At 36.8% G+C, this 72,089-nt stretch overlaps 1 protein-coding gene across 1 annotated transcript; it reads right to left on the reverse strand.

Moving 5' to 3' along the window:
- Positions 1–16,209: 16,209 nt before the first annotated feature.
- On the reverse strand, positions 16,210–17,340 carry LOC113696826 (uncharacterized). Its single transcript, XM_027216209.1, has one exon. It carries the CDS (start codon positions 17,338–17,340, stop codon positions 16,210–16,212), a length of 1,131 nt encoding a protein of 376 aa, XP_027072010.1.
- Positions 17,341–72,089: the final 54,749 nt, after the last annotated feature.

The raw sequence follows: 72,089 nt of genomic DNA on the forward strand, positions 1-72,089 counted from the left end.
CTTGTTGAAAGCTTGGTTGAGATATTTGGAAAGGGGTTGTAGGCGGGTTGGCATAATTTGGGCGAGGTCGAGGATGAGTGATATTGGTGTGGTAAACAGGACGAGGATTTGAGTAGTAGGGGTAAGGGTTTGAGTAGGTAGGGTATTGTCGAGGTCTGGGTCTTGGGACAGGGTTTTGATTCCATGTGAAAGCAGTTTCCCCCTCTTTCTTTTGGAATTGCGGGTTCTTCCCACTAGTCCCCTGACCTTGCAAAGCATCCAACTGTGACTTGAGGGTAGAGACATTAACAATCTTCCCAGCTTTTACGAAATCATCAAATTCCTCAAGCTTATTGACAATAGCAGCAAACGAGCATCCAGTCATGCGAAAAATTTCTTCGAAATATGGAGGATCATGTGCCTTAATGAAAGTGCGTATGATTTCGTCCTCAGTCATTGGTGGCTCGACTTTGGCAGCTATTTTCCTCCATCTCTTGGCATAAGTCTTGTGATCCTCGGAGGGTTTTCTTTTTGTTCCTTCCAACGTATTTCGTGTTGGAGCCAGCTCGCAGTTATACTCATATTGCCTTACAAAAGCATTGGACAAGTCAATCCAGGTTTTTACTTCTTCGGACTTCAAATTTGAGTACCAATCGAGGGCATCCCCCTCCAGACTTTCCGGGAACAACCTTAGAGGCAGGTTCTCGTCGTCTACAGGCTTTCCCAACTTGTTAGCAAATAGTCGGAGGTGTGTCTTGGGATTACCCGTCCCATCGTACTTGTTAAATTTAGGGGTTTTGAACCCCTCGGGCAATTGCATATTGGGAAAGAGACAAAGCTCATCGTAGTCCAGGACTCCTTGCTTGTTCAACCCCTGACTCTTCCTCATAAACTCATCAAAACGATCAAGGCGTTTGAGCAGCTTTATATCAACGGGAGCAGAAGATTCCCCCATTTCTGCCTTGGTTTGAACAATATGGTCTGGTAGGAATGGCTCAGCAACAGGGTGATAAAAGGTATGTGGCTCAGGTGGTACATTTGAAGTGATTTGGGGTGGTGGACCTCGCGTGTGAGTAAGAATAAATGAAGGATGAGGAGGGTAAGTGTATGGCAAATTTGTGGTGGGATAGGTGAAAGTTTCTTCGGGTGCAATAGGAAATGATGGAGTAACAGTGGCATGGGCCGAAGGTAGGACAAACGGCTCTTGCTCAGGCTGTCTGGCGGGTACAGGTTCGGGTTGAACTCCGCTGCTAATTAGCTCATCATTCAACTTCCTTTGGGCGGCCATCTCAGACGCCATCTCTCCAAACTTGGTAAGCATCTCAGTCAACTGAATCCCCAAACTTGCAGTCTCGGGTTGAGCGGTAGTAGCAGACCTATCTGACTGTTCCGGTTGTGAACTCATGTTTACACGACTCCTCTGGGCTTGACTACGGGATCGCGTTATGATGGGGCTTCGACGAGAAGCTATATTTAAATATTACCTGAGAATTTTTGAAAGATTGCCTTTAGATTTAACCCTCGCTTAGTTATTCCAATAAAAACAAAGAAAAAGAAAAGAAAAAACAAGAGTTAGTAGATATTCAGAAAATTCGGATGCATGTCCTATGGGGGAACCCTTTTGTGCCAAGGGTAGGCCTAGCATGAAAATGCAGTCCTCCAGAGCAGGCACTATACAATACCTGATGGATCCGATCGACTGATCGTGTGAGGAATGATTTGAAAAATTTGGCCACTTGGAGTGAGAAGAGACATTTGCCCTAAAACATGAGGACGAAGTCGGAACGGATTGCTTGCTTTGATCTACACATAAAATGATTTGTGAAAGGGATTGCCATGTCTCGATTAATTTATTCAATGAACCCTAAAGGGGAAAAAGCGAGTCAAATGGATAAAATTGGTGATTTATTCAAAATCGACCGATTTACCTAAAAATAGGTAAGCTGGATAACATTGACGATTTATTCAAAATTGATCGAATAGATAGACTTGGTCAACTGAATTGAATGAAATTGATGATCTCTTCAAAATCAACTTGATTTCGCCCTAAAAATGGGTAAATTGGCCAAAGAGATGAAATGGAGTTAATGATTTATTTTAAAAATCGGCCAAATCCCTAAAAGGGTAAATTGGTCAAATGAATTGATGACTTATTCAAAAATCGACCGGATGACCCTGAAAAGGGTAAATTGGTCAAATGAATTGATTTATTCAAAAATTGACCGGATGACCCTAAAAAGGGTAAATTGGTCAAATGAATTGGATGAAATGAATTTATTCAAAAATGATTAGATTGAACTAAAATTGAATGAATTGACAAAAATGGATTGGATAAAATGGATGATTTGTTCAAAAATCGATTGAGTTCTCTACCCATTGGGTAGTTTCAAGAAATCATTACAATGCCTTAGTCTATGAGCCTCCTAAAATCAAGATTTGGCCTCCATTGATTTATCGTCTCAATAGTGAAGAATTATTTGGGTTTCTTCAAATTAATGTCCTTTACGCAAGGGATTTTTACCAATTTTGATAAAGTGGCCAAAAGGTGATTATTAGACGCTCATATTCCAAAGATCGCTCTATGAAAATGATCGGATCCTACCTTACCTTGTGCACTACCCTTTTGGATGATACAAAAAATGTAAACGTGCAAGTCTCCTTGGATTAAGTATCCGAGACATATGGTGGCTTATTCCTAAACACGGGATCCCCTAAATGGCATTCCCTTCCTAGGGTGGATGCGTGATGCCAGTTTATTAAAAGCAGTAAGATATGCAATTTGAAATGAGACATGACCTAAGGAACCCTTTGTTTGCCAGGGTAAGCCTAAAAATGACATGCCATTATTAATTTACGAATGAAATACACCGAAATTTCTAAACATGCAATAGCCTATCTATAAGGGTAGGTCCTAAAAGAAGGTCATGCCCGACCTCTTATTTCCTAACGTTTGTGAATGCAAAGGCAAGAGACAAGGAAAGTTAATTCAACACATAATCACATAACACGTTGGACAATTAAATGATATAAAAAGTAGGAAAAGTAAATAAGGAAAAGGGTGGGATCCCTCCCCTCGTGAATGGTGTCCCTACTAGGGCAAGGCAGACTCTACCCTAGGTGAACTATATGGATGCATGCGGTTGGGGTTCACTAATGCATCTAGACTCGATAAGCTCAGGTCCCCAAGCCTTCAGACTCGTGGCCAAGGGTCATCAATCCCAAGGCCCTTTGTCGGTGGCTCGAGCGATTCCCCAAACACCGCTACGCACACGTCGTGTTACGGCTGCATGTTTGAATGAATCTATAAAAAACCCTCAACCTTCGACTAAAAACTAAAGGCTATCAACCCAAAGTTTAAAGCGGAAGATTGAGTGACCCATTGGATCGTGCTACGCACACGTCGTGTCACGATCACACGTCCAAGTGGGTCTCCTAATCCTAATAGGGTGGAGTGGCGTGACAAGCCACTAAAAAGAAAATAAAGAGGGATGAATAATAAAGCGTATGCGCGTATGATAGTATACGTTTTGGAGGGGAGGGATCGAGAACCAACGCGTGGCTCTAAGGGTGACACACCCCCCCCCCCAAAATGCAAATGCAAAGCGCGAGATAAAGCAAGTACAATCATACATCCAATCATCCAATCATACATACGTGAGTGAGGGAGTAGTTTGATATGCGCGTACGTGGCAAAAAGTCCTAGAAAGGGAAAATGCAATCCTAATATCCAAATGCTATACATAAAGAGGGTAGAAAAAAGGAAAAGAATGGCTAAATCAAATGCTTGGACCCACTTAGGAAGTCCCCAGTGGAGTCGCCAACTGTCGCGCCCCACTTTTTTGGAAAAAATAAAATAATTGTTTTTTGTTGAATTTTATTGATTTGGGAAAAATGAACTTTGTTGATAAAAACAAAAATGGGTCTAAATGGGACTTTTGAAAATGCGACGATTTGACCCAAGAAAAATAGTTCAAAAAGGGTTTTTATATGAAAAATGGAGTCGCCACTTGGTATAGAGTTAGGGTGTACCAAGTCACCCAAAAAATGAATTTTTAAAAGAAAAAAGTAAGAAAACCCTTTTTAAACGACTCCTAGTCCACGTAAAACAAAGAAAAAGGTTCGGGAGTCACATTTGACGAAGGGGAAGGCAAGGACAAAAATCCAAGGCACCCCTTCGACCTAACCAAGGCTAGTTGCGTGATTTAACCCTTATTTTCCTATATTTTCTACCCAAAGTATGTATTGCAAATTGGATTTGACTAATGAATGAGAAATGCAATCTTAAGTCTAGAAATGTCTCTGATGAGGCTTTTGATCCCATTCACATGAATTGTGAAGGTCAATAAGGAAAGACCTCATAGAAAATCATGAATGATGCAAATGAGGACTCAAATAAGAGTGTAAGTGTGCAAGGTGTAGAAAAGTGCATGTGTGCAATTTGAGAAAAAGTGTTTGTGTGCAAATGGATGAAAATATAAGTGTTAGTGTGCAAATGGATGAAAATATAAATATATAGGTATAAATGGGTGCAAAGTGTGAGGTAGAAAGTAAAGAAGGAAAAGAAGTGTGCGAATATGGCATGTGAATTACAATATATAATTAGTGAGGAAAATAATGAGAAAATGATATGAAAGTGCATGATCCTAGAGGAATGCATCAGGTCGGGTACGGGAATGACCTCTAGTTTTTGTGATTTTAATTTTCCCTTTGATTAGAAGGAAAAACTAGCGTGCTAAGGCTATTTTGAAGCCACACTCGCTCGTTTCCCTTACCCAAGGGGGTTTCTCAGGCAAATGGACCCTATAACTAGCATGAAATGCAAAGGCCTAAAATGAAAGGGAAAAGGTTAGAGGGACATGCCAAATGCCATAAAAACTAAAAAAATGCATGAAATGTAGTGAACATGCAAACATGTACTAACGAGGGGAAATCCCTAAGGGTCTAGCGTTGGACTAGCCCATTCTATGAATTCCGACTAGCGTTGGACTAGTGGAAACGTACATTCATTCATCACATTCGTTCAGGCTATGGAAAGCGAGTAGACATGCCAAACACTTATAAACACATAGCACATAACATTTAGCATGCTCGACTAGATGCAAGGCCCTAACAAAGCAAATTAACACGTAGTAACTAAGCATGCAAGACACATAAGACAATTAAAGCCTTAACTATTACATTTGCTAGCTAGGCACATGACTTCGATAGGTCTTCATTGAATGCTCCTCCAAGCCCTATCTATTACAAGCCAAGAGGTGTACACATACCCCATTAAAAGAATAACTTAATGAAAAGCAAGAGTAAATGACATAAATAAAAGAAATTAAGGAAAGGCTAAGAAAGCAAAGTAGACATGTATTTCTCACGTAGCATGTTGGTTCACATAGGAGAGACACAAAAAGGGATAAAGAAAATATACCGCCCCCTTCGAGTGATGACCAAATGAAAGAAAAATGGCTTCAAAATAATAAAAAGGTCAAGGTACCTCAAATAGTAAAGTAACACAAAGTCACTAAATCTCCCCTAATTGCAATTTAAATGAAATCAAACAATACATAGTTTTCCAATAAAGGGATCCACCGAGGACCCAAATGCAAGCATTAATCAACCATTCAAAGCCAATGGGAACATCTTAGAAACTTTGAAATTCCAAGAGCAAGAAAAGGCCAAAGCCAAATTATTTCAGAAAATTCAAAAAGAAAGGCGAACACAAGCTCATTTGAACACAAAGTTCTTAAACTCTTGCCTTAAGTATCACCTTAGCAAAACATGGTAACCAATGAAGTCAAGCAAGTAATTGAATTGAAACATTAATGTTACCAAAGATTCAATTATGAACACTAGCCAAGCATTCAAGCTTAAACAAACACTTTTAGGAACTTCCAGGGTTCAAGGGCAAAAGAAAAGGCAAATAATGATTCAAATGCAAATATCTTAGGACCTAATTGCAAGAACATGGAATGTAATTGGGCCATAGTGGAACAAGGGGAGACTTGGGGATCAAAGTGCAATTTTCAGAAATTAATTCATGCAGTTTTCATGCAAGCTACGTGAAAATCAACATGAGAAACAACATTCTGCAGCAGAAATTTCTGCTGAAAGCTTTCGGCAACCCAGAAGACAACCGTGACTTTCATTTTCTCAACCTTAACACCATTTTGATCGAAAAATCTTCTAACCAAAACATTAAAGCATGAATCTAACAACCAAACAAGCAAGTAAATCAAATTCAAAGTGAGTTTCTGCAATATTTTCTCTCATGCTTGCTCAAACGAAACCCAACTCAAACTCACATCTTATTTTCCAAAAAATCAGATTTCAAGTTCACATACATAGCTTTAACTAAGCTGCAAACTATGTCATTACCATCGCCTCAACAGGTAGAAAACTTAGAAGGAAAAAACATGCAAGTTCTATGCAATAGCCATGAAACAAGTTTCTGCAATTACTTCACATACTCTAGCAACCGAAGACTGCTGCACTTTCTTCTCAAGCTCAAGCTTCTTAATCACAACCGTGATCAAATATTTTTCAGCATGGTGTTTAATCATAGCTCAAGTGTTTTAAGGACTCAAACGTAAACTTAACATCAAATCATTCCATTCCTTCTCCTTAAAACCAGATTTAACAAGCAATTTAAACGTAAGGGTCCCTTAAACAGCCATGGAAAAGAAAACAAAAAGACAAAAAGATGCAGCAGCTTTTTACTCCTTTTATCTTAGCTCAGCCATCTTTGCATGCAAACACTCAAATCAGTTCTACCAATTTGTCATTTACAGACCAAATACAAGGAATTTGCCCCCCAAACATGAATAAGAACCCAGAATTCGCAAAAACAAACTGGAAAATTCTTTTCTTCTTCACTCGGCTACACTGGAAAAATTCCAGCAGCTTTAGTCCATCTTTAAACCAAATTTCCTCGGCTGAAACACTAAATTATGTACCCAAAACTAACATGCAAGACTAATAAATGAAGTCATTATCAATTCCAGTTCAAAACAGGGTCGGTCACCAACAAAATGTATCCAAAATTCCAGAATTTGTTCAACTATTTACGGATGACATGCATGCAGCAGATTTTTTTTTTTTGTTTCATTCAAATTTCTGGTTTACACACAGCTAATTAATCTCATGCAGGGCTTAATCATCCAGCATTTAGTTAGCTAAACACACAACCCAGTGAGAATCAAACACTTTCCAGCAAATCTCATTCTAAAATACCCATACAACTCCCAAAACAACTCCATCGACTAAGCTGGAAAAGTGTTTAGCAGTCCAACAACTTCTAATAAAAAAATTCCAGCCATGCAATCAGATTCCTGGCCATAAGGTTCACATGCAACACCAAATAAAAAGGTTATCTATCAAATTGGATCCTCAATTAAGCTCAGATTATCACATGGAGTCAGAATTAAAATTACATGTCCCAAATTAGTTCATCGGCAGAGACATTTAGCCAAAACAGAATTTCTGCATGCTTCATAACATCATCCGAATGCACAATTTAACATGCATGGTCTTAATCATCACAATTTCATTCGGCTAAGTACACTTAGGTGCTCAGATTGTCCTAGAAAAACAGAAATACAGCTGCGTTCTCTCATCAGTTTCTCGGCAGCAACACTTAGCCAAAACAGAAATTTCCTAATGGCTTGATTTCTATCCACCGACTGTACAAGCCTCACATGCAACTCGCATATAGTTTCCTCCACTAGTAATCAACCTAAAAAGTCCAGAAATTACCTCACAGCAAGTTAAGCTCTTGCACAGAAAGTCTGAAAATTTTTCTTCCTCTCGGCTCTCACGCACGGCTGAAATACAGGTTTACTTGGGCTGTGGCAGATGATGGAACTGGTGGTGGTTGCGGCTGGGAAACTTGATTGCAGCTGGTAGAAATGGAAGTGCAGAATGGTGAAACTTGCTCACGGTTTCTCCCTGGCTTCACTCTAGCTTTCGGACAGAACCAGGAAATTTTGCAGCCGCGGTTTCTCCTCTTGCTCTCACCCTCTCTCGGACAGCTCAAGGCCGCAACTCACTCCACCCTTTCTCTGGTTTCCTCTCGTCCTCATGGCTTGCTGATTGCAGCTCACTCTCTCTCTCTCCCTGTCGATGATCACGAGGCAGATGGAAAATCTTGTTGTGGTTTTGGGATGTATTGATGCCGAGGAAAAAAAAATGGAATTGGTGGTGCGAGGTCGTGGTGATATATACCGGCACTAAGGATAGAAAATACTAGAATGTGAAGTGGAAATGGATTCGGCAGAAATAGAATTGTGATTTTTTTTGATTTTTTTTGATTTTTTATTTTTTTATTTTTTTATTTTTTTAGATTAATTAAAACAAAATTAATAATAATAAAAAGAAATAACAAAACAATTAACATTGGATAAAGAATAAATAAACTAGAAACAACAAAATGCAAATTCCATTTTCCTTTTTTTTCATTTTCATTTTTAAATAATGAAACTAAATCTAAAACAACTAAAACATATTTTTTGAACGCTTTTCTTTTTTCCTTTGAGAAATTCTACGCTAAAATGGCTAAAATAACTAAAACTAAAAGTAAATAAAACTAATTGTGACAAATAAAAATAGAACAAATAAAAAACGAATAGTAAATAAATAAATAATAAAACACCAAAAATTTGGTGTCTACAGTTCTCAAATAATTTGTGTATTCACGATCATTTCTTTGAGCCATCATTGCTGGATCCATGTCCTTGTAGGAATTCTCTGGTTAGAAAATCTGGTAAAGAATTATTTTCTCCTTTAATAAATTCTATATCAAAATCAAATACAGATAAAATAGCTTGCCATCTAGCAAATATTTGTTTTGAAATAATATTTTGAACATCTTTTTGTAGAATTTCTTTTGCAGATTTGCAGTCTATTCTAATTAAAAATTTCTTATTGTATAAGTCATCCTGAAATTTTGATATACACAAAACTATAGATAGAATTTCTTTTTTAATAGTTGAGTAATTCTTTTGAGGATCTGACCAAGTTCCTGAATGAAATCTAACTAATTCTTCTTTTGAATTATCTATTGTTTGTTTTAATATTCCTCCGTATCCTAATTCTGAAGCATCTGTTTCAACTATCATGAATGCTTTAGGATGAGGTAGGCACAAACATGGTAATGATTCTATTTTTGCTTTTAAATATTTTATTTTTTGAGTATGTTCTTCTGTCCAAGGTTTTGGGTTTTTCTTTAATCTATTAAATAATATAGAACATTCTTGTCTTAATTTAGGAAAGAAATCTGCTATATAATTTAAGCATCCTAAAAATCTTTGTAATTGATTTTTCTCTTTTATCTCATCTGGAAATTTAGTAGCGAATTCTAAAGCTCTATTTATTGGCTTTATTGTTCCTTGATATATATTATGTCCTAAAAATCTTATTTTTGTTTGAAATAATTTCATTTTTGGAGCAGAAATAACTAATCCATTTTTCTTAACTATTTTTAGCAATATACTTAAATGTTTAAAATGTTGTTCTAATGATTCTGAAAATATTAATACATCATCTATATAGACTATGCTGAATGAACTATAAGGATTGAAAATATCATTCATTATATTTTGAAATTCTGATGGTGCATTTTTTAATCCAAATGGCATAACTTTCCATTCATAATGTCCAAAAGGTGTTGTAAATGCTGTTTTGTATCTATCTTTTGGATCTATTAATATTTGCCAATATCCTGATTTCATATCAAATTTTGAGAATATTTTTGCATTAAATAATCTATTAAGCAAATCTTTTTTGTTGGGAATAGGATATCTAATCCATTGTAAAACTTTGTTTAAAGGTTTATAATTTATTACTAATCTTGGAACTCCTCTTTCTTTTTCAGCTTGATTCATTACATAGAATGCAGCACAACTCCAAGGTGATTTTGAAGGTGTTATTAATCCTTTATCTATTAATATTTTTATTTCTTTTTTACAAAATTCTAGTAGCTCAGCATTCATTTGTATTGGTCTAGCTTTTGTTGGAATATTTTTTTCATTAAAATCTTTTTCATAAGGTAATTCTATCATATGTTGTTTTCTATCCCAAAAAGCATTAGGAATGTCTGCACAAATTTCTTTTTTAAATAATTCTTCTAATTCTGATATTCTTTTTTGTATTTTAATATCATTTAGTTGTTCCTCAATTTTTAAATAAGATTTTTCTTCTTTAATATAGTTTATTTGTTGTTGTACTTTAGTAATGGTATTTATTGTTTTATATATTGAAGATGTTTGTAAGGTTTGTAATTCTCTTTGTCTTATTGGAGTTAAGAATTTAAAGGTAATGATTTTTCCCATTATATTTACTGAAATTCCTTCATTGCTTACTAAAAATGGATAAATTTGAATTAAAAAAGGTGTTCCTAATATAACATCATGATTTATATTGTTTACAATTATGAAATTATGTCTAATGCAATATTCATTATTACATATTGATCCTTTTGTAAATTTATATTTTACTTCTAAATCTTCTCCATTTGCTGCCATTAGTTTTTCTTTTGTTCTTTCACAATATTTAGTTGGAATTATTCCTTCTTTAATACAACTTGTGTCAGCTCCACTATCAATTAGAGCTACAAATGTTTCTTTGAAATCTTCAACTGTGATAGTTACTAAAGCGAACCATTTTTAAAAAGTCATTTTTTCTATAGTATTTATATATTGGTCTTCTCTTACTGGGTTTTCTGCTATTAATATTTCATTCGTTTCAGTATTAGAAGTTGAAGGTTGATTGTTATTTATTAATGTTATTTTTGATTCTATTTCCAAATCTTTTAGTTTTAATTCTATGATTTCTTGTTGTAATTGTTTTACTTGTATTTTTAAATTATTAATTTCGGATTGAAGATCCTTAGTAGTTTCTTTTTTCATTATATTTATATTTGGATATTTATCTATTAATTTTGAAATGCTAAAGGGTTCTATTATCTTTGGCATTTTATCTTCTTGAATAATTAAGCTTTTTAATCTTTCTAAATATTCTTTTTTAGCTATTGGGTCTTCAATTTTTTCTATTATATCTAATAAAAATTCTTTATCTTCTTTTTTAGTTATAACATTTATATATTTTGGATTACAGTTACAATCTTCTTCATTTTCGGAACTAGTAATATCATCATAATAGTCTTCTTCAGAACTTTTATCTTTTTCATTTATTAACAAATTTATTAATTTATTTTTAATTTCTTCGTCATTTACACAGATTTCTGTAATTTTTTCTTTTAATCTACATTTGTTTGCTTTATGTCCTATTTTACCACATTTGTAACAAACAATTTTCTTTTTAATGAATTTCTTTCTTTTAGTTGGTTCATTTTCCTTAGATTTTATATATCTTGGTTTCTTGGAATATTTTTTAATTCTCTTTTTATATGCTGATGGTGATTTGATTCGTTTAATTCCAAATGCATCACAGAATGATCCTACTTCTTTTTGTTTTGATCCATATTTTATTTGTAATCTTAATTCTGAACATAATATTAATCCTTCTTTTTTCACAAAAGCAAATAATTGTCCAAAAGTAATATTTTCGAATGAAATTACATCTGTTCCCATTTCCTTTTGTAAATTATCCATTATCCTTTGAGAAAATAAACTTGGTAATCCTGTTATGAATCTTTCTTTCCAGAATGAAGCATTACAATCTGGTCTTCTTAATACATTTGTTAAAAACATATCTTTCTTTTTTTTTTTTTTTTATCTTCCCAATTACCTTTTTTTTTTTTTTAATCAAAACCTTTATTAATGGTAAGAAAATTACAATGGAGAGGAGCTAAAACGCCCTGTCATGAAAAACAGTCCTACATAGTAACTAAGGCTTCCATTGCCGGCGAATGTAAGGATAGCTAACTCTGTCTAACTGAAGAAGCCCACGAATGTCCCTTGGAAAAGAGGTAGCACAGTAGGATGAGGACGCACGAGACGTGCTGGCTAATTTGGCAAGCGAGTCCGCCACAACATTGAGCTCTCTGTAGCAATGATGCAAGACCGAGGTGAAGTCCTCAAGTAGATGTCGAATGTGGCAAACCACCCCCCAAATCCTCCACGGACACTTCATCTCACGTCGTACTACCTTGAGGAGAGTCAGCGAGTCAATTTCAATCTCAACGTGGGGGAAGCCATGAGATTTGCAAAGCTGTAACCCTTCGAGGAGAGCCATTGCTTCAGCACTCATATTGGTCTGCCAACCATAGAAAGTGGAAAAACCATAGAGTAGCCTCCCCTCGCTATCCCGGATGAGGCCTCCTCCCCCCGCATCTCCCGGGTTCCCAAGAGAAGAACCATCAACATTTAACTTCACGTAGCCCATGGGAGGGACCATCCAACGGATTATACGGAGCCGAGCCCTGGGTGGCTGCTTAAGGAAAGGTACAAGGCCTTGAGTCCAGCAGCGTTTATCTTCAGGAGTAGAACATGTGAAAGGAGTGGCCCTTGCTATGAGCTGGAGCTCCTTAACAATGTGATTGAATATGACATGCACTGGAGTAACAACCCCCTCAAAGTAAGCCAGATTGCGAAATTTCCACAGTGCCCAACAGATGAGTGCCGGTAATAAACGATAGCAATTCGCGACAAAGCCATTGCCAGATGAGTGCATCCACCAGTTCTGAAGTTGCATAAGAATCTCGTCCGCTCTATCCGTTCGAAAGTGCAGCAGGAGCCCCAGGCGATGCCAAACAGCAGTTGCGACTTCACAAGTGAGAAATACATGCTCCAGTGTTTCCACATGATTGCAGAAAACACACTTAGAGGGTAGGTGAAAGCCAAATTTACTGAGAATATCCGGGAGGGGAAGAAGCGCGTTCAGCAAACGCCACATGAATATCGAGATCTTGCGAGGCAGGCGTTGATCCCAAATGAGTGTACGGGAGAGTAAAGAGGCCCCTCGATGGCGCCTTCTCAACACAGCAGATTTGATAGAGAACTCGCCATTCGGGTTAGGCTGCCAAATAAGGAAATCCTTTTCATTAGAGAGAAAAGGAGGGAAGGACCGAATCTGCTGAATCTCCACGCTGGATAAAGCACCTTCAATAGGCGCCAAGTCCCAACCCCCTTCGCTGATACACTCTCGGATCGTGAGGGAAGGACTGGGAAGGTTAACCTTTCCGACAGCCAAAGCCCCTGAGCCGAGCCAATTGTCGAACCAGAAAGAACAGGTCCCCCCAGCAATCATCCATTGAGAGTTCTCCTCCACAAAGGCCCGGCAGCGCAACATACGCTTCCAGGTGGCCGACCCATTGGTGGTCTCCTGAATCTGCGTGATGTGCCCCTCTCTCTTCCCATATTTCGCTAGCAGAAAACGAGACCAAAGAGTGGAAGATGTACGAAATCTCCACCAAAGTTTGCAAGCAAAACCCGCTGCAATTTCTTCCAGTGACTGAAAACCTAGACCATCCTCCTCAACTGGCTTGCACAGATCCCTCCATCGACGCCAATGTCGCTTCTCTTTCCCAGCTGCTTCGCCCCAGAAAAAGGAAGCCATAAGCTGTTCTATCTGCCTCAACACGCTCTTCGGAAGCTCTAAGACTGCCATGGCATACTTTGGGATAGCTGAAAGGACGTGCTTGATGAGTATAGCCCGGCCACCAGGCGATAAAAGTTTAGTCTTCCATCCAGCTAACTTCAGCCTCAGTTTATCAATCAAGTGCTGAAAATGCCTCCTTGCCGGCCGTCCTTTCGAGATCATACATCCCAGGTATCTGATGGGTAATTTACAATGCTTAAAGCCAAGCCAAGTGGTTATGGATCGCAGCCTTGCTGCTGAACATTTAGAAGAGGTAAGGAAAGAGCTCTTGGATTTATTCACTCGTTGGCCTGTCCCCTCCTGATAGATGGCGAGAAAATCGAGCATTTCTTTAATATCCGACCTGAGCCCCCGCATGAACACTAACACATCATCCGCAAAGCTAAGGTGGGTGATGGAGAAACAGCCTCTTGAGAGAGCGAAAGGGGAGATCTTGGTCGAGGCGAGCAGCTCATTTAGCCCTCGGCTAAGGCTATCAGCAACCAGCAGAAATAAATAAGGAGAAAGGGGGTCTCCTTGTTTAACCCCCCGCCCACTTTGGAAGAATCCATAGGTTCGACCATTAACGAGAACCGAGAACCAAGCTCCTTTTAGGTTATTCATGACCAAGGTAATGAACCAATGACTAAATCCAAACTTCTGCAGCAATTTGGAGAGAAAATGCCAAGAAACACTGTCAAAAGCTTTCATGATATCTAATTTGAGGACCAGGTTATGACCTCGTACTTTCTTGTCAAGTGACTCTAGTATTTCCTTCGCCAGAAGAATATTGTCCGAAATTTCCCTCCCCTTAACAAAGGCCGATTGTTCTGGAGATATCAGACCATCCATAAGGGGCTGCAACCGCTCAGTCAAGATCCGCGTGAAAATTTTGTTCAAGAAGGTACAAAGGCTAATAGGTCTAAATTCTGCAAAGGTTTTCGGTCTATCAGTTTTTGGAATGAGCACAATTAAAGTGCTCCCGATGGCCTTAGAAAGTGGAACACCACAGAAGAATTCCTGCACTGCTTGCAATAGGTCCCGAGCAATAATGTCCCAGCAAGACACATAGAAAAACCCCGAGAAGCCATCGACGCCAGCCGCGCTGTGACTATCCAACCCAAAAACTGCTCCCTTAACTTCTTCCATAGATACCGGACGCGTTAGCTCCTCATTCTGTTGTTGTGTCACTATAGACGGAATCGATGCTAACAGCCGGGTCACGGATGCTTCATTGTTAGCCCCGTCTGATCCGGAGAGGAGGTGCTGGAAAAAACTAGCTGCTCCCTGTCCAATGTCGTCATTTGTCTCAAGCAAATGCCCCTGGCTGTCCTGAATCTGGTGGATGGTTAGCCGCGACCGCTTGTTAAGAAGGGAAGCGTGGAAGAATTTTGTGTTAGCATCCCCCTCCTTTAGCCACCGAACCCGAGCTTTCTGCTTCCAGTAAGTTTCCTCATCCGCAAGACATCGCAGCAGTGCAGCTTGCGCACTGCTCCACTGAGATCTTAGCACATCCGAATCCTCTCCCTCCATTTGGATCTCACATTCCTTGACCTTTGCTTCAGCCTTCTTTAGATTTGCAAATATGTCCCCAAACGTGGTTTTGTTCCACTCCTTAAGCACCTGTTTCAGACGCTTAAGTTTGGAGGAGAAGGCAAACATGCCATAGCCTTGCACCTCCTGCTCCCAGCTAGCTCGGACAACTTCAAGAAAGGTCGGGTGACGCACCCACATCTGTTGAAATTTAAAAGCTGATGGCCGAGGGGTACCCTGATGATTGTTCATGCGCAAGAGCAAGGGCGAATGATCAGAGCCAGTGCGACTTAAATGCTGCACAGAACCACAGGGGTACGCTTGCTGCCAATCAGTGTTTGCTAAAATTCTGTCAAGTCTCTTCCAGACCCGCCTACCCCTCCGGATGCCAGACCATGTGAAGCGGCTCCCAAAGGCAGGCAAGGTATTTAGACCACAGTCCGCAATAGTGTCTGCAAACTCCGAAACTGCTTGTAAATCTTGCTGGGCAGGGCCAAGATATTCATCTAAGGAAACAATAGCATTAAAATCTCCTCCAACTAGCCAAGGCTCACCACCCACTCGACGAGAGATTGAAATTAAGTCTTGCCATAGGGGTCTCCGTTCCACTGTGGTGCATTTTGCGTAGACAAAGGTTCCAAAGACTACACGAGTCCAGGTCTCATGTGTAATGGCTAAATGCAAAAGCTGGTCGGAGCTAACCTGAACATCCACCGCAACCCCTTCTCTCCACAGAATCCAAATCTTATTGGTTGGGTTACATAATCCCAGCTTAAACTTAAATTTTTGAATCAAACTTTGCAATTGTGAAGCATCAATCATTGGTTCGAGGAGAACCAAGAAGGAAATATTGTGAGCATGTACTAAAGAAAACAGCCGTCGACAAGAGGCTCGGCCGGCAACTCCTCGAATGTTCCATATGAGGAAGCTAAACATTTAATGGGTAGAGGGGAAATCCATGATGGCCTTAGAGGCCTGACGAGTGACTATGGTGCGGGGAAGCGAAAGGAACCTCTTTTTCTTTGTATTTTTCCCCTGCGGCAACGCCGAGCCTCCCAGAGAAGGGACTTTAGCATCCATACGCCTTTTGAATTGGTGGAAACTCTCACAGAGTTGAGCTCGGGGCATAGAATCCCGCTGTTGGTCCTCAGAATCCGAGAGCGAAGTCGGCCACTAGATTAAATCTCGTTCTGTTACAAGCTCACAATCATCCAGCAGCCTCGACGCCAGGTTGTTGGCTTCAGGGATGACCACTTGTAGCTGAGTGGCCGGTTCAGGGGGTTTCGGTTCCCTTGTGGCAGAAAGACCATGAGATACAACCTGGCTCGGGGTCCCCTCTGAAGGGGCGGGATTAGTCGTGTCCTGATTTTGCACTACCCGTTGTTTGTGCATTTTGTCACAGCCAAGCAGATTAGGGTTCTTTATCAGGGAAATTTCTGGTTTCTGGCGAGGCTCATTGGTTGCCATTGGCTGCTGCATATCAGGGTGGCTTGTCTCAGGGTTCTTGGGTAACCAGACTTGCGCGTGATGATCCGACCCCTGACTAGCAGCAGTCGGCGCCGGGTTGCTGATCTTGCATACGTCTGCAGTATGGCCAAGTTTATGACAGCAGCGGCAATAGTCAGGCACGTTTTCGTATTCAATTTTCTGCCAGAATCCAAAAGATCCGTTAACAATCCAGACGCGATTCGGGAGATCCTTAAGAAGATCTATTTCGACACAAAGTCTTGCTACGTTAGGCCTTGTAATGGCGGCTGTGGAAGCATCAAGCCGAAGAGGCTCTCCCACAAGTCTGCTAATGGAGAAAAGAGGGCCCTTGGCGAAAAAATGGACAGGAAGATTGGGTAGCCGAATCCAAATGGGGACGATGGAAGGTTCTGAGTCTACCGAGAAGGAGGGAGTCCACTTCAGTACTCGCATTCCAAAACCCTGAAAGGACCAAAAACGACGAAGCCAACATCTATGGTAGTCTTCTTCATGTTCAAACCTGATGAGAACGTGGCGTGGATCCAGCAGGCCAAGAGTGAACGTCCCTTTGTAGCCAATGGTTAAAAATTCCGTCCGTAGAGCCTCCATGGAAGGCCGTCCCTTGGAGAACTTACCTACCAGGGCAAAACGGAAAGGGGAAGCCAACGATTGAATTTCATCAATGGTGAAAGTTACCGCAGGTTCTCCGCGATACACTTCTCTCGGTTTCAAGAATTGTGAGGATGGCAACGGGTTTGAGGAGGAGGCAAGGATATCGGCAAAGGAACGCTTGGATGGCGTGGGGTGCCCCTCACCCATGGGATGAAGGGCAACCATGGATGGATTAAAAAACATATCTTTATACCATCTAAAATCTGATAATGTTGGGCATCTTAAATTTGTTAAGAATGTTTTATTTGAATTTAATTCTTCTTTAGGATTTCCTATAAAATACATTACTATTGTTACTATTAAAAATTCTGCAGCATCTGACTGTATTTGAATATTTCCTTGATCATCTTCTATTTCTTGTGTATGATCTAATATTGATAATTTATCTTGTAATGTTAAAGTATTATCCCACCAATTCTTTAATTGTCCAGTAAATCCTGAGACTAATAAAGTTGCAATATTTCTTTCTTGAATATTTTAATTTTATAGGCTAATCTCGCCATTCCCATTTCTTGCAAATTATTTAATACTTCATATTCTGCTTTGCCATCTATGTTCCATTCATATATTGAGTCTCCATCATATTTAGTTGTTCTAAATTTTGATCTTTCTTCATATTGAATATCTGGAGGACTTGGTCTAGGATAATAATTTTTTGAACTTACCATTTTCCAATTTTTATTATTACTATAGTTCTTTCTTTTTATTCTATTTATTTGATTATTTTCTTCTTCAAATTGATTTTCTATTGGTAAAAGTATATTTTCTTCTATGTCTGAATTTGCTGATTCTTCTGATAAATCTTCTAATTCTTCAGTAGAGTTTTCTTCTATTATTTGGTCTAAGGTATTTATTTTGGATGTTGTTGGTTTTGAATCTGTAGTTAGATTTTGTAATGCATTAGATATTTTATTTAATAAATTATCTGTATTACTTATCTTTTGAGTACTAATACTTTGTACTAAATCTTGTTCTTTTTCTCTTGTCAGACTTCTAGGTTGAAAATGAGGTGCTGATATATCATTTGGGAATTTTAAATCTGGTTTCTTTAGTGTATCAATTTTTGTATTTAATACTTCCATATGTTGAGATATTGTATGAAGAATTTGATTTGTATAATTATTTTGTTGATAAACTTTTTTAAGATCTTCAAGATTTATTGAATTATTTGTACTTGATTCAGCTTCTCTTCCCTTTTTAAAAGGTGAGGCTATTACTTCTCCTTTTCCTAGATTAATTTTTACTTCTTGTAATGGAGGGTGTATTGATGTTAATATTTGATCATCTTTCAATTTCCATTTTTTATATAAATTAGTTTGAACATTTATTTGTGGAATATTATAAACATCACTTATTCCTAATTTTGATGTGTAAAATGTTAACCATGTAAAGAAAGGAAAGTCAAACTTTTGTTTTTCTATTTCTATTTTCCATTCTAATATTAATTTTTCTTTATATTCTGATTCTAATTGAAAAAACCAAATTCTTTTTTCTGTGTTTTCTTCATCATCAAAATCTTCTTGTAAATATTTATGATTTATTTTATATGGTCTATTTATAACATTTATTTCTCCTTGCATTTGAGAATGTGTTGGGGAATAGTCAGATTTATTTTGATTTACAACTTCTGGAATAGGAGTTTTATATTTAAAATTTGATGTACTTTCCATAGGGAAATTAATTTCAGATGACTCATAATTTGAACGTCTAGCTGGTAACCATGAATAAAATGATTCTGGTCTTTCTCTTAATGATGTAAATCTTATTAAAGTACTTCCATCCGATTTTTCTATAATATCTTCTGCAGTAGTTTGTTCTATATTTCTTGCTACTTGTGGATTTTTAATTTCAAATTCACTAGGTATAGTAATTTCATTCCATTTTAATCTTTTTGGAATATATGTAGTAGGTCGATCTGCATCTACTTGTAATAAAGTTGTTTCGTCTTTAAGAGTTGGAGTCATTATGAATTTTGGATTTAAATGTGAAGATAAAGGTCTATAATATATTCTGTATATTATTGCAAAATTCTTTGTATGTTTTTCAAATTCATTTCCTTGTAGATGAATATCTAGTATGATGTGAGACGGATCTAGACGAACACCAAGTTGGGATGATTGGCGGAACTTTGACCCTTCTAGAATCACGAGCCACGAACTAAGGAGATTCCTTAACCCACGACTAGCAAATTTAGTGAACCAAAAGTATAGATAGCAGAACGCCACAATCAAGGAGACTACTTGATTGATAAGTTCGATGAACAACTTGAGATTAATTCTCAAGTATTCAAAGGAAATTCTCTTGAGGCAAGAGAGAGTGAAATAACTCACATATATTTTATAAAATCTGAATTCTTCCCTAATGAATGAAAACCTAGGCTATATATAGCCTTACAAGACAAAACCCTAACTCGGCTAGGCTAGGCCTTTGGCCCGATTCCACTACTCAAATCCACTATCTAATGGTCAGCTTATAATTGATCCAATGAAGGCTTTAAGCTGGCCCAACATAACCCAATAAAAGCTAATTAACCAACTTAAGTTATAGTGAGCCTAGACTCTATAAATCGGATCCAACTCAACATGAGGTCTTGGACCGAATTTATTCCTAGCAAATAAAATAGAAATCTAGAAAATAAACTACTAACTATTACTAAAAGATTCAATCTCTTGCAGCCCAAAACATGGCCCATAAGCGGCCCATATTTCGTATCATTCCCCCCCTCTTAAAAAAAAGATTTGTCCTCAAATCGTGTTTGGAAATGAATGGTACTACAAGAGTTGGCTGTATCAAACTTCAAATCTCCACATATTGGCTCTCTTAGAATGGATGATACTTGCATACGTCATGATTATTGTAATTCGGTGCACATGTCTCTTGGTTAGCTTGAAAATGCTCACAATCTGCCATGGAAAACTCAAGGCTTGACTCCAACCACTCCAAAGCTCTCTAATCAGTCCTGTGTCATGAATGGTCGAATTTGGACCTACACAATAAATCACACGATTAGCATTTGTAGGTATAAAATCACTTGATAGCTTACCATTCACATTCACAAGATAAGGATCTTCATAGTGATGCTCAATCAGGTTAGAAAAGTCCCGGACATGATTTTGCAAAGTTACAAAATTCATTGCAAGTTGTTGTTGGTATGGCCTATCTTGCACAAATGGAGTAAGATCGAGATAGGCAGCTTCTGAACCTTCAAATTGAAGAATAAAATCAGGTTGTAAGGAATCAGAATTTGGACCAATGAGGAAAGGATTGTCACCAACAAAATAAGAAGGAAATGTATAACAAGTTTCAAGTGTAGAAACTCCCTTTGAAACTTCATTATTCCTCCCAACAAGCAAATCAGGCTCATGGTTGACGTTGAACATCAGTGGATGACAAAGAGAGACAACACGTAAGGTGCAAACTCCATGAAAAGTTTGATATTCACCAATGGATTTAGGCATAGAACATGCCAAGATCAACTCAATTTTTCCTTGCTTAACCTGCATAAAAGTAGAAACACTAAACAAAGTAGAGTCAAGATCGTTAGAAAAAACATATGATCTCACATCCTTTCTCACAATCAGCTTACTCTTAGAATTTTTAATCTCTTGTTCATGCTCAGTAGCTGACTTTTTCCCCTCATTATTCTCAACCTCTTTCTCCTTTTCAACTCCCTCAAATTTTACCTCTTCAGTCACAATTCTCTCCTCCAGCTCTTTCTTCATACTATAACGCTCATGCTCACTCTTCATGTATGCTAGATCAATACAAAGTTGCTTAGAGTTAAGCGACACAAGCTTGGTACGACGGCCATTAAATGTGAAGGAATACTTATTAGTATATCCATCATATTTGACTTCTCGATTAAACATCCACCATTGTCCCAACAGCACATGCGTCACTTGAATGGGAACCACATCACACAACACCTCATCCACGTATTGACCAATACGAAAAGGAACAAGTGTGTGCTTAGTAATCCAAATATCACCACTATCACTTTGCAACTTGTAAGGTCGAAGATGATCAATGGTTGGAAGATTCAATTTCTCAACCAAGACAGTACTTGCGAGATTAACTTCACAACCCTTATCAATGGCTAAGCTGCAAACTTTATCCTTGATATGGCAACGTGTATAAAACCAATCATTTTTTTGAGCTTTGATGATTTCCAATTGCTCAGTTATCTCACGCAATGCCACAGTATTTACTCCTTTAGGCACAAGATGGTGAAGCTCCAGTTGAGCATTCGTTTGTCTCATACTTTTATTACCTGCAAAACTCAACAAAAATTAGTAGAACAGTCCTCACTCGCTCCCTGAAGTGTTTCACTCCTCTCGTGTTTTCACTCAAGTGTTTATGTCACTCTAATGATCTCACCAATTCACTTCTCAAACCACTTGTTTGTTTCCTTTGAAGAAATCAGAAATTTTCTCAAGGAAGTTCAATCACACTTTAATCAAAATAGCTCCCAATTGTATCAAAGGAACAAGAACAAAAGTAGAAACGGACTGAAATGAGGAATGAAATGAGGAATGACTTTGATAAGGAATGAAACGAGGAAAATACAATGATGGAGTTTCCCAAGTGTTTCCTTAATTTTCCTAATTGATTTTTCTGGAAACAAATTAGGTGTTGTACTTTTTGGAAAGTTCCTTAAGGTCGGCTAAAAAAAATGGAAACAGGATTGGTTCCCAAAATTCCAGATTTGTACCCCTTAACCTTCCTCAAAATCAGCTATACCAAAACAGAATTGTTTCCTAAAATTTTCCAGATTTCCTTCTCCTTGTTCCTTTCCTAAAGTCGGCTGGTCAACCAAGTGCAAAACAGAATTTGGTAGCTAAAAAATTTCCAGATTTCTGCTCCTTTGAAACCTTCCAAAGTCGGCTGCAAAACAGAATTTGGTAGCTTCCTATTCTTCCCGAAACTATCCTCTCAAAATTCCAGAATTTGCTTCTAAAAACTCTTCATAAAATTCGGCTATACTCCCCTCTCCTTGCTTCCAAATTTTCGTTCCTTATTCCCCCTCAAAGAACAAGCAATTCGGCCCCTCCCCTGTGCACCACACACGGACAGATTATACAGATTGGTCTTAGGCAATGGCGTCACAAGGTAATGCAAGTGATGTTACACAAGAATTTCCCAAGCGGTTTGCCCAAGAAACTCCCCAGAAATTTACTCCTAAACCAAGGAGGCCCTGTATGGATGCAAGAGCGTACAAGAAGCTGTTTGTGCGAAGAGAGGTACAGGTCTTCAAGAGTCAAGATGATCAAAAAACTCAAAAGGTGACACAAATAATCAACACTCAAGGCGCTGAAGATTTTCAAGAAGAAGTTGGTCAGAATTTTTAAACCCTTCCTTTGCCTTAGATTTCTGTTTTTTTGCGGCTTAAATTCAAGAAACAAAGTGTAGCAATTCAGGTCTTGGCAATAAAGAACACAATTTCCCTTTTCTTTTTTTTTTGTCACCCGCGCAATTCCTCTTGCTTTGTTTTCCTTTTTTTTTTTTTTTTGACTCTAAGAACACACAATTACTCGGCTGTTCATGGGTTAAATTCCAGAATGTAATGCTGAACCAAAGTTCTCCTTCAATCCCCCAATATCTATCAAAAAAATTTGAGACTTCAAGATTAGTTCACGAAACTCAAGAATCCCTAGATTATTGTAGTCCTTCCTCAAGATTCCAACCCCCAAACAAGTTTAACCACAAAAATCAGTTTAGGAGATTAATGAAAACAACTTGGGTAACAACTAAAAGCTGGAACAGATTTGACACGAAACTTGCGCCCAAGGAAAACCCTAGTTGCAAGTGAAACCCTAGCCGTCGCAGAAATTGTTTTGTTTTGTTTTTTTTTTTTTTTTCAATATTCAAACACAGCTCGGTTACACTTGAAAGCAGGCTTCAAGACAGAATCACACAACCAGGTAATGCACGAAGTGTATGCGAAGCAAAAGAAATCAAAGAACGACGCAACAAGAACAAACAAAGGCGGACAGAATTTTTTATTTTTTTTTGTAATAACAATCGGACTTGACACAAAGAAAGACACGACCAGAATTGAAGACAAATACTAGAAAACTTACGAAGAAAAATAAAAGGAGAAAAACAAAGAACCTCTACGGGATATACTTGATGTCGTCGACTAGCTCTGATACCAACTGATGTGAGACGGATCTAGACGAACACCAAGTTGGGATGATTGGCGGAACTTTGACCCTTCTAGAATCACGAGCCACGAACTAAGGAGATTCCTTAACCCACGACTAGCAAATTTAGTGAACCAAAAGTATAGATAGCAGAACGCCACAATCAAGGAGACTACTTGATTGATAAGTTCGATGAACAACTTGAGATTAATTCTCAAGTATTCAAAGGAAATTCTCTTGAGGCAAGAGAGAGTGAAATAACTCACATATATTTTATAAAATCTGAATTCTTCCCTAATGAATGAAAACCTAGGCTATATATAGCCTTACAAGACAAAACCCTAACTCGGCTAGGCTAGGCCTTTGGCCCGATTCCACTACTCAAATCCACTATCTAATGGTCAGCTTATAATTGATCCAATGAAGGCTTTAAGCTGGCCCAACATAACCCAATAAAAGCTAATTAACCAACTTAAGTTATAGTGAGCCTAGACTCTATAAATCGGATCCAACTCAACATGAGGTCTTGGACCGAATTTATTCCTAGCAAATAAAATAGAAATCTAGAAAATAAACTACTAACTATTACTAAAAGATTCAATCTCTTGCAGCCCAAAACATGGCCCATAAGCGGCCCATATTTCGTATCATAGTATAACTGAATTTAATATATGAGGGTCTGTTAAATCTATTGAAAAATTTGGAGCACAGTTAAAATATATTGGTCCGTTGCAAACATTAGTTTGAATCATTGATAATAAAGATGTTTTATATCTTTTGAGTCTAGTGTCTCTTAAAGCTAGGTATATTGGAGCATCAACTCCTAAATGGAATAAGGGCTTTACAGCAATTTGTATTAATCCAATATGAATATAACGATATCCTTTACTTAAATATTTTTGAATTGTACTATGATTTAATAATTGTATAGTTTGATATTCTTCTTGAATAGATATTGTTTCTTCATGGGTTTTGACTGATAAAGCAGTTTTGAAATCTAAAGGGCCAATTCTATAAATGTGTTCAATTTTTTCTTCTGGGATTGTCCAATCTGAATTGTTTATAGGCATATGATATTCATGACTTTGTACTACATTTTCTTGCTTTGAATTAGATCCTATTTTTAATTGTCTAAGAAATGCAGCCATGCTTAATATTTAATTAAATTTTACTTAGACGGGAACAACCGAGCCTATGCCTGGAACATCCTATCCTGGACTTACCAACGGTCTAACAAAGCATCAAGTCTTACCAACGTTTTCAGTAAAGTTTAATAAAATATGTAACATAAATGCATGAGATAGCCAAGTTAAAATAGAAACGTAATTCAAATAAAGTAAATGTAAATGCAAAGTTTAAATATGCGTATGCAAATTAAACAAGGGTGTGGCTCTGATACCACTTCTTTCCCAGGTATTGAAATGCAATAAACATAAGTAGTTGGACTTACTTTTGATTGTTGAGTGACTAACGGAAGCTTGTAATGAATTCCAACCTTGAAGACTTTATTGTAATGATGAAATCCACTTCTACAAAGACTTTGAGTACAATGGTTATTTAGAGTGAGTGGGAATAGTAGGAGAACTAAGAGTAAGTGGGAGTAGTAGGAAAACTAAGACAAGTCTATTACAACTTCTGATATTTTTTCGCCGATGCCTGTCTTCTGAATCTTGAATCTATTTATAGAGGCTCGGTTCTGCATTTCATCTTCATTTCAATTTTGCTTTCATTTGTTGTGGCCGACATTCTTTTTCAAAAGTCGTTTGGATTTTGTCCACCGATGGGGTCATCAAAAGGATCAAAAGTAGATTCTGATGATCCTGCTGGCTCCTCTATTTTGTCTTCTTCTTTTGGCTTTTGTAAATAATTCAGATATTCTTTCAGCATCTCGGGATTCTGCATGATTTGCTTTATTAAAAAGTTACTGGCTGTTTCTTCGGATGCCATTTCCGTCACCTTTTCTTTGTCTCTTTTTGGAGTGAGTGGAGTTGGTGTAGTGGTTGGAATGATTGTTGACTGTCTTGTCTCCTTTTGAGTAGTGGTAGTAGCTGTCCACTTTAATTTGTCTCCAGTGGTCAGGAATCTGATCACATTAGTTTGATCGCCAAATTCTTGATTGAATCCAGTCCACCATTTTATTTTGAATTCTCTTACCAATGACATTGGCAGAGGTTTTTCTAGTTCTTGATGAATTTTGAAACTCCAGCAAAATATCCATGGCACTTTGAATTCCATGTGGAATAAAATTGGTCTTGTATATTCTTCCCCCTTTGCTCTTTTTAGATATGTTTGAAATCCCATGAGAACATTTGGAGGTAGAATCTCTGGTTGGGGTCCAAACCATTTCCACCAGTGATTGAACCAAATTGGGAATTCTTTGCTGCAACTATCTTTGAATGTGAAGAACCAGGAATGGTTGAATGGTCTAAAAAGGAAAGCACGATACCATGCCATTTTGTAATCTTGATATGTAAATCCATCTGGAATAAAGTTTACTGAAAAGGATTTTTTGGAATAAAGAGAAGTCCATTCATTAGGAGAACAAACTTTCTTTATAATACACTTGGAATGACTAATAATATTTGGATTCTTTTTATCTAGAATGGGGTAAATCTCTACAGATTGAGTATCTGTAAGGATTAATTCATAATAATCTAGATTTTTTGAAGGGTCATCTGGTTGCCAATAGCATTTTGGAGGAAAGATCCTTTGAGTAACTTGATGAAGAGTAGAGTATATGGGTATTTCTTGGAATCTAGTTAAAGTAATATGTTGAGTAAATGGCTTTGTAAAATAAGTATTTCCTTGAGATTTTTCTGGGGATTTTGCCAGTTGTTGAATGGGTCTAATTGGAGAAGTAATTGGAGTAGCAGCCTGACTGTAAGTCAATGCTGGGAAATCTGATAAAAGTTGAAATCTATTTTGAGTTACAGGGGTAAGACTCATCTCATAATCCTGAGGAGTCTTTGGCCGGGAACTTCCTGCTTTTGAATCCATGTTCCTGCAAAATTAATAAACAACATCTTTTTTGGGTAAATATGAACAAGAAAATTAATAAAGCATATCTTTATCTTTTCTATTAATTTTTCAATTTGTACCTAATTTTTCAATTGAAATATACAAGAAGTTTTGGGGCACCCTTTGACTATATTTCTAAACTTGATAAGATTTGGGTATGAATTATTTTCCTTCTTCTTTCTTATAAGTGGTAAGCATATGGTAATGAATGTTTTCCTAATGGTGGCTGACTATGATATTAATTCATTAATTTCTATGATTGGAAATTGGTGGTAAGCAAAATGAGGAAAAAAATATTGACGAGGCAAAGCAGAATTTGCAAAGTAAGAAAAACATGAATTGAAATTTTTTCTCCTTTTTTTTAAACAAAAAAGGATGATTTATATATCAATTGATTGAAATATCTGCATAAAGAGAAGATAATACAAAAGGGGGTGAGAAATCCCATAAAACTTTATTTGAAATTAAAATGACATATTGCGCTAGTTCATGAGCTATTTAGATATCCTAGAAATCCAAGAAGCTTCCAAGGTTTTTCCAAGTTGGTTTGTGATCAACCAACACGGGTTTGGCGTGGATGTTAACATATGTTATGTAGTATCTAATTAGTTTAATTGACTGCTTCATCTGCCTGTAGGTATGATTTAATTAAATATTTAATTTTGTCTCGATTAGCAAGCTATAGCGTTTTTCACAGTGGCAAAAACTGGTGTAGAGATGGTCTAAAGCAGGCGGGCATCTATAAATTATCATGTCATCATGATAAATTTTTAATACAACTCGCATTCTTTTCTTCACCATCACTGTCCCTTTCTGACTTTTCTCTACACTTCAACCCCATTACCATAGCCATAATCAACACCACCTACTTCTTTTATTTCAGAGGGTGAATACATCAAATTGGATCAACTATTAATATGTAACCCCAATGTGGGCGGATTTGGACACGGAGATGCAGAAATAGTACTTCAAGATCTATTACATGTCCAAGGCCATTTGTTCTTCTTGGCATTTGTTATTTTGGCGCAAATCATTTTGGTTCTTAAAATGAAATAGTTCGAGAAGGTTCACTTGGCCAAAATGAATTTATAGGCAGGTTGCTTGTTTATACTTTTTCTACAAGATGCTGGGAATTTCTTCTAACGTATTTCTAGTCATAGTATGTAGATTTTGAAGAATCCTATTTGACTTTCACCCTCTTTCTTTATTTTTTTAGCCAAATTGGAGCGATGTGGCTGTGTTACTATTGCCTTATTTCAATTATTATAAGGTGGATCAATAGTTTTAGATTCTAAATAGAATCCAATTTGATTAGATACCTGATAGAAGTAATCAAGTAATAGAAGGGATATATTGGAAACAAACAATCTCTTCTAGAAGAGATTATTCATCTTCCTAGTTTTTGACACAAGAAGGGGTTTTTCTAAACCCTTTTTGTATCAAAAGAGTAACGATTCTTGATCCTATTTTCAAAGATTTCGAGTCTTACTTTCAATTTTTCTAGATGTATTAGAGCATTTTTCAATTTCTTATGGAATAAAATAATACAAATATAAGGAGTGGGGGACAAATAAAAAAACAAAAGGGGTTTTATTGATTAAATATAACTTTTTATAAACATTTTCAAATTGGTTGAGATATTAAAATAAATAGAATAAAGTTCTATTAGTATAGAAAGTATTTGCACAATATCTAATCTACAAAAATATATATTCTATCATCCAAGAAATTGAATGATTCCTTCTTTCTTCTAACTTTGAAATGAAAGTACGATAGATACTATCAAGGGATGAGTGTTTTGAATCACTTAATGAAGTTCATTTTTTAAAAACATCATCAGCAAAAAGAAATGAAGTTTTTTGAAATAGCAAAAAGGGAAATCCGTCATTTAGATGACAAGAAAGTATGATTCTTAAGAACTCAATGGGTTCTCCCTCTTCGAATCTGACAAAGAAAGAAATGAATCCTGCTAAGTTCTTATGCTTTCATGTCCATAACTTAATTCATTCGATTAGTACAGGGATGAGTAGAAACTCATAGAAGTATGAATCAAGATCTAAATAGCCACATGATTTCTCCAGATTAAGGTTTCTTTGGCTTCCCTCCCCAAATTTGATTTCACCCTTCTAGTAAGATATCTAATCCAGAGAGAATGGAAAAGAAATCCAAGCATCACTTCAAACCTTAATTTTTCTTTTAATTTCTAGCTACATTTCTTCTATAAATTTGGAAATGCATTTGGGTTTGCAAAACTTCAGTACCTTCAGAAAAAATTTAAACCCCAGATTTCGATTTTGTAAGAGAAAAGGAGAAAAAAAACAAGAAAAGGGGAGGAAGACATGGAGGAGAATGAAGGCGATGGTGACTATGGTAGAGATCCAGTTGATCATTAGTTCCATAGGAACAAATCAATGGTGGTGATGGAGAATGAAAGAAAGATGCGGGACGATAGTGGTGGTTGAAGGGAGGAGAGGTAAGGTTAAAGTGTTGTTAGGATTTCATCTAGTAGAATAATGGAAGAATGTTAATTGTAGAAGAATATGAGAATTGGTCAGGAGTCAATCCCAATGAAGCACTGGCAATGGTGGAATGAGGGTTGGGTTAGGGCAGCCATGTGTGAGCTGGTAGCCGGTGAGTTAGAAGAACAGTTAGCGAGCGATTTCTACTTTTATAAAAAAAAAGTGTTAATAACGTAGTAAATTGTGTATAACCTAGTCCATAGGTGGGATCATAGACTAAGTCTACACAAGTTTTTGCCTTCCACAATTGATGACTTAAAAGCCAATATATATGCTCTCATAAAAGCTTACAAAGGTAAAGAATTTTTAGCAAGGTATTCCCTCCCATCCCATTGAAAGTGTCATAATTTTCATTTTGAAATGCTCCAAAATGTTTGTCATATTGAGAATCAAAGCACTTTTCAGTCTCTCATCCCAATATAGTCCTCCCCTTTAATCATATGCATCTTATTATTCAAATTCAAATTGTGAATTTGTACAAGTAAGATTGGAAAGAGAAAAATAAACATGACAATCAAACCACTATTTTTTAAAAGTTAGATTCTCAAAACATGACAAAATAATTGGGAAGAGGGAATATAACCTTTTCCCCAATTCATGATGTACGAAGATAACATTTGTAACGACAAAGGTAAATTTTGATTCCATGATCTTTAGTATACCTAGTATCTACTTATGTAAGGATCGAAGACAACCTGAAAGTGGGGTGAATTAGGTTGATTATAAAACTAATCAAGTTGTGGGCACTTTTTCGCTCAAAATGAAATTTATCCTCTTTTCTAAGTGATCACACAATATATATTAATCAATGAATGAACAATATCACTCGAGAGAAGTAGAAGAGATAAGCAATTTAAAAATCACAACATAACAATAAGTAAATGAGAAGAAAGGAATTGCAAACCAATTGACTACCAAGCTTCTTTTGAACTTGTAGATCAATTCAAACAAGCTTCTTCAAGTTGATGAAATACAACCAATCTTGTGTACAAAGGAAGGTTCACTTCCTCCTTGCCCCAAACTCCACTCGGTCAAATTATGAAGTTTTACTATCCCTCAGGACAACCCTTACAGAGCTACACTATTAAAGTATTCACTCACAAATGAAAAGTTTACAATAAATTTCACACCACCAAGACTACAAATCTTCCTTGGAGAGTGTTTTCTCACTAAAACTACTCTAGGTCTTTTGTATCTTTAGTGTGCAAAAGTTATTTGAAGTTTCTGATCATGCACTATTTATACAAGACCAAGAAAGTGCTTCATTAATACTTCCAACGGATAGAAAGTAGCTGAACAGTCAACTAGCCGTTGGGGTATCGGACGTCCGGTCCGTCTGAATTTCGCGTCCGATAGTAGGCAATGAGCTTGAGAGAAATTCTTTAATTCTATCGGATGTCTGGTGCTTGCGTCCGAAAGCAGACAATGAGTTAGAAGGAATATCTCAATTCTATCGGACGTCCGGCATTGTCTTTATAAGTGTCCGACAGCTTTCGTCGAGTTTGAAGGATCCTATTGGACGTCCGATGCTTGCGTCCGATCGAGGTCAGTGAGCTGGGAAGAATGTTTTATTTCCTTCGGACGTCCGGTGATGGAGTTTTTCTGCGTCCGAAATTGTGCAAAAATTATTGGATGTCCGATCCTGTTTTCACAAGCGTCCGACAGCTTTCAGAGCAAACTTTGTTTCTTTCAATTGCAGTTGATCTTTGAATTTGATTTGCTTCATAACTGAAAGGATCTTTGAGGAGATATTAGTATCATCCATTGTTTTGTAAACATCAAAAGTTAGGGACTAAGATCAACATTCTCCCCTTTTTTATGATGACCAAACAATGGATGAAAGAAAGAGAAAGATTGAGCATATGAGCATAAACTCCCCCTCACTCATTGCATCAACAATTTTTAAGAGCCAAACTTATAATCTCATAAAAACTCCCCCTTTCACATAGCATCCATTTCTCCCCCTTTTTGTCATCATAAGATGAGATTAAAAACCAGTAACCATACAATAATAGAGAATCTAATATTCCAAACCAAAAAAATGATACCAGAATTCAGCAATCATCAACATACCAGCGATCGCCAGCCAAAAAATAGAAAATTGATACCAAATAGAGAAATAACAATCAAAATAATTATCAAAACAAACCATCATTAGATCAGTATCATTAGATTAGCATTATTCTTTTCTTCCCCTTTTTGTCATTGTAAAAATTCAGTAATATCTAAAAATATCAAGGAAAACTCAGTTCAAAACATCAGAAACATCAAAAGAAAATTACAAACGAACATTATGAACAAGAATCTCACCAATCTTACCAATATCTCCTATTCCAATTGTTTTAATTTTCATGTCATCTCGAAGTGTCACTTGCCACAAGACTTTGGCTTGAGTGTGATGGATCATTGGTCATGTGTCTTGAGCAATTACAGTCTATTAACCATTTTGAGGCCTTAATGATGTTCACCAGATTCACTTACTCAAGAGTTCAAGAACTAATATTTGGTACCCATTAATTTTTGGATCCTTGAGAGTTAGTATCATGTCTAACTATCCACATGCATTGCATGCCTCTTCTCATGTTTTTCCTCACATAGTAATCACTTTTCATGTGACCTTTTTGACAACAAAAATTACACATAACCAACGAATTAATTGTATAAACAGATTTAATAAATTTCATTTGTTTTCTCTTATAAACAGTAAAATCATTTGCACCAGAATTTATCTTCTTCTCATAAGTGCCAAGATGAGACTTTGTTCCATTTCGATGAAAGCAGTTTTGTTTCTTATATTGGAGAAATTCATTTAGATTATTCATTCTTCTTTTCAAATCACCTGGTTCCTTTTTGAACATTTCACAAATCCCTGTTTTTCTATCAAGTTTATTTTGTAAATTAATCTCATTCTTTTTCAAGAAATCATTTTCAGATTTCAGTTTCTTGTTTTCTTGAAAAATGCGTGTATTATGCTGAAGAAAAAAGCTAATTTTGCGTTTTAATTCCTTATTTCTAGCATAAAATTCTTTCAAACTATCATGCAACTTTTTAATGAAAGATTCAAGAACATCATCAGTTTCATCATCACTTTCAAATTGAGGGTTAAAAATCGTTACCTTATTATCTTCAATGGTCATGAAAGCCAATTGAGCAGATTCTTCTTCCTCTTCAATTTCACCATCGGAGTTGCACTCATTCCATGTGAATTGGAAGTTGTTGAATCTTAATTTTCTTTCAGCTTTCCTCTTCTTCATTGGACACTCACTCATGTAGTGTCCAAGTTGGCTGCATTCATAGTATTTGTCACCTTATTTTTTGTTGGCCTCATACTTTTTTTTGTTTCTTGCATTGTTGAATTGATTAGAATCTGAATTGTTAGATCTTCCTCTTCTAAATCTCCTTTTGTTAAGGATCCTTTTGAAGCTTCTTGTTATAAGAGCCAGATCACTGTCATCAACTTCCATATCTTCTCCATCCAAGGAGGCCGAATCATCTTCATCTTGAGATGCTTTTAGAACAATGCTCCTTCTTACCTTTGCATCCTCTTCCTCTTGCACTTTGGACTTAAGGTTCAGCTCATAAGAGGTTAGAGAATTAATAAGAGATTCAATAAGTAAGGAATTTAGATTTCTAGCTTCTTCAATGGCAGTCACTTTACTCTCCCACTCCTTGGATAAGGTATTCAGAATTTTTCTGTTTTTCTCACCTAGAAAGTATTCCTTTTCCAGCACCTCTAAATCCTTAATGAGGTCATTGAATCTACAATACATCTTATCATTGTTTTCATGAGGTTCCATCTTGAACGATTCATACTTGGTAACCAGAATAGACTTCTTTTGTTCTCTCACATTCTCACTTGCTTCATGGATTTCTCTAAATTTGTCTCAAATTTCTTTAGCGGACTTACAACCCTTGACTCTAATAGATTCATTTGAGTCTAAAGCACAATATAACACATTCATGGCTTTTGCATTTAAGGTGAGATGAGCTCTATCCACAGCAGTCAGTTCACTTCTTGTTTTTGGTCTAGATCTATGAGTATTTTTATCTATAAGGGAGGCATCATATGGACCTTCACTAATAATAAATCACAATTCAATATCAATTGATTGCAAAAAGATAATCATTCTTTCTTTCCAACTCACATAATTTGACCCATTAAATATAGGTGGTCTAATGACAGAATGTTTGATACGAACCCACCAAGAAGGCCTGAACTCGTATCCCATTAGTCCCGGATCTAGACGATGATATCAAGTTAAGGGCGGAATTCCTTAACTCCACTAGACGAACAACTTGCGAACCTTGAATTTAATCTCAACCCACAAGAGTTTGAATAAGTGAACCTAGGAACAAGGTAGAAGACGCCACAATCAAGTGTGATTCTTGATTGATAAGTCCAATGAACACCCAAGTAAATTCTCAAGTATTCAAAGAAGAATCTCTTAGAAAGAGAGTTGTTATCACACAAGTGAAAAAAAAATGGGAGTAAAATTCTGATCGTCTATCTATGTTCTCTTTGAGAAGAAAGGCTATTTATAGCCTTTACAAAGAAACCCTAAAGCTTAAGCTGCCTGAATTGAAGACTCAAAACTACCTTAAATAAATTAGGAAAATATAACAAAACCATTCGGCCATAATGGAACCAATGATTGGCCGAGTTAACAACAACCTTAAATAGAACTAAGCTTCTTTATTTTCGGCTTCAATCACTTGAACAAGTGTGCAAAGTTTAAGATCATCAGCTATGAGCCATTGAGCTTTACTTGACCCTCCATCTTGCACTTGAACTTGACGAACTAGGGCTTGCATAGCCTCTTGAAGTTTCTTAGCCCGACTTCTTGTAATTGGACCTCGTGAAACCACTAGCTCTTTACTTGACATTGGTCGGTCCCTACTCGAGCTGTTATCATTCCCCTCCTCGTGAAGACGATTTGTCCCCAAATCAAACTCATCTCCTGCAAGATAAGGTTGCAAGTCAGACACATTAAAAGTGGCATGTACCCCGTACTCACCTGGCAAGTCCAACTTGTATGCATTGTCAGTAATGCGCTCCACAACTTGGAAAGGCCCATCTCCCCTAGGCATGAGCCTGTTGCGCCTATGCATGCGAAATCTTTCCTTGCGCAAATGCAGCCATACCTAATCACCTGGTTCAAATACAACCTTTTGACGACCTTTATTAGCTCCTTGAACATATTGTAGGGTCCTCTTTTCAATATTAGCTCTTACCTTTGCATGCAAATCTCGAACATACTCAACCCGTTTCAAACCATCCATGTTAGTATGTTGTGAAGTAGACAATGGAGATAAATCTAGTGGTGTGAGTGGATTAAACCGATACACAACTTCAAAGGGTAAGTAGTGTGTAACACTATGAACGGTGCGGTTGTATGCAAACTCTACATGTGGCAAACAATCTTTCGAAGTCTTTAAATTGTTCTTTATAAGTGAACGTAACAAAGTAGAGAGTGTCCTATTAACTACCTCAGTTTGCCCATCCGTTTGAGGATGACTAGAAGTAGAAAACAAGAGTTTAGTTCCTAACCTTCCCCACAAAGATTTCCAAAAGTAACTAAGGAACTTAACGTCTCTATCATAAACAATTGTACGTGGCATACCATGCAAACGAACAATCTCTCTAAAGAACAAGTGAGAAACATGCCTAGCATCATCAGTTTTGTGACAAGGAATGAAGTGTGCCATTTTTGAAAAATGATCAACAACCACATAAATGGAATCATGACCATACCGAGTCCTAGGCAAACCAAGTACAAAATCCATAGACAAATCAACCCAAGGAACGGCAGGAATAGGTAATGATAGCAGCTCGAGTAGGGACTAACCAATGTCAAGTAAAGAGCTAGTGGTTCCGCGAGGTCCAATTACAAGGAGTCCGGCTAAGAAACTTCAAGAGGCTATGCAAGCCCTAGTTCGTCAAGTTCAAGTGCAAGATGGAGGGTCAAGTAAAGCTCAAGGGCTCATAGCTAATGATCTTAAACTTTGCACACTTGTTCAAGTGATTGAAGCCGAAAATAAAGAAGCTTAGTTCTATTTAAGGTTGTTGTTAACTCGGCCAATCATTGGTTCCATTATGGCCGAATGGTTTTGTTATATTTTCCTAATTTATTTAAGGTAGTTTTGAGTCTTCAATTCAGGCAGCTTAAGCTTTAGGGTTTCTTTGTAAAGGCTATAAATAGCCTTTCTTCTCAAAGAGAACATAGATAGACGATCAGAATTTTACTCCCGTTTTTTTTTCACTTGTGTGATAACAACTCTCTTTCTAAGAGATTCTTCTTTGAATACTTGAGAATTTACTTGGGTGTTCATTAGACTTATCAATCAAGAATCACACTTGATTGTGGCGTCTTCTACCTTGTTCCTAGGTTCACTTATTCAAACTCTTGTAGTTTGAGATTAAATTCTAGGTTCGCAAGTTGTTCGTCTAGTGGAGTTAAGGAATTCCGCCCTTAACTTGATATCAACGTCTAGATCCGAGACTAATGGGATACGAGTTCAGGCCTTCTAGGTGGGTTCGTATCAGTTGGTATCAGAGCTAGTTGACGTCATCAAGTATACCCAGTTGAGTCTTGTAAGTTTTCTCTCGTTTCGTGTATTTCCCAAATCTGGTCGTCCTTGTCCTTAATCGTGTTGCTGTCCGTTCTTATTGTGTCTTAAACAAACAAACAAAAAATGCAGTCGTTAGTCTTCCTGGTTTGATTTATTTTTAGTTTGTCTTGACTGTCCGCAAACCATCCCTTGCTACCCACTTTGTGTCGTCTGTTGCTGCTTGTTTTCTTTGCGTCAATTGCATCTTAGTGTTGTGTATTCGAGTCTTGAAATCACCGAGTCAAAAAAAGGAGGGGGCTGAATCTGTTTCGGCAATTATCTAGGAGACCTTTAAAAGCTTACCTTTGTTTCTTGAAATCACTTAGCGGCTGAATCTGTTTGGTATACTTAGTGGTGGTCTTGATTGGTACAAGTACTCACCCACTTTGCTCCTAGATTCTTGAAACCTTGGCTGACCACCGCTTGGACCAAGTCTTGTTGTGTGGCTGCCTTGCTGTCTTGGCCACAAGACTGTCTTGCAAAGGTCATCAACGGCTGCCTAACCATTATTGTTCTTGACACCTTTGATCCGAATTGCCAAAAGAGAGCAAGAATTCTTGAAACAGGTCCTTGAAACCTGATCAGCGACTGACTTGTGTGCATGTACTGAGATTGAAATCTTGTTCTTGAGTATTGATCCGAAGTAAAAAAAAAATCTGGTGGCGTGAAGAAAAAAAAAAAAAAAACCCACGGAAAAAAAAAAAGGGAGAAGAAGCATGAAAGTCGGAATACATAGCAGCCCAAGACATATTTCTTTCCAATTGAATTCGGAACTCCCCTAGCTTCCAAATTCTGACTGCACTCAAATTCCCTTGGGAACTCCATTTTTTTTTACTGATACGAACCCACCAAGAAGGCCTGAACTCGTATCCCATTAGTCCCGGATCTAGACGATGATATCAAGTTAAGGGCGGAATTCCTTAACTCCACTAGACGAACAACTTGCGAACCAAGAATTTAATCTCAACCCACAAGAGTTTGAATAAGTGAACCTAGGAACAAGGTAGAAGACGCCACAATCAAGTGTGATTCTTGATTGATAAGTCCAATGAACACCCAAGTAAATTCTCAAGTATTCAAAGAAGAATCTCTTAGAAAGAGAGTTGTTATCACACAAGTGAAAAAAAAATGGGAGTAAAATTCTGATCGTCTATCTATGTTCTCTTTGAGAAGAAAGGCTATTTATAGCCTTTACAAAGAAACCCTAAAGCTTAAGCTGCCTGAATTGAAGACTCAAAACTACCTTAAATAAATTAGGAAAATATAACAAAACCATTCGGCCATAATGGAACCAATGATTGGCCGAGTTAACAACAACCTTAAATAGAACTAAGCTTCTTTATTTTCGACTTCAATCACTTGAACAAGTGTGCAAAGTTTAAGATCATCAGCTATGAGCCCTTGAGCTTTACTTGACCCTCCATCTTGCACTTGAACTTGACGAACTAGGGCTTGCATAGCCTCTTGAAGTTTCTTAGCCCGACTCCTTGTAATTGGACCTCGTGGAACCACTAGCTCTTTACTTGACATTGGTCGGTCCCTACTCGAGCTGCTATCAATGTCTTTCAAAAAAATAGCATTATTGATTGTCATTTTTACTCCTAAGCCGATTGAGCTTAATCTCAAGGAGACCAAACTCTGATACCAATTGTAAGGATCGAAAACAACCTAAGAGTGGGGTGAATTAGGTTGATTATAAAACTAATCAAGTTATGGGCACTTTTTCGCTCAAAATGAAATTTATCCTCTTTTCTATATGATCACACAATATATATTAATCAATGAATGAACAATATCACTTGAGAGAAGTAGAAGAGATAAGCAATTTAAAAATCACAACATAACAATAAGTAAATGAGAAGAAAGGAATTGCAAACCAATTGACTACCAAGCTTCTTTTGAACTTGTAGATCAATTCAAACAAGCTTCTTCAAGTTGATGAAATTCAACCAATCTTGTGTACAAAGGAAGGTTCACTTCCTCCTTGCCCCAAACTCCACTCGATCAAGCTAGGAAGTTTTACTATCCCTCAGGACAACCCTCACAAAGCTACACTATTGAAATATTCACTCATAAATGAAAAACTTACAATGAATTTCATACCACCAAGACTACAAATCTTCCTTGAAGAGTGTTTTCTCACTAAAACTACTCTAGATCTTTTGTATCTTCAGTGTGCAAAAGTTATTTGAAATTTCTGATCATGCACTATTTATACAAGATCAAGAAAGTGCTTCATTAATGCTTCCAACGGATAGAAAGTAGCTGAACAGTCAACTAGCCGTTGGGGTATCGGACGTCCGGTCCGTCTAAATTTCGCGTCTGACAGTAGGCAGTGAGATTGAGAGAAATTCTTTAATTTTATCGGACGTCCGGTGCTTGCGTCCAAAAGCAGACAATGAGTTAGAAGGAATATCTCAATTCTATCGGACGTCCGGCATTGTCTTTGTGAGTTTCTGACAGCTTTCATCGAGTTTGAAGGATTCTATCGGACGTCCGATGCTTGCGTCCGATCGAGGTCAATGAGCTAGTGAGAATGTCTTATTTCCTTCGAACGTCCGGTGATGGAGTTCTTCATGCGTCCGAAGTTGCGCAAAGATTATCGGATTTCCGATCCTGTCTTCACAAGCGTCCGACAGCTTTCAGAGCAAACTTTGTTTCTTTCAATTGCACTTGATCTTTGAATCTGATTTGTTTCATAACTGAAAGGATCTTTGAGGAGATATTAGTATCATCCATTGTTTTGTAAACATCAAAAGTTAGGGACTAAGATCAACAACTTAAAATTTTTGCATACCAACTATCCACTTAATATCTAAGACTGCCTCTATTCATCTTCATGCTACTTAAAAAGTTGGGAAATTTTGAGATATCTACAAAAACATGAGTTTGGAAATTCAAAACATAATTCACGAATAGGAAATTGAGTACTATTCACTTTAATTTAAATATAATAGATATTTTATTAAATGACTAATTTTCCAACTACCCAATCACTCAATGCAGGACCTACTAGTGCCATATCAATTCGATCTCACTATCACATATCATTTCAATAGCCAACTAAGTGGGAGCCAGTTAATACCATGGCAGCCGACATAAGCATAACAAGTCGCACTTTATAAAATTATGGAGCAAAATGTCTCCCATGGGGCCTCAACCCAGCAAATTTCTGTAAATAATGCCAAAATAAGAAATCATATCAAATTTTGTGTTTTGAACAAATTAGTGCTACAGTAAGGGTCGCCGCTAATGAGAAAAGTGGCATTGAGGGAAATTGAATTTATTTCAGGTTTTTTTTAAGTCGCATAGCAATTTAAACAAATAATAATCTTTTTAAAAAGCAGAGACTAGCTTAGCCACTGGATGTGGCTAAACATGTGCACTGTTGATCAACGGTGCGAATTTTCTTTAAAAAAAATTGAAGACACCGCATTGCAGTGACTGTTTAGCTGAATCCACTTTTAGATGCAGTGTAGTTCCAGCACCATTGATCAATAGTTGATCAACAGTGCGAAGTATTTTTTTTAAAAAAAAAAATCCAGACGCCACATGCAACATCTGATATAGCCGCATCCATTAACAAGCATCCATTAACGGATGCGGCGAAAGCCTATGGGCCGTTGATCAATTATGATCAATGATACATACACTCCACTGAAAGTTTTATTTTTTTTAAGCCGCTGATTAATTCTAGATGAACGGCTGGATCGTGTCGATACAATCACTGCAGCATGCGTTTGGTTATAAATTTATCATTGAATTTGTCAATTTGCCTCGCACAACCCCATTTGTATCCTTCCACTCATCGTCTCCCTAATTTCTTCCTTCCATTATAAAGAAAATCTCGAAGAACTCTTGCCCAGATTATGTTTCCACCATTGTGCAGCCAGTTAGTTCACGTATATTGTCGCTCATTGGTGTGAGTTGGTTTCCTTTGTCGGTCATAAAAAAACAAGTGGACTTCTGAGATCTAAAGTTGGTGGTGGTCGGCCAAAATCTCCAGCAAACCAACAGGTATCACAGACAAACCTCATGTGTCATTTGAATATGACTTGATTTATTATATTTAATTAGTATTAGTTTGTTAGTTGATTATATTTGATTTAAATGATTACTATTACATCAGTAGTTTATTATATTTAATTAGCATTAATTTATTACATTTGATTAGTATTTGAATTAGTTTAATTAGTAATAGTTTATTAATTAATAGTGTTATTAGTATTAATTGTATTACATCTCCCTGTTCAGTACAAGTACTATTTAGTACACGTATTTACATATTCCTACTTAGGATTTACAAGTATTTACATCTTATTATTACTATTTAGTACAAGTAGTTACTATTAATCATATTTAATATCTTCCTATTTAGGATTGATTGAATGTCATACCAGAAAGAGTACCACCATAAAGCGATAGTACAAGTACTATTTAGTAAATAGTAAAAATAGTAAAAGTAAATAGTAATAGTAAAAATAAATAGTAATAATAAAAGAATATAGTAATAGTATACAGTAAACGTAGGTAGATAGTGAATAGTGCAAGGAAATAGTGATATTGAATAGTAAAAAGTTAATAATAAATAGTTTGTCAATGAACATAAAAAAGAACAAATGGTAAATAATAAAAGTAAATAGTAATTGGTAATTAAGGTCCTCGATGGGTTTTTCACCAGTTTTTCAAACAGATGCAAACATTGTTCCTCATCAAGGTCCTTGCACTACATCTACAGATCTTTACTATTCGAGATGCGGTCAAACTCCTATTGTGGACTCCTTCGATGATGATAACGACAAACAAATACCTGAAGCACTACTCAGGAGGTCCAAACGGCTACAGTTGCAGCAAGATCTATTACACTGGAGAGTGTATTGGAGATACAGTTGCTCTATTACCCCGCATAATAGGGGCAAAGCTCGTTGATGGGTAATTCAGATTAGTAGCTTTCATGGGTGATTTGTAGCTTTAAACAATAACAATACTTTTTACTTTGCTATGCGTGACAGCCCCACCTCCCCCTAAGGCGAACCAGAGGGTTCGGCGGGCCGCCTGCCCGGCTCTCGCCGGGACTCAGTCGTTCACTACAATCCTCAAATGAATTACAATATAAATATCAAAAATACATCATATGGTCCACAAATATACATCCAAGTCTCCAATAATTACATGTCACAAATGTAGCGGAAACTAATTTCCAAGCGGAAATAATTCCCCAAACTAAACATAAAAATGATTCCAAATCCAAATTGTACAAAATATAGGCCATCCATTCACGTGAATAAGCACAACAAGTCCTGCCTTCGCCTTGAGCCCTGTGGAGGGGAATAAAATATTTTTGGGGTGAGCTAGAAGCTCAGCGAGTAACCAGAAAATCAGTAATCAAATCGGTTTAACAATATTTCTTTTCAATGATGTCATAAATCAAATGATAAGTCCAGAAACAATTACAACATTTACAAAACATTAAATATGGAGTATCAATAATTCAAGAAACATGTACAATGGAAAGCGATAGTAACATTCATGAAAAGATACGTTCGTTCTCCTGTCATTTCTTTTTTTTTTTCATTTGAAATTGCATCATTTTCCACCAACCTCCACCAACCTACAAAGGTAATACTCGAGTATACCAAACGTTCACCCAGGTCCCTAATCGCCCGACCGAGTCCGTTTCTGGCTCGAGACGACCGGTAACAAGGGGCAATGGCCAGTTCAACCCAAAATGCTTACATTCATGCGCAAGTAGCATTTAATCATTTATCATGACAATTTCACATTGATTTAGGTCGAGTGCGATAAAATACACACTCGCCTAGAAAGCTCGTTTTGGAAATCATTCAAAGCACGTAACACGTTATCAATCAATAATACAAGTCATGAAGTCAAGGAAATATATCAAACAAGGAACACTTTCATATAAGCACGCATGATATGCAAGAAAACAGTTCAAAAGTAGCTTTGGAAACAGTTCAAAAGTAAATAATGTAAGAAAGATTTCACAAGTACTTTGGAAATAGTTTAGGGTCACTCACCTCCATGGCTCAGAAACCATCCATCATATATCATTGCCTTGCTCAAATCCGAGTCTTAGATCACAAACTCAATGCAAACAAATCCCTTCAAAGTTCGGACAGCACTTCCCTTGAATTTACTAACTTTTCCACCCATCACGACTTCATTATATCCTCATTCCAACCCCAAAGGTACACACACAACAACAAGTTCATCCAATAGCCATTCAGCAAGCTCCAAGTAGTACTAGTACAAGTCAAGCTAGGGAAAAGTTCGGAAATGAGAGTTAAGCTCAAAACCAGAAAAATAGTTTTGGACGTCATTTTGTGGTAATGGCACCAAAGGCACTACGATTATCAGATGAAGGTACAAGATACACCATTTCGAAGCTAAGAACCAGGGCTACAATAATGTAGAAGGTCACTCAGTCCAAATCCCAGTACAACTAAGTCAAATATGCCAAATAACAAACCAGAACCGTAATTGCAGGTTTACAAATTACACTATGCTGTAATCAGTACAACTCAGTCTAAATAGGTCCCAATGCAGAAATTCCAAAGGCATATGGTAGCTAGGACATCAAGATACATTTCATCAGAAGACCTCAACACCCAAATCCAAAACAATTCCAGTCAAAACAACCCATTTCAGACACAGTTCTAACATCCTGATGAACCCAGAACAGCAATAGTAATTTCGGCTTATCTCATTCTACACTACTCCAATTGACCTGAAATTTTACAAGCACCCTTAAAACATCAATACCTACAACTTTCATGTTTTGAGCCAAGGCCAATTCGGCCTCTATCGGACAGAATGATGAACCAAGAACCCTAATTTTCCAGATTTCTTCCAAAACAGAATTTACTTGCAATCTTCCACTTTTTCCACCTTCTAGCTTCCTCAACTATCATTTCCAATCATCATACATAACCACATAATAACAATCATATGAGAACAGAAAAATCCTAATTAAATATAAAACTTCACTAATTTCAACCAAAATCATGAAATCATCCATAAAATCACTTATTCAACCACCACCAATCACTAATTGAACATTATCAAGATCAAAGGAAAGGTTCCTTAGTCACTTACCATGCAAACCCAAGGAAAGACCCAACTTAGCACCTTTGCTTCTCAAACCACTTCACCACACACCTTAATACCACCAAGAGAAAGGTTTTTATGGAGCAAAACTAAAATTAAACGGTTAAAAGTGAAGATTAAGCAAGCTTGGAGCAAAGAAATTGGAGAGCTTTTCTTCCCTTATTGCTTGAAGGTGGTCGGCCATATGAAGCTTAGAAATGAAGATATTTTGGGTCATTTTTGGTTATTTAAGTCAATGGTAAGAAAGGTCTTAAGGTAAGCCCAATCAAATGGTGACACTTGTCACCTTTAGGTTTAAAACTTATCTTTTTGTCTCTCCAATACAAATATCTTAACACTTTGTAAAATAATATCACTTAATACAAAAATCCAACAAGTTGTCAAAAATATAATGCATTTACCGCACTTGCGGGTCCCATGTCCAAAATACGCTTTTAATTTCTCAAAAACTAACCGATACTTAGAAAAATCATTTTAAAACTATTTTTGCTCATAAACTTTATCTGGAGAATTTTTCTAATCAAGAAAATGTAGAAAAGGCGGGCGTTTAAAAAAATAAACCTAGAAAATTAGAAATTTTCGGGTTCTCACACTTATACTTTTCGGGGCGTCACACTATGTTAGACATTTACGGCTGATGCTACATTATTTATGGTACCTTAAATTATTCGTAAAAATAAAAAACTTTCATAATTAGAATGCAGTGTCACAAATTTAAATTAATTTTTGTATTTGAATTTGGAATCTAAACCTCACTTTTACCCATTCATCGATAGTTGATCACCGATTAATGGCGAAAACAAAATAGCATTTCTTAATGTAATTTTTGCTTTAAAGCATAATACATTCTAAGATCATTTTTTGGGTTTAGCGTTGATAAATTAGGGTTTAGGGTTTATAAATTAGGGTTTAAGGTTTATAAATTAGGGTTTAGGGTTTATGAATTAGGGTTTAGGATTTATGGTTGATAATTAAAGTTTAGGGTTTAATTAAAAAAATTGAAAAAAAAGGTCATCACTGCATCCAAGTGGATGCGGCGATTTTAAAAAAAAAGCTTCGCTACATGCACTACAATGTGCGATGAAGCATCTTTTAAAAAAAAAAATTCAGTCATTCCTTGTGGACCAGAAATAGAAAAAGAAAAAAAAATTTTGGTCACTGCCTTTTTGAAATGCAGCTACCCTTATATTAGCACAAATCCCGGGACAACACTACTTCTCCGATTTTTTCTCATATTAACATTATTTATAGAAATTCACTGCCTCAACCCCATAACCTTTTGAAAAATAGCCATAACTCTTATCACTAGGCCATCTATGCACTTATGCAGAGGGTGCAAAGAATGTTTATATAAGAAATTTGTGAAGACACTGTTGAATCATTTTTGCTTCAACAAATTTTTAAAACCTAAATAATATGTTGATGATGGAGAATGAAATAATCCACTTTTATCAAATTATTATGCAATTTGTGAAAGAAAAAAAAGATCTAATGTGATGACTCGACCGGACCCTAGGGTTTAGCGGACTACTTGCCTGACTCTCGTCAGGACTCACTCACTCACTTTAACTTCAGAGATAACATTTCCCTTAAACATCTGAACATTTATTCTTAAGTACATCACCAACTAGTGTAAAACATAAATCTGTTCATTAAGAGATACCAAATGCAAGTCTAAACATCAATATATAACATTGGACCTCCCAAAACACTCTAACTTTACTCGACATTTCTTCCAATTTCAACTCCTATAAGGAAAACAAAACTAAGAGGTTGAATGAAGTCCAGTGAAGTTTTCCAAACAAGCAACATTCAATAAACACTTAAACCAGTAAAATTAAGCAAGTAAAGAATACTTCATTGTATCATTACTTTGATGACCCCACTTCCCCCTAGGGCGTGCCCCAGGGTTTAGCGGACCGCCTGCCCAACTCTCGCCAGAACTCGCTCACTTACTAAAAAAAAACAATTTACAACTATTGAAAACGAATGAAACAACAATTTCCAAACTTAGAATGTACATTGATGCTTAAGTTAAGCTCCAAAGCTCATACATTCTCAAATATCTCAAAATATTTAAAATTCCAGATACATTCAACCCTAATCGAGCACTAGCGTGAGTACAATTGCAAAAATTTAAAAGCTAGACAATGCTAGCCTATACCAGCCTCACGCCCTCGTTCGTACCCCCTGTAAGGAAAATAAAACTAATAGGGTGAGCTAAAACTCAGTGAGGTTCCAAAACATCATGCAGACCCAAGTAGCAAGTTGACCATTGTTTAAAACTTGAAATATCAAAGTAACAAGTATAAGAGTTCATAAAAATGAGCAATAACACTTCAACTAACAAATTATTAGATATCCAACATTTACAGGTAAAAGGGTACAGTTTGCTTTCGGGGCAGGTTCCATGACCACTTGTTCAAAATATGTTGACACTCCCCGTCAACCATGGAATTATAACAAATCCAGTAGAGCACTACTTAACTCCAATCTCCGTCCACCATTCAAACCGCCTACCTGGCCCGAACGTCAAGATAAATACTGGTGGTAATACTCGAGCATACCAATTAGTCGAGGAGATAACACTCCACTCGACAAAACTAGAGACCCATGGTTCGTTATCTAATCGCCCAAGCCCTTGTCGACTCGACTCAATTAACTAGCCAGTGGGGTTTGGGTTCCCAAGTAGTCAGTATAGTCGATGAGATACATCTCCAATCGACTTAATCAAGATAAAAGTACGATGACGGAATGAGAGGCACCTCCCACTCGGATTGAGTGTGGTACATGCTGCCACTCAGCACTTACAAGTCAAGCACAAGTACAAACTGAAGTACAGGTCAATCAGGTTCAAGCAAGTACAAGATCATTCAAGAAGGGGAGGACGAGTGCGAATAAGGGCACACTCGCCTAATCTTGACCAAGTCACAAATAATGCCTAGCATGTCACATTTTCACGCATTTCAAGTATTTCAAGTCAATGCATAGGTAACATGCAAATCAAGTTACTTGTACATGCATGAATGAGATATCAAGTGTTTAGTTGAGTTAGATCAAGTGCGATAAAGTATACACTCGCCTATGAATATCAAAGCAAGTGTTTAGTAAATTTCTAGCAATAATGAGCAGGGAACATGCAGTTGGAACACTCACCAATTAATTGCAACCCTTCACTTTTTCCCAGGTTCGTCCTCTTGAACTCTATCGAGTCCTGTGGTCATATACTAGATTTAAAGACTAGCAATACAAAGCCAAAATACATGAAAAAATTAAGATTTCTAAGACTTCATTTCCTTTCACTTAAACCTTAGTTCCACTCATAAACCATACCCAAAATGATTTACCAATTGCAAACTTAAAGTGGGAAATGAAAGTAAGAACGGTTCTAAGAGAACAGAATTTTCCAGTTTTGCGCAACACAATTTGAAAAATCATATCTCAAGTCTCTTAAGTCCAAAATTGATAAACTTTATACCGTCAGAAAATAGATTCAAAGGATTATAATTTCTCAGAAGACACATTTGTAAGATTCTATCCATAAGTTAGTCAAATTTGAGCCTCAAGTTGTTGCTTCATCCAGTAAAAGACAGAACAGGTGTGGAGAATCAGTCAACTTTGAAAAATCATAGATATTTATAAGAATTGAGAAAAATTCTAAAATTTGTACGGTTGATAGTACTCTGAATCTAGTTTCGAATGCCACAAACGGAACTAAATTCTGACTTTTCTATATCAAGATATAACAGATTTCCCAAGTCTATCCAAGGTTCCCTGAGGATTAATTTTTAGCAGCACTTCCTTTGTGTTTACCAATTTTTTCAGCTATTTCAGGTTTCATTCTCACCACAAAACAACCTCAAATCAAGCATATACATACCAAGCTAACAACTCACTAAGCCAAGCATATATATATATAGCATATAACCCTCACTTACTTAAGCTAGAAAATTAAACCCTAAACTGAAATTTCATTAATTAACACCAAAACTAGAGTATCATCCAATATATTTCAAGATTCAAGGCATCTACTTCATAGTTGGCTAAAATAAGAAAGAAAAAGGAAGTTTTAGACTTATACCTTCCAAAACACTTGAAGAAAGTGAAACACAAAAGTTTTCCTCTCCAAACAACTCCACAACAACCTTCCTTAGCTTCTTGGTGCTAGTTTAATCGGTTTAGATTTTGAGATTTCAACTCAAACAAGGCGAAATCAAGATGAAGTTGGAAGTTCACCTCTCTTGTTTTTCTCTCCCAATTTTTGGCCACCATGAAGAAAAAATGAGAGAAATGTAGCCAAAAGGAAAGATAAGAAGGAAAGAATTGTCTTGGTCAACCATTCTTTTGTTGGCAATCAAGATTTCTCTAATTTTGTTTTTCTTTTCTTCCTTTTCTTTGGTCAAGAATTTCGGCTGGATTAAGGGGTCATTTAGGAAGGTTTAGGTGAAATAAAAACAAGGAGATTAGGGTAAGAAAGTATTGGTTAAGCGGTGTACTCAATCGGTAACAAACGGTGCACGTCGGTTCAAGCCTATTTTCCTTAACTCTCTTGCACTTGTGTTTTAACTTATGATTCACTAATTTATTATTAGCACTTCTAATGACACACTTCCTTTTATCTAATAATTACTCTAATCCACCAAATTTAGTACACACACCTCACCAAGTGATCACATTACCAAAATGCACCAAAAACATACCAAAAACCCTAGTATGCACCATTCCTTTAGAAACCTCATACCTTGAGTTATAAATGTCAAAAATTCATACAACTTGGCCTATTAAAAACTAGACTTAAAACACTAATAATCTTTAGAAAACACCTCAAAGAGATTAAGTTCATAAGTTGGTCCAAATTGAGCTATAAGCTACTACAACATTCCTATTTTTACTTGCAGGGCAGAATTTTCAGTCAATTTTGCCAATTTTCTGAAATTTATAGAGATTGAATCAAATTCTGAATTTTATACCGTAGGAAGCCCTAGGAGTATAGTTTCAAACATAACAAACAGAACTCAATTCCGACTTTTCTATATGAAGTTATAGCCAATTTCCCAAAACTGAGCAGAGCCTCCTACTAAAATTTCTAGATTTTCTAACAACTTGAGAGTATGAAACTTTTCTTAACAAAATTCACTCCCTTGGCTCAAATTCAACCATTAAAACAACCAAGAATCTTAGGCAAGTAAATTCAAATAAGAGCTATAAAGACAAGTTGTGAGGACTCATGTTTTTATTCATAAAATAGTCATTTTTATAATTATTTACCCTAGAGTTAGTTAATTATATTGTCGTTGCATGAATTGCTTTTAAATTTCGCTTTATCGCGCGCAAGTCGAAAGTTCGCGTAAATCGTGCCGGAACGAATAAGTGGGGATTTGATAAAATTATATTAGACTAGTAAGAGTGAGTAATTACAGTGTTAAAGAAATTGCATTGGAGGATTAGTGCACTAGTGCAACAAACAAGAGAGAAAAGTGGTAGTACGAAATACTATTTCGATAACTATTTAAAGTTGACTTTGGCAAGCCTTTTAGTTCCTTTTTCCCTCCAATCTTCCAAGACAAGATTCACACAAACAAACACTCATCTCTCTCTCCTCTTGGTCGGCCGAAAACAAGAAAGAAAAGGGAAGGAAGAAAGCTTCACATTTCTTGCTCCAATCTTGCTCCAAATCTTCATCCAACTTCTACACCTCTTGGAAATCAACTCTAGCTTGAAGAAAGACAACATTTTGTGGAGTTTCTTAGGGAGTTTCTGGTGGAAAAAAATCTGATTTCATCTAGGGTTTAAAGAGGTAACCTTCATCTCCTTTAATATATTTTCAATTTCTTCAAGATTGAAGGTTAGTTTTCATGGGTTTACAACCCTAAGCAAGAAAATAGGTTAGAAGACTTGAGGAAACCATTTACCTTACTTTAATCTCTAGGCTAGTGGTCTTGAGGAGGCTTGTAGGTAGCTGACCTGAGGCTATGTTGTTTGGTTAATGTTGTTTGTGTGATGAATGAGAGGATTACGGTTAGAAAGTGGAGAGAAAGTTGGAAAATGGTGGAGGTTAAGCTGGCTGAAAATTCTGTCCATGTTGTTCAGTTTTTATTTCGAAATTTTGATAAATGGTTGACTGTGAAATTTATGGATATATGTTGGATATTGTGTGTACAATGTGTCTTTCAAAAATCGTTTCATTTGGTTGCTCAAAACTTGAGTTTTGGCAAGATTTAAATCTGGAAATCATATAGCAGGGGTTCTCGGACAGTGCTCTTCATTCGAACGTAACTCTCTGTACAAAAGTCAAAATTGAGTGCCATTTGTGGTATTCAAAATTAGACATTCATAGCTTTCCAATGGTATAAAAATCTCCTGCTGGTTCATTTTGAGTGAATCGCAGTGAGTCAGCAAAGTTGGTTGTTCTGTTTGACTGTTTATAAGAATGAAACTGGAAGCTGCATTTTGTGGCTCAATTTTGTCCCACTTGTGAAAAGATTTTCAAAATGATGTCTTCTAATAAATTGTAGAATTTTGAACCTAGTTTCCAACCCCATCAGCCATTCTCAATTTGGAGTTGTATAGAGTCAGATATGGTTTTGTTTCGAAAATGTGACAAAGCTGGAAACTGGAAGTTTTTCCTTCCTTGTTGGCCGAATGGTCAAATCTGTTTTGGGATGTTATACTTCAAAAATTTTTGTGTCAATTGCTTATTAAATGTTTCTGGAACCTTGGTTACAAAAATGGAGTGAATTGGGGTTGATTTCACTGAACAAAACCTTTGGAAAGAAAGAAAGAGTGAGTTGGCAGATTTGCTTTGAAAGATTTCATGAACTTTGGTCGTTTTGTTAACTGCCTTACCATGTGAATTTTTATTTAAATTTTGATAGAGAGATAGTCCATAAATGGAGGTTTAAGTGTACCAAATTTTGGTGTAGTTTCAATGCATTTCGATATCCAAATGATGCCCCAAAAATTGCTCTTCAAATCTGGAAATTCACTGTTCAAGTAGTGAAAATCAACCGACTTTAAACTGTTATATCTTGTTGTTCAAAACTCCGAATTTAATTCCGTTTGTTGAGTTTGAAACCTTGTTTGGAACTCTTATTGTGTTACGAATTTCAAAAGCTAATTCACTTTCTATGAATTTTACCGAATTTTCAAATATTGCCGAAAACCAAGACTGGTTCTGTCTTGCTTGTTTAAATCAGCAATTTTGAGCTGAAAATGAATGCTTTCTATTTGGAACCATGAAAAAATGTCTTCTAGGAACTTCTTGTACTTCAAACCTAGTTTTCGACGATATAAAATTTTTCATTTTTGGACATGTCAAACTCAAGATCTGATTTTGTAAAGATCGTCGCGCAAAACGGAAATTTTTCGATTTCTTAAGAAATGAGTTTTTGAGAACTTGTCACTCTCTCTCGATATCGATAGACCGTTTTAAACTCGATTTCATAGAAAAGGCAAGTCACTCTTGGGATTTTAAATCCTCACTTTTGAACCTCGATTTTCGAGAGATTTAAAGTTCTCTTTTAAGACATTGTCTTAGTTCTAAACAAGTGTACACTCTTCCTTGGTTGATGCATGGTTGTAAGTGATAGTTAATCGTTATTTCTTCAGGCGCTCAAGAAGATCTTCAAGAGAATCTCGGAGCGGATGTCTAAAAGCTTATTTGCTCACTTACTCACTTTTGATTTAGTGAGTGTCAAGTACATGAATTATTGTTGAGTACGTGAATAGCTTCTTGTCAATTATGTGAATTAGAATTGTCGAGACGAGTGTATATCTTATCGCACTCGCTCTCTTTTAAATGAAATTATGATCGAATTTCGCTATGTGAATTGATAATCGACTTGTGTGAAGTGATGCTGCTGTGAATCGTATTTGTAATCGTCGATTGGAGTGTTGTCTCATCAACTTATATTTATATTCGGGGGACGCCCAAACTCATAGGCTAACCTTGAAACTCGAGCCGGCATAGGTTTGGTCGAGAAGTTTGGTGAACCATGAAAAATTCGTAAAGCTTGATCTATTTGAGAGATCTCGCTTGACATACTCGAGTAGTATCGCCTTTCTAAATGATGAGCGGGCCCGGAACAGGGGTGTAACGGTGAACGGGATTCATGAAGTAAATGGTGTTCTACGGACTAAATATACCTACCCAGTTGACGGAGTATCATCATGCGGAGGTATATGATCGAGACTCGGCAAAACAAATGGAATCTAGCTCCTGAGAGCTCCCGTATCCTTATTGAGTGTGTTTTATTTTAAATTGTGAATTACTTGAATGTTATAGTTTTATTTCTCGTCTAAGTGCTATTGCTACTTGAACTATGTGTTTGCATGCTTTTCTTGACCTCACTGGGCATTAGCTCATCCCATTAGTTTTGTTTTCCTTAATAGGAGCTGAAATGGAAAGAATTATGAAGAAGCCGACTTGATGGCCTTTTGATTAGAATTTTGAATATAATTGGTTAGACGACTTTTTGAGGTTATATATTTTGGGGAATGTTGATGTACTTTTGGTAAGTTGTGATGTAAAATTTGAATAATCATTAAGGAAGCGACCTTTCTTTACATTTTTGACTTTTAGTATTGATTGATTATCCATAAGTTGAATTTGTCTCGTAAGTGAGTCCTGGCGAGAGCTAGGCAGGCGTCCTGTCGATACCCTTGGGTTCACCCTAGGGAGAAGTAGGGGCGTTACAGTTGGTATCAAAGCACTAGATTTAGAGATCTATTTGGGAGATATATTAGAGACTTTACCCTTGAGAATAGGAATGAGATAATTTAGTTATATCTTAAGTGATGGTTGAGCGAATTAGTGACTTTAACTTTCTAACCTGAAATTTGTGGTTGTTTTGTAGGGATGGAGAATGGTAATAGAGGACACCCTGTTAATGGTAACGGACATACTGATGAGAACATGAAGATCGGGCTCAAGAATCATTGAAGATTTGAACTTGGGTCATGATTATTTCTTGTTTTTTATTTAATTCAGTTTTCAACAATGTTAGTTGTTAATTAGAGTTAATTTGAGAGTTAAGTAAGTTGTTTGAATTAGGGAATAAAGGCTAAGGTCATGTTGACCATAGTTAAGCCAATTTGAGTTAGTTTCCTATTCTAGTTGAGTTAGAGTTTCAAGAAAGTAGTTAATTGCTTCCAAATCTTGGGTTTCCATATCTTGATTGATTTTCAAATCTTGATTGATGTCTTGATTGATTTTCAAATCTTGATTCCAAATTTATTTAGGAAGTTGTGTCAAGTTTAGAAGTCAAGTCAAATAAGGAAACTTGTATTGTTTCAAATTTAGATTAGAGTTTTGAGCCTTGTAAGGCTATAAATAGCCAATTTTATGATATTTTCAAGAGAAAGACAATTATGAATAAAAATTGAGAATTTTCTCTTGTTCCTTGGGAAGCGTCCCTTGATACAAAGTGAGTCGAATGATTCTTCAATGATTCTTGAGCCCGATCTTCATGTTCTCATCATTGAGAACATAGTTAATAAAGGCTAAGGTCATGTTGACCATAGTTAAGCCAATTTGAGTTAGTTAGTTTCCTATTCTAGTTGAGTTAGAGTTTCAGGAAAGTAGTTAATTGCTTCCAAATCTTGGATTAACAAATCATCTTTCAAGAGGAGGGGAACGATGAGTCCAAATCTTGGGTTTCCAAATCTTGATTGATATCTTGATTGACCGAGGTTGAAATTTTTTGGTGTGATTACGTTCTTGAAAACAGGTTTTTCATGGGTTTAACTCCCATTAAATTTCTTCCAAGTGAAGTCATAACCTTGTGTCGAGTCGTCAAAAAAAAAAGGTACTGTTCACTACTGTAGCAGCACTATTCATCCTTCGCTACTGTAGCAGTACTGTTCATCCGAAATTTTTTTTTCCTTTCCCTCATACCTTGTGTTTGTTTCTTGTTGCTCTTGAGTCTTGTAGTCGGCTTGGTTATTTCTTGAAATTCTTGGATTGCATATATTAAGACATTCTCATTCTCCGAGTTACTCCTTTATAAGCAATCACTCAATTTGAGGACAAATCGTCTTTCAAGAGGAGGGAAATGATGAGAACATGAAGATCGGGCTCAAGAATCATTGAAGATCTGAACTTGTGTCATGATTATTTCTTGTTATTTATTTAATTCAGTTTTCAGCAATGTTAGTTGTTAATTATAGTTAATTTGAGAGTTAAGTAAGTTGTTTGAATTAGGGAACAAAGGCTAAGGTCATGTTGACCATAGTTAAGCCAATTTGAGTTAGTTAGTTTCCTATTCTAGTTGAGTTAGAGTTTCAGGAAAGTAGTTAATTGCTTTCAAATCTTGGGTTTCCAAATCTTGATTGATATTTTGATTGGTTTCCATATCTTGATTGATTTCCAAATCTTGATTGATGTCTTGATTGATTTTCAAATCTTGATTCCAAATTTATTTAGAAAGTTGTGTCAAGTTTAGAAGTCAAGTCAAATAAGGAAACTTGTATTGTTTCCAATTTAGATTAGGGTTTTAAGTCTTGTAAGGCTATAAATAGCCAATTTTATGATATTTTCAAGGGAAAGACAATTATGAATAAAAATTGAGAATTTTCTCTTGTTCCTTGGGGAGCATCCCTTGATACAAAGTGAGTCGAATCTCCTTTCTTCAAGTTTTGGCTTATCAATTTAAAACCATGTTGAATTGTGGCGCTATTCTACCATTCTAAACAATCTCAAACTGTCCTTGATTGGTTTAGAATCCATCTTTTGTACCCATAACCTGATCAAGATAGATCCTTCCGCTACCTGATCAATTCGATTTCTTCTCGAGTGGTTCTTGGAGAATCGGGTTCGTATCACATATTAATGGCCACATGGAGCCTCTTAGGCCTATCTACTATTGAGCACTTGGTGGAGGAGCTCGCGTTCGATTCTCGCATTCCTCTAGGTTTTTCTATTGTCCCTGTAGGGTGACGCACGCTTACCCTAATGACCTTGTACTGTCCATTGACGATGAGAGCCGTCAGTTAGTGAATACCAACAGGGCTTTACTCTAAGAGGTCGAGGAGCTGAGCGCTATGGTGGACGCTCAGAGTGCTAGGATTACGGAGCTAGAGGAGACGGCAGTAGACGAGCTGGTTAGGGCTGAGGCCGTTTGTGATGAGCTACAGAGGACTAGAGCTCAACTGGTTAGGGTAGTCGAGGAGGTTAAGGATCGGGCTGCTGGGATCTTTGCAGATACCACCATGCTGCTAGATGAGGTGGTAGATATAGTCGAGAGCCTGGTTCATGAGGCACTCCTAAGGATGCGCCTTTCGAGGAGGATCCGGAGGAGGACCCTGAGGAGGAGGTCCCGCTTGACGGCCCTACTAAGGATTAGACTAGGAGTGATGAATCTTTTGACTTTTGTAACTAGGAATAGTTAGGGTGATACTAGTTCAAAGGCCATTGTATTTTGCTTGACTGTGTGACCTATTTTTGAGGCACTTGAATCTACTTTTGACGTGCATGACTAAATGTACTTTTATTGCACCAATGTGCTATATTTTTGTAAATGCCCCATGACTTGCTAATTGTATGAACCTTAAGGTGTCAATATATGTTAGTTATTGTTATTTTCAATGTTTTCATGTTGGCTTTTATTTTAAGTATTTTCTTGTATAATTATTTTATTTCTTGCATTAGGCATAACTAGGATCATGGATGGACGAAAGAGCGGTAGAGGTCGAGGGCGTGAGGTTAGGCAACCCCAACCTCAAGGGGATGATCAAGGATCGGCAATTGGAGCGACCCAAGGACAAGAAAGTGTAGAGGGTAACCAAGTGGCTACTGCCATTAACCGGATGACCAATATCCTAGAACGATTAGCAGAACGACAAGGTTCAGGGCCAATTAACCAACTCGGGGCCCAGGATAGAGGGGAGGATAGAGCCTTGGAGAGATTTTTGAAATTTTCTCTGCCTAAGTTTATTGGGGGACCTGATCCCGAGTTAGCGGAGAACTGGTTGGAACGAATGACCAATATTTTTATCGCCCTAGACTATACAGAAGAGAGGCGAGTGAACTTTGCTGCCTTTCAATTTGAGGGCGTAGCACGTGTTTGGTGGAACGTGATAAGGGGAAAGTGAGAAAAGCGTAGACCCCTTGGACCTGGGAAAACTTTACAAGGGAGTTCAATGAGAAGTTTCTTCCGCCTATGATCCAAGAGAAACTAGAGGATGAATTCATAAAGTTGAGACAAGGAACCTCTCGCGTGGCCGAGTATGAGAGGAAGTTCACTAAGTTTTCTAAGTACGCTTCGGAATTGGTGACTAATGAGCGGAGAAGGATAAGGCGCTTTGTGCAAGGACTCAATGTGGAGATCCAGGAGGGATTGGCAGCAGCCCAAATCTTTACATTCACCGAACCCCTGGAGAAAGCGCAGAGAGTCGAAAGCGCAAGGCTGCAAGTTAGGGACTTCCATACTAAGAAAAGGAACATTCCTAGTTACTCTTCTGGACAATCCAGTAAAAGTGCCCCACCTCCCAAAATGGGAAGGGGAACGGGAGGATTAAGGACCGCTGGAACTCCAAGAGGGGCTTTATCAAGAGGAGGTCATAGTGGACAAGGTCAAGCGAGAGGAATACTTTCTAGTGGTCAGATCGTAACTCCTCAAGTTAGTTATGACTACTGTGGCAAGCCCAACCATGCGGAGAATGATTGTTGGAGGAAATTGAGAAAATGCTTGTATTGTGGCAATACCGAACACCAGATATCGAAATGCCCAAGTGTACCAAAAGAAGGAAGTAGTACTCAAAGGCCAAAGTCAGCCTCCAAGCAGTCTAGTACTGGAGGGAATCGACCCAAGGTACCTGCTAGGATTTACACATTGAACTATCAGCAGATTCCCGATGCTATGAGGTGATTGAAGGTACGATCCCTATTTTTCACCGTTTACCTAAGGTTTTAATTGATCCGAGTGCGACGCATTCTTTTGTAAATTCTAACTTTATGAGTGGAATAGATGTGAAGCCAATTAAGTTACCTTATGACTTGGAGGTTAGAACACCTACTAGGGAACAAAATTTACTTGCTAACTTGATGTATTGGGATTGCGAGATATGGGTTGGAGAACGAAAGTTACTGGCCGATTTGATGAGTTTAGATATTAAGGGGTGTGATGTCATCCTAGAAATAGACTGGTTAACTCGCTACCATACTCAGTTGAATTGTAAGATGAAAACGGTAGAGTTGTGCATTCCAGAAGAGACAACCCTAAAATTGGATGTAAGGGGTAGATTAGTCTCATCTGCTCTTCTTTCAGGAATTCGAGCTAGAAAAATGTTGAGTAAAGGAGGTCAAGGATATTTGGTTTTTCTTATAAATACTCCTAGTGATAAGGTGAGGTTGGAAGATATGCCTGTAGTAAAGGAGTATCTAGATGTTTTTCCTGAAGAATTAGAGTCTTTGCCTCCGGAAAGGAAGATAGTTTTTAAGATTGATGTGACTCCGGAAGTAGCACCTATCTCTAAAACGCCATATAGAATGGATCCAACTGAATTGAAAGAGTTAAAATTGCAGTTGCAGGATTTGCTAGAGCGAGGCTTTATAAAAGAAAGTGATTCCCCATGGGGAGCCCCGGTATTGTTTGTTAAAAAGAAATATGGTAGTTTGAGATTGTGTATAGATTACCGAAACTTGAATGACGTTACCATCAAGAATAAGTATCCTTTACCCCACATTAATGAGTTCTTTGACCAATTGCAAGGAGCGGTAGTATTCTCAAAGTTGGACCTCAGGCAAGGTTATTATCAGTTAAGGATTTTGAAAAAAGATATACCTAAAATCGCTTTTAACTCTAGGTACGGACATTTCGAGTTTGCAGTAATGCCGTTCGAATTGACTAATGCACCTGCAGTTTTTATGGATTTAATGCACCGAATCTTTAAACCTTATCTAGATCAGTTTATGGATTTAATGCACTGAATCTTTAATGCATCGATGATATATTGGTGTACTCTAAAACTTTAGAGGATCATGAGAAACATTTGAGCGTTATTTTGCAAACTTTGAGGGAACATCAATTGTATGCTAAGTTTAGCAAATGTGAATTCTGGTTGAAGGAAATAACCTTCTTGGGTCAGACAATTTTCAAGGACGAAATTAAGGTGGATCCAGCCAAAATTGAAGCAGTTTCTAAGTGAAAGCAACCGAAAAAATCCTACTAAAATTTGACATTTTATAGGGTTAGCAGGGTATTATCGGAGGTTTATCAAAAAAATTTCTAAGATTGTTGGATCCATGACTGAGTTGACTAAAAAAAGTAAAAAATTTATATAGAGCCCGAAATGTGAAGAAAGTTTTCAGGAGTTAAAGAGACGGTTGATGAGAGCACCTATATTAGATTTATCTAATGGAAAGGATAGCTTTGTAGTATATACAGATGTTTCTAAAGAAGGGTTGGGGTGTGTATTGATGCAGAGTGATAAGGTGATTGCGTATGCCTCTAGGATATTAAAGCCGCACGAGAAAAACTACCCAACTCATGATTTGGGGTTAGCGGCTATAGTGTTTGCATTAAAGAAGTGGAGACATTACCTATATGGAGTGACATTTGAGATTTTCACGAACCACAAGAGCCTTAAGTATTTGTTTTCTCAAAAGGAGCTGAACTTGAGACAACGTAGATGGGTGAAATTTTTGGAGAATTATGATTGCACGATAAATTATCATCCAGGAAAAGCCAATGTAGTGGCCGATACTTTAAGTCGTCAAGTGAAAGTGGCATGATTGATGATTAAAGAATTGCACTTGTTGGAAGAGGTTAGTTGTTAGAATCCTCGACTTGAACAGAGAAAAGTGATCCTTGAGAATATTGTCGTGAAATTCACTCTGTTGGAACATATCAAGGAAGCACAAGAGAAGGACCCTGAAGTGCAAAAGTTGTTGGAGAAAGTCAAAAAGGGGAAAAAGTCAGATTTTAACTTGGGAACAAACGGTGTACTAAAATTTCGGAATCGTACAGTAGTGCCAAAGGACGAAGGGTTTAAGAAGAAAATTTTAGAAGAAACACACCGATCTAAGTACACGGTACATCCTAGAGAGAATAAAATGTACCAGGACTTGAAGAGCTTGTATTGGTGGGAGAACATGAAGAAGGAAATTGCTTGGTTTGTCCAAACTTGTTTGATTTGCCAGCAGGTTAAAATCGAGTATCAGAAACCATCTGTCTTGTTGCAACCTTTAGAGATACCCGAGTAGAAGTGGGAAAATATCACCATAGATTTTGTATCTGGATTGCCAAAAACACAAAGAGGTCACGACGCCGTTTGGGTAACAGTGGATAGGTTGACCAAATCTGCTCACTTTCTACTGATTAGTATGATGTACTCGTTGGAGAAGTTAGCTAAGTTATAATTGGATGAGATTATAAGGCTACACGGGATACTTGTAAGTATTGTGTCCGATCGAGACCCTAAGTTTGTTTCGCGGTTCTGGCAGAAGATGCAAGAAATGCTAGGAACCAAATTGAATTTTAACGCTACTTACCACCCCCAGACTAACGGACAATCGGAGAGGACAATTCAGACTCTTGAGGACATGTTGAGAACCTGTATTTTGGATTTTGGAGAGAATTGGAGTAAGTACTTGACATTAATGGAGTTTGCTTAAAATAATAGTTTCCATTCATCCATTCAAATAGCTCCGTACGAAACTCTTTACAATCGAAAGTGTAGATCTCCGATTTGTTGGGATGAAATAGGTGAAAGAACGGTTTTAGATCCAACTACAGTACCATCCATTGAGGAGGCATACGAAAAGGTGAAGTTGATACGTCAAAGGTTGCAAACCGCTCAAAGTCATCAAAAGAGTTATGCAGATAATCGAAGGAAGGATTTGGAGATTGCGGTTGGAAACCAAGTTTTTCTTAAGATTACTCCTCTCAAAGCAAGTTTGATAGCAGGAAGAGGAAAGAAGCTACAACCAAGATTCGTAGGGCCTTATAAGATTCTTCAAGTCTGTCTATATGCTAGAACTACCACCAAGTCTAGGAAACGTGGCCTATAAGCTAGAACTACTACCAAGTCTGTCTTGGATCCATAACGTTTTTCACGTAACCATGCTCAAGAAATATCATCCAAGTCCGTCTCATGTCCTGCAACCGGAAAATATTGAGATCGACGAGGCACTGACCTATGAGGAGAAACCGATAAAGCTTCTAGATCGTAAGGTGAAGGAACTGAGGAATAAGCGAATTCCGTTAGTGAAAGTTCTATGCAGGAACCACGGACTAGAGGAAGCAACTTGGAAAGTAAAAGAAGAAATTCGAGAAAAATATCCAGATCTATTTCCAAATCAAGGTATGAATTTCGTGGACGAAATTCTCTTAAGGGGGAGAGGATGTGAGGACTCATGTTTTTATACTTAAAACAGTCATTTTTATAATTATTTACCCTAGAGTTAGTTAATTATATTATCGTTGCATGAATTGCTTTTCAATTTCGCTTTATCACGCGCGAGTCGGAAGTTCGCGTAAATCGTGCCGGAACGAATAAGTGGGGATTTGATAAAATTATATTGGACTAGTAAGAGTGAGTAATTACAGTGTTAAAGGAATTACATTGGAGGATTAGTACACTAGTGCAACAAACAAGAGAGAAAAGTAGTAGTACGAAGTACTATTTTGACAACTATTCAAAGTTGACTTTAGCAAGCCTTTTAGTTCATTTTTCCCTCCAATCTTCCAAGCAAGTTTCACACAAACAAACACTCATCTCTCTCTCTCCTCTTGGTCGGTCGAAAACAAGAAAGAAAAGAGAAGGAAGAAAGATTCACATTTCTTGCTCCAATCTTGCTCCAATCTTGCTCCAAATCTTCATCCAACTTTCACACCTCTTGGAAATCAACTCTAGTTTGAAGAAAGACAACATCTTGTGGAGTTTCTTGGGGAGCTTTTGGTGGAAAAAAAATCTGATTTCATCTAGGGTTTAAAGAGGTAACCTTCATCTCCTTTAATCTTTCCAATTTCTTCAAGATTGAATGTTAGTTTTCATGGGTTTACAACTCTAAGCAAGAAAATAGGTTAGAGGACTTGAGGAAACCATTTACCTTACTTTAATCTCTAGGCTAGCGGTTTTGAGGAGGCTTGTAGGTAGCTGACCTGAGGCTATGTTGTTTGGTTAATGTTGTTTGTGTGATGAATGAGAGGATTACGGTTAGAAAATGGAAAGAAAGTTGGAAAATGGTGGAGATTGAGCTGGCCGAAAATTCGGTCCATGTTGTTCAGTTTTTATTTCGAAATTTTGACGCTTGGTTGACTGTGAAATTTATGGATATATGTTGTATATTGTGTGTACAAAGTGCCTTTCAAAAATTGCACAAAACTTGAGTTTTGACAAGATTTAAATCTGGAAATCGTATAGCAGGGGTTCTCGGACAGTGCTCTTCGTTCAAACGTAACTCTCTGTACAAAAGTCAAAATTGAGTGCCGTTTGCGGGATTCAAAACTAGACATTCATAGCTTTCCAATGGTAAAAAATCTCCTACAGGTTCATTTTGAGTGAACCCCAATGAGTCAGAAAAGTTGGCTGTTCTGTTTGACTGTTTATACGAATAAAACTGGAAGCTCCATTTTGTGGCTCAATTTTGTCCCATTTGTGAAAAGATTTTCAAAATTATGTCTTACTAATAAATTGTAGAATTTTGAACATAGTTTCCAATGCCATCAACCATTTTCAATTTGGAGTTGTATAGTATCAGATATGGTTTGGTTTCGAAAATGTGACAAAGCTGGAAACTGGAAGTTTTTCCTTCCTTGTTGGCCGAATGGTCAAATCTGTTTTGGGATGTTATACTTCAAAAATTTTTGTGTCAATTGCTTTTCAATTGTTTATTAAATGTTTCTAGAACCTTGGTTTCAAAAATGGAGTGAATTGGGGTTGATTTCATTCAACAAAACCTTTGGAAAGAAAGAAAGTGAGTTGGCAGATTTGCTTTAAAAGATTTCACGAACTTTGGTCGTTTTGTTAACTGCCTTACCGTGCGAATTTTTATTTAAATTTTGATAGAGAGGTAGTCCATAAATGGAGGTTTAAGTGTACCAAATTTTGGTGTAGTTTCAATACCATTTCGATATCCAAATAATGCCCCAAAGATTGCTCTTCAAATCTGGAAATTCACTGTTCAAGTAGTGAAAATCAACCGACTTTAAACTGTTATATCTTGTTGCTCAAAACTCCGAATTTAATTTCATTTGTTGAGTTTGAAACCTTGTTTTGAACTCTTATTGTGTTACGAATTTCAAAGGCTGATTCACTTTTTATGAATTTTGCCGAATTTCCAAATATTGCCGAAAACCAAGACTGGTTCTGTCTTGCTTGTTTAAATCAGCAACTTTGAGCTGAAAATGAATGCTTTTTGTTTGGAACCATGAAAAAGTGTTTTCTAGGAACTTCTAGTACTTCAAACCTAGTTTCCGACGGTATAAAATTTTCTATTTTTGGACTTGCCAAACTCAAGATCTGATTTTCCAAAGATCGTCGCCCAAAACGGAAATTTTTCGATTTCTTAAGAAATGAGTTTTTGAGAACTTGTCACTCTCTCTTGATATCGATAGACCGTTTTAAACTTGATTTCATAGAAGAGGCAAGTCTCTCTTGGGATTTTAAATCCTCACTTTTGAACCTCGATTTTCGAGAGATTTAAAGTTCTCTTTTAAGACATTGTCTTAGTTCTAAACAAGTGTATACTCTTCCTTGGTTGATGCATGGTTGTAAGTGATAGTTAATCATTATTTCTTTAGGCACTCAAGAGGATTTTCAAGAGAATCTCGGCGCGGTTGCATAAAAGCTTATTTGCTCACTTACTCACTTTTGACTTGGTGAGTGTCAAGAGCATGAATTGTTGTTGAGTACGTGAATTGCTTCTTGTCAATTATGTGAATTAGAATTGTCGAGACGAGTGTGTACTTATCGTACTCGTTCTCTTTTAAATGAAATTATGATCGAATTTCGCTATGTGAATTGATAATCGACTTGTGTGAAGTGATGTTGTTGTGAATCATATTTGTGATCGTCGATTGGGATTGGGACGTTGTCTCATCGACTTATATTTATATTCGGGGGACGCCCAAACTCATAGACTAACCTTGTGACTTGAGCCGGCATGGGCTTGGTCGAGAATCTTGGTGAACCATGAGAAATTCGTAAAGTTTGATCTATTTGAGAGATCTCGCTTGGCATATTCAAGTAGTATCGCCTTTCTAAATGATAAGCGGGCCCGGAACAGGGGGTGTAACAGTGAACGGGATTCGTGAAGTAAGTGGTGTTCTACGGACTAAATATACCTACCCGATTGACGAAGTGTCATCACGTTGAGGTATATGATCGAGACTCGGCAAAGCAAGTGAAATCTAACTCCTGAGAGCTCCCGTATCCTCATTGAGTGTGTTTTATTTTAAATTATAAATTACTTGAATGTTATAGGTTTATTTCTCGTATAAGTGCTATTTCTACTTGAACTATGTGTTTGCATGCTTTTCTTGGCCTCACTGAGTATAAGCTCATCCCATTAGTTTTGTTTTCCTTAACAGGAGCCGAAATGGAAAGAATTATGGAGAATCCGACTTGATGGCCTTTTGATTAGAATTTTGAACGTAATTGGTTAGACGACTTTTGGAGGTTGTATATTTTGGAGAATGTTGATGTACTTTTGATAACTTGTGATGTAAGATTTGAATATTTATTAAGGAAGCGACCTTTATTTACATTTTCGACTTTTAGTATTGATTGATTATCCATAAGTTAAATTTCTCTCGTAAGTGAGTCCTGACGAGAGTTAGACAGGCGTCCCGCCGATACCCTTGAGTTCGTCCTAAGGAAAAGTGGGAGCGTCACACAAGTAAAATTTCGAGGCCTCACAATTACTTTCCAAAGGATACGGTGCTCATTAGGAGCCACTTAACACTGTACATTTCACAATATAATAACTCATTCAATATGAAAGGATACAAGCTCCTTCTGAGAGTCATTTCAATATCATTGCACAATTCACCACAATCACCCCCTTATATCCTCCAAAACATTAAACAATTCCCTATATTCATTAATCAGTTCAATAATCTCCAAACTTCAGGGTAATACTCGAGTATACTGAAACACTTACCCAAAATTACTGTCCTATTCAACCAAATCCTTTGCTGACTCGAATAGTCCGTTGAATAGAGGATTTTGGGGCCCAGTTCAGCCAGTGTGGTAAAATACACATACGGTTTACATTCATGCACACTTACAGTAACATTTGGTCAATTATCAACCTTCAAACTCAACTAAGGCGAATGCAATAAAGTACACCTCCGACTTAGAAGGCGAGGGACAATTGAGATACACTTTACAATGAATCGCTAGCAATATTCTATAATAAGCACATTTATCACATAACTTTACTTAAATAAAATATAAGCAGTTTAGACACACAAATCCGGAAACACTCTTCTAAAGTATTTTGAGTTGACCCTCCGCCGAATCTCCCTCGACTCCTGAGATATTTATAAACTTATTAATTTTCCCAAATGGTGAAGTTAGGGCTCACATGATTATTTTGACTAAAGTGTATATATATAATCCAAGATGTTTAAATGTATATATATTTAGAAGGAGTTTTAAGGTGATTATATGTCAATAAAAGTTGGGATTTAGGTTCCAAGGATCATTTAGAATCGAGGTGTAAATTAAGTAAGTTCTCTAGGATTTGATAGTTTAGGGATCTTATGAAGTTCCTTGATTTTACCCTAGATTTTTGGATGAGTTTAATAGGTAAAACTTTGATAAGGTAACTTAGAGAAGTTTTGATCAGTTTTGATTTGTTTCTACCTTAGAAATTCAAAGTTAAAAGCCAGAATCTAAGTTAGGATTGTTCAAAACAGATTTAGCAAGACATACTTCATGTTTTTTGGTCCAAAGTTCACTATTTCCATTGTGCAAATCTCCTAAAATCCAACCTACATTTTACCATTATATCTAATAGGTTGTTCTTAATTCAAAGTTTGGTCAAAATTTCCAGACAAAGTTTAGAAATTAGTTTGAAATCCTCGATCATTCCAATCGGCTCAAAAGGGTCTAACTAATTCTTGAATTGGTTCTATTTAGATGTGAGGGATCAATTTAACTCCCATTCCCCTTTTCTAATCATTCAAGTTCAAAAGTAGCTAATTTTAATGTACTTTCTTATCACATAATTCCATCTTTTATTGGTCAAAAACCACATGCATAACTAGATTATTACATTAAGGTGTGTGTGCAATTCATATAAAGCCAAATAACTAAGTAATAGTTAAAGATCCACTCAAATAAGCTACAGAAACCTTCCCCTTCAATTTTAACCATTTTAAATTTTATCCAGCCACAAATCACACATCAACAAACTCAAAACACACAAATAAGTGCAAATCAAGCATTTTCCAGCCAATTTTATAACAAAATATTCATTCAAACTCCAAGAAATTTCCATCGGCTAAGCTGGAAAATGGTATAATAGTCATGCAGATTCCAATCAAAATTCCAGCCATAAACAATCAAATTTACACCATAAAATTCACATGCATGTCAATATTGATGTATTATAAGGTATGAACAATAACAACAATGAAGTTTTACAGCCAAAATTCATGGAAAACTGGAAATTTTCACCATTTCTTTTTCTCGGTCCAAGCTAGAAAAATTCTAGCAATTGGCAGTTTGAAAAAATGAACTTTTCCCCCAGCAAAATTCTTTATTTTTCACTCCAACTCAACATGCATACGATGATTATTGTGTTATGAAGTATATTGAACCACAATGTGAAATTTGCAGCCAAGATTTGGAGTGGAAAACTAGAAAATTCTCTCTTTCTCTCTCTCGGCCATCCCAACAGGTTCTAGCGGCTTTCTTTGACAATTTCAGCCAAGATTACCAATGTTTTTACTAGTTTCACAGATAAATATCTTATAGAACTAGAGATGAACATATTTCATGCATTCCTAGCATAACTCTCCAAAGAGAATTTTCAGATAACAAGCTGCAAGTCCAGCTCTCACTCCCTGGGCTATAACACAGTTTTCCAACAAATGAGCGGTTATTAAACAGGTTTTCTTCAGCAAGACTCACCTTTCTTATCTAAAAATCAACATGCAACATACATAATTAAGAGTATTGGAAGATTGAGGGATTTTTTACAAGTTTTTCCTCGCTTTCTACAAAAATCTAAGCTGGAAAAATACGGACAGCCTACTTCCTCTCCTGGCTCCTCAAGAAAATTGCACCAAGCTCCTCTTCTTTCTTTCCCCAATTCGGCTGGTATAGACACCAAGAGGTTGCAGCTTCCCCCTCTCACTCAACTTTCTTTTGTGCATGGCAATGGGATGAAGATATCCCTCTCTCTCTACCTCACACTCTCTCGGCTTCAGCTAGAAACAAAGAGGAACCAGAAATACTCTCACTCTCTCTCGTGTGGATTTTGGGATGTAGAAGAAAATGGTTTGGTTTTCCCCTTCTCTTTCTTTTGTTCCTCTTGGTCAAGACAAATGGAATGGAGTTGGTTGCATGGTCATTTTTGAAGCATTCCATGGCCATTTAGTCATTTAACAAAGTTTTTGACATTTGGCAAAAAGAACTAGACATTTGTCATTTGTGTATTCTTGTTCCCAATATTATTCCATTGTGGCCAAAATAATTTTAGTAGTCACACTATTGCCCCATTAATTTGTTCTAAATGGTATAATTTCTATAAAATTATTCATACAATAAACTAAAGTATCCCTATGCACTTAAATTATAAGGAGACAATTAAACACATAAATCAATCAATGATATAGTATATGCATTATTTTCGATAAAATGCGAAATATATGAATAAATTTTTGGGTTCTCACATCTAAACACAAGAAACAAGGTAATCATGTGATTATTCTTTATTCAAGTAAGATATTTTACATACTTTTTCCACTCTAGTATCTTATGAATTCATTTGATTTGTTGAATGTGACAATTAAGGAAAGCTAAACTTTGAAAGTTTTAGAGATTCTTTAAACTTTGGGTTGAATCTTTGTAATTGAACTAATTAGTTGCTTATTTATGGTCCCTTGGATGTTAAGAACACATCTTTGGTGTGTCCAGCAATAGATTTTCTGTCTCACTTCTAGTGTCATTCTTTGTCCTACTTTTTATTCTATTGTTATTTTTCCTTCATAAATATAGTATTTTAATTCTTTTTTATTTTTTTAAAATCCAATAGCTATTATCATATTAATAACCATTTGTTGCATTTGAAACTACACTCATAGAATGGTGGCTCAAGATGTATATAGGGCGGTTTTGAGCTTTTTCTGTGATGCGGAGCTCTCACGTTTTATTACGGCGATGTCCATTGTGCTTCTTCCTAAGGTCATGAACCCGAAGGATTTTACTCAATTCCGTCCTATCAGTGTCTGCAATTTTTTGAATAAAGTTATATCTCGCATTTTGGTAGGGCGGCTATCAGGTATTCTGCTCCGAATCATTTCTCCCCAGCAGAGTGGCTTTGTTAAAGGGAGGTCTATCTCAGATAATTATTTGTTGGCGCAGGAGTTGATGTCGGATATGGGGAGGAAGTGTAGGAGGGGGAATCTGGCTCTCAAATTAGACATGGCTAAGGCGTATGATAGGGTCTCATGGCGGTTCCTTATCGCAGTCCTGCGCCGATTTGGATTTGGTGAAAGATTCATTGACATGGTATGGAGACAGATTTCCAATGTTTGGTTTTCTGTGCTTGTAAATGGTGCGCCCTTTGGCTTCTTCAAATCATCCAGATGGTTGCGTCAAGAGGACCCATTATCGCCGACACTGTTTATTATTGGATCGGAGGTGCTCTCCCGAGACTTGAATTCTCTTGTTTCTCAGGCGGGGTTTGTGGGCTACAAGGTACCGCGGCATTGCCCTTCTGTTACTCATTTGGCCTTTGCGGACGATGTTATAATTTTTACCAATGGGGGTGCGGCTTCCTTAAAGCGAGTCATGTAGATCCTGGCATGGTACCAGAATGACTCTGGCCAATTGGTTAACGTGCAGAAGAGTGGATACTTAGTACATCCTCGGACCACATTGGCTCGTAAGGGTGTAATTGAGAGGGTTACTAAGTTTCGGAAACAAGACTTTCTGGTTCGGTATCTGGGTGCACCGTTGTTTATTGGTAGAGCCAAGGAGGCTTATTTCTCGAACTTGTGCCAGAAGGTTCTTGATAAGGCGCTTTCTTGGAAATCACGGCTTTTGTCGTTTGAGGGAAAATTATCTTGATTAGACATGTTCTGTCCAGCATCTCAATCCACTTGTTGGGGATGAGCGTCATGCCAAAAGGTATCTTCAGGGTGATTGAAAAAGTGTGTGCGGACTTCCTTTGGGGAACGGGGGATGAGAAAAAGAAATTCCATTGGATCCGGTGGAGGGACTTGTGTTACCCCACTGAGGAAGGAGGGGCGGGGTTTCGATCACTAATTGACACGTATAAGGCTTTCTCTTGTAAGTTATGGTGGAATTTTCGGTGTGGTCTCTCCTTGTGGGCAAGATTCCTTCATTCTAAGTATTATAAGGGGCTCCACCCCTGCCAGATCTCCGTATCTCCCTTATGTTCAGCAAGTTGGAGAAGTCTCCTCGATATTAGGGGGTTGGCAGAGTTGTGTATTAGGTGGCATCTATATGATGGTCGTTGCAACTTCTGGTATGATAATTGGACTGGGCACGGGGCCCTCTATCTTAGAGTGGAGGTACGGGGGGATGTCTCGTCTCCCAACGTTCTGGCAAATGGGGAATGGGTCACGTGGAGGCTAGCAGAAATTCTGCCTTTCTACATGGTCTAGCAGGTATTGGAGGTGGCTGGCCCGTGTGGGGGTTCCCCGGATCGCATGATTTGGACAGCGACGTGTTTGGGTCAGTTCTCGTTATCGTCCGCATATAACGAGGTTCGTGAAATAAAGCCGCCTTCACGGCAGGTGCGGCATGCAAGTGTTCCCTTAAAGGTGTCCTTCTTTATACTTCGTTTATTCCTTAATCGCCTGCCGTTGGATGACGTATTGGCGACACGCGGATTTCAGCTTCCATCTAAGTGCTCTTGTTGTCTGGTATCGAATATTGAGTCCCTTCGGCACTTGTTCTTAGAGGGGGATCTAGCGGCTGTGGTACGGAGGTTTTTTGGACCATTGTGTGGGTTGGCTCTGAATGTTGGACATGTCCGAGTGTGGATGGGTAGTTGGTGGCTAAAGCCGGTGAAGTCGGAGCAGCTTAAGTTTGTGTTCCGGCTCTTACCTAGTCTCAGCTGTTGGCATATTTGGAAGGCTCGGAATAAAGCAGTCTTCCATGGGACAGTACCGAATCCTATTGGTGTATGTCAGGCCATCTTTCAGGATTTAAAGGATGCGTATTGGCTATGATTCAGGGAGTTGCAGCGGGTGTGGGAGTGGCCTACGTTCTTGGAGTTGGTGGAATGCCGGCCAGATGCTTTCTTCATACAACAAATTCAGTGGCTTGCTCCGGGGCCTGGCATGGTCAAGTTCAATATTGATGGGTGCTCGAAAGGTAACCCAGGGGTGAGTGGTGGTGGGGGGATCCTTCGGAATTCTGCGGGGTGTATGGTATTTGCGTTCTCCGGATACCTTGGGAGGTGTACCAACTTGCAAGCAGAGGCCAAAGCTCTGCTGATTGGGTTGCAGTTATGTGTGCAGCGGGGTTTCATGGGTAATTTGATGGTTGAGACGGATTCCTTGTTGCTACAACGGATTCTGTCGAGGAGTTACCGGTGTCCGTGGTCTATCAGGGGAGAGGTGGGGAAGATTGAACAAGTGACTCGGGGCGGTCTTCAGATCACATACTGCTATAGGGAGGCAAACAAGGTCTCGGATGTATTGGCAAATGCAGGCTCCGCTCATCCTCATCACTTGGTTTGTATTTATGATAGTGTTGCTGGGTTGCCTACAATGGCTAGGGGTGAATATCAGATGGATAAACTTGCTTTTCCGTCCTTATCCATCCTTTCGCAAATTTAGGGTCACAAGTGCGAACTCCAAAATGTAACGCCTTCTTTTGGTTGAATAATAAAAAATAAATTCGTTCAAAAAAAAAAAAAGAAACTACACTCATAGAAAATGACATTTACTTATAGTTATTGTTTATGGTTAATGTTTGGGGGCATAATTGTGATACATTATCATGTTTTAATGTCAGGTGAAATAAATAATTTCTATTGGGATACTTTATAGTTGAGCTAGCAGTTAGCTCTTGATATTTGAGGTAAGTGGTTTATGTACTCCTTATGTTTTGTAAATGAATGTAATGCTTTTGAATATGTTATTTTGAGTTTATAAACCTCGTCATGAGTATGATTATGTTTCTATTTTCTATGCGAAATAAAATATGATTAATTTGAAATGTCTTGAATGTGATTAGTTCTTGATTGCCCGTGAACATTGATGGGAAAATTTCCAAACCTTTATATGTGCTATATGATCGACCTCGCTGGATGAATAGTTATGAATATATGTATAATTATGTGACCTATCTCATGGGATAAACAGTTGCGACCAGATATCCAAGATCGATTGAAGCAAAAAGAAGTGACCTAATGTTTGAATTGTGAATTTGACTATGTGATATTCTTATGTGACTGCATATTTGAAATGTAACTGTTCTATGATTTTGATTAATGTTTTATGATACTTTAGTATATTTTGGCTGGTAAAAAAGTATATAAGCTACTTACTAAACAAAGTTTTTGCTCACTCCATTATTAACATTCTACTCTTGGTGATGAGTTTTTCTCGAAATTTTTATCACGCTTGGGATTGGTAGTTGTTGTGGAGCAATCTGGATGAGTTTTCAATTATTGTATATATTTTCAATCTTTTGTTTTGGCTCTCAAGACAGTTTTAGTTTGTATAAGAGTATGGTGTAATTGTATTTGAATCTAGATGAATCCTTGGAATTGTTAGTGTTTATAATTATTATTCGTGGTTTGTTTGTATATTATAAATGATATTGATTTGTTATGAAATAATGATGTCAATTAGCAGCCTTGTGTTTCTATATGGTTGTATCATGAGGCAAGATGTTATTATGTTTCGGACACGAGGCATGACTAAGGGTTAGTTGTGCGTACCCGCCTTGAAGCGTTTAAGGTTAGCAAAATTTGATGGAATGTTTGTCAGTGGAGTGTCATGTGTGAAAGTACACGTAAAGTATGTATATTACTGAAATGGTGAGAAATTGGATTATCAGTGTTTAAATTTGAACAAATGAACTTTGTCATTTTTTTGTCAATTTTCTTTTGAGTCATTAATACATTAATATTTAGTTAAAATATGAGTCATTAATGCTAAATGAAATTACCACCACGTATAGCATGCAAATTTGATGAGAAAAATATATATGTCTTTATTACATTTCATTAAGATGCTTTTTTTTTCCTCTTTTAATGATAGCTTTCAAATATACATTTTTTTGTCATTGTCACTTGTCTACATTTTTCATTTAACAAATTTAATTAGTGTACAAATTAATAATATACTTATTTACTTTTTTGATTTAAAATTATTTGTATAATTTGTTCAGCAAATATACATAGAGAAATTGAAAAACAGTAGGATTAATAATGGTTAGCATTTTTGCAGAAGTTTTTTGTGTTTGACATAGGGACATCTATATATGAATTGGATTTATAGCTTATCAGTAAATTTGCTTTTCAAGGCAAAAGAGATTAAATTGAAGTACATTAACATAAAGGATAGGCAAATACAAGATAACAGAATTAAAATATACGTAGGTAGCGTAGCAAGTCAAAGCAGCTAAGTCAAAGTACATTAACACAAACGATAAATAGATATAAGATAATTAAATTAAAACACAAGTAATTCAGTTATGAAGCACATAAGCATTATATTGTTGGAAACTAATTTTATGCATAATCATTGTGAAGGTTCATTTAAGTCTGCTGGCCAGCTGGGACTTGTTCAACTTCATAGCTGGTGACAATGGTAAAAGCTGTTCCTTTGATTGCTTTCTCTTTTGGAGTTGCATTCTTAACAAAGCACAGGAGTCTCTTTCCTTGGAATATATTAAGTGGTGATGTTAGTTCAACTATATAACTTTAAATGACAATAAAAACATGAATAAATATAAAGTCAAATGTTACTAAATATTTAAACATGAACAAATCAAAATAAAATTGACACAGAAAAATGTACATTGCATTAAGCAAAAATAATAATCTTGTTCTGTATAATAGGATACAATAAATTTTAACTAATCTTTTGCTTTACATTAACTTTAAATGATAACTTATTTTGACAAATATAATTTTAAATGATAAGGTTGAAAACTCGAATAGAAATAATTAAATCTTAAGTTAATTTGTCAAATAAAGTTGAAATGTTAATGTAAATAGTAATAAATATAAATTCTAATTGAATTATATATGTTCAAAATATAGAGATTGAAAAGTCTCCTCAAAATAATTCAACCTTATAAAGAAATGGTAAATGCAATATAATTTGGGTCATTGAGCACATTTAAAGCAATGTAAGTCCATAGAGAAAGCAAAAGGGAAAGCTCAAAATTCAGAGAATAAAAATATGAATAAACATAAAGTCAAATGTTACTAAATATTTGAACATGAACAAATCAAATTAAAATTGACACAGAGAAATGTACATTGCATTGAGCAAAAATAACAATCTTGTTCTTTATTATAGGATAGAATAAATTTTAAATAATATTTTACCTTACATTAACTTTAAATGATAACTTATTTCGACAAATATAAATTTAAATGATAAGGTTGAAAACTAGAATAGAAATAATTAAATCTTAAGTTAATTTGTCAAATATAAGTTGAAATGTTAATGTAAATAGAAATAAATATAAATTCTAATTGAATTATATCTATTCAAAATTTAGAGATTGAAAAGTCTACTAAAAATAATTCAACCTTATAAAGAAATGGTAAATGCAATTCTAATTTGGGTCATTGAGCAAATTTAAAGCAATGCCAAGTCCATAAAGAAAGCAAAAGAGAAAGGTTAAAATTCACACAAAGTGCCACGTGTCAGCAAAAGGGACTACTATAGTAACTATGGCCTTTTGTTTATCTTATAGTAAGATATATATATATATATATATATGTTGGCATTAAATATGTTCCCATATCGTTCTTTCTCTAACTGAAAATGTTTTACAAGAGATTTCCAAAATGCTGCTCTCTTCTAAATTTATCAGAACTTTTGCCTACCTTTCTCTTTAGTCTCTCAACTTGCACCTACATTTATCTTTAGTCCCTCAACTTTTAAAAGTAAATATTAGGTTTTTAAACTTATATATTTAGTCCTATGTAGTCTCTGCATTCCAACTAAAGGATGCTACTTTTACACTTCCACCAAAGATTTGATTTAAGTTTATTTTCACCTTCTAAGTTAAAAAATGATGCTTATTAGCCCTTTTTAATAGTTTTATTTAAATACTTAATCATTGATTAATTTGACTAACCTAAAAGTGACAACACTAC

Source organism: Coffea arabica, chromosome 6e (assembly GCF_036785885.1).
Source record: "Coffea arabica cultivar ET-39 chromosome 6e, Coffea Arabica ET-39 HiFi, whole genome shotgun sequence".
NCBI lineage: Eukaryota > Viridiplantae > Streptophyta > Magnoliopsida > Gentianales > Rubiaceae > Coffea > Coffea arabica.

Excerpts from the sequence above, each read along its gene's own strand:
- LOC113696826 (XM_027216209.1), bottom strand. The coding sequence starts at position 17,340 with ATGGTTGCCCTTCATCCCATGGGTGAGGGGCACCCCACGCCATCCAAG.